Source organism: Oxyura jamaicensis, chromosome 7 (genome assembly GCF_011077185.1).
Source record: "Oxyura jamaicensis isolate SHBP4307 breed ruddy duck chromosome 7, BPBGC_Ojam_1.0, whole genome shotgun sequence".
NCBI lineage: Eukaryota > Metazoa > Chordata > Aves > Anseriformes > Anatidae > Oxyura > Oxyura jamaicensis.
The window spans coordinates 33,586,149-33,657,009 of record NC_048899.1 but is presented as its reverse complement, the minus strand read 5'-3'; the positions used below and the strand labels follow the sequence as shown (position 1 = coordinate 33,657,009).

The 70,861-nt window shown below is 45.4% G+C and overlaps 2 protein-coding genes and 1 long non-coding RNA gene across 4 annotated transcripts; all 3 read right to left on the bottom strand.

Annotated features, from left to right (window-relative positions):
- Positions 1-12,155: 12,155 nt before the first annotated feature.
- On the bottom strand, positions 12,156-29,755 carry LOC118170214 (histamine N-methyltransferase-like). The gene is made up of 8 exons (XM_035332305.1): positions 29,652-29,755; positions 28,507-28,718; positions 25,966-26,158; positions 25,442-25,494; positions 22,476-22,583; positions 19,108-19,238; positions 18,462-18,555; positions 12,156-15,324 (listed from the first exon to the last, which is right to left on the bottom strand). The coding sequence occupies exons 3-8, from the start codon at positions 26,100-26,102 to the stop codon at positions 14,969-14,971; spliced, it is 879 nt and encodes a 292-aa protein (XP_035188196.1). The 5' UTR covers positions 26,103-26,158; positions 28,507-28,718; positions 29,652-29,755; the 3' UTR covers positions 12,156-14,968.
- A 20,803-nt stretch (positions 29,756-50,558) lies between these two features.
- On the bottom strand, positions 50,559-63,101 carry LOC118170114 (carnosine N-methyltransferase 2). 2 transcript variants are annotated; one of them, XM_035332126.1, is made up of 9 exons: positions 62,980-63,101; positions 62,208-62,421; positions 60,051-60,112; positions 58,397-58,535; positions 56,617-56,669; positions 53,586-53,693; positions 53,343-53,473; positions 52,655-52,748; positions 50,559-51,646 (listed from the first exon to the last, which is right to left on the bottom strand). In XM_035332126.1, exons 2-9 carry the CDS (start codon positions 62,231-62,233, stop codon positions 51,291-51,293), a joined length of 969 nt encoding a protein of 322 aa, XP_035188017.1. In that variant the 5' UTR covers positions 62,234-62,421; positions 62,980-63,101; the 3' UTR covers positions 50,559-51,290. The 2 variants fall into 2 exon arrangements, with proteins under 2 accessions (XP_035188017.1, XP_035188018.1); XM_035332127.1 differs by lacking the exon at positions 60,051-60,112 and having other exon boundaries at positions 50,562-51,646; positions 62,980-63,100.
- A 3,166-nt stretch (positions 63,102-66,267) lies between these two features.
- Positions 66,268-67,408, bottom strand: LOC118170062. Its single transcript, XR_004752472.1, has 2 exons — positions 66,552-67,408; positions 66,268-66,449 (listed from the first exon to the last, which is right to left on the bottom strand). It is a non-coding gene; the product is annotated as an uncharacterized LOC118170062 (long non-coding RNA).
- Between the last annotated feature and the right edge of the window lie 3,453 nt (positions 67,409-70,861).

The window sequence follows — 70,861 nt, the reverse complement described above, 5'->3', positions numbered from 1 at the left end:
AATGAGGGCTCCGTTGGCACTTTGGGCTGGAGCTGGAAGTGCAGGCTCAACTTGCACCAGCTGTATGGGTGAACCCAGGCACTCTGGTGAGGGACAGAGCTTGAAGATATTCAGGGACTGAAAGATGAAAAAAAAATAGCTGCTAACTCCTCTTGGTTTCTTGGCTCCTGAAATTGCCATTTTGTTTTTACACTCAGCTTCAGACACCATAACAATTTGTAAAATCTTGTTCGAGCCTCTGCATCTTGGTTCCCCACTTATATCATGGAGAGAAAATTATTTCTCTAGTGTGACCTTTTGTGAGGAGCTAACAAACTTCTGACACAGGCCATAAAAGTGCCTCAGCGATATAAGAAAATTAATTATACACATTGAAATTCTGCTATCTTTAAGGGGACAAATAAAATCAGGGAGCATATTTCATATCCCTTCCTGTCCTTTAATTTTAGCTCTTACATGTAAATAAAAATTGTTCATTGCAAAGCTTGATTTTAAGGTTCATGGTGTTACTTAAAAAAAAAAAAAAAAAGGAAAGAAAGAAAGAAAGAAAAAAAGAAAAAGAAAAATCCTCTAACATTTTTCCTCCAGCAATGAGAGGATAAAGCTGGTGAAAAAAAACTTGAAGAGGTGGACATTCCCACACCATTAAATAAACCCTCTGCCTTGCTGTGCACAAGGGATTAGGAAAGACATATGCCAGAAATCGGCCTAGACTATATTTCCCTAGGGGCACTGGGGGATATTGAGGGAAATCACAATCATTCCATAACACGTGATTAAGGAATCAAGATATATACTTTGGTTCATTTTAAGGTTGCAGCAGACTGGATGTGACCACCCAAAGGCCAGAGGAGTGGGGAGAAACCATCCCCATTGATACCTCTGTAGTGTAGGTGTACGTTGTTTGCTATACAACTTTTTTTACCCCAGCAGAAATACTCCTGTAAATGAGAATAGCCTTCACCATTTTGGACTGGAGGCTATTATATAAAGAAGTGTATTGAACTGGCTCTCTGGAATGACTTTCCTCCCATTTCCAGTTGGTGTAGACGCAGGAGCACTCAGCACAAAAAGGCACTTGGAGGTTTCTCTCCAAGGGTGTGCACGAGCACAGCTCAAATAGGTGCTGGGAAGGGCGAGCTGAGAAGCTGCATTAGTTAGCTCCCACCTGAGGGTAAAAAGCAATATGCTGCCTGACCTTAGACTGAGCTGAAACACTGGCTACCAAGCAAGAAAGCATCCCCAACCTCTCTGCTGCTGTTAACCCCCTCTGGTGTTGCACCTCCTTATAAACTGCACCAAGGCTAAGCTGTGCTTGCAGGGCTGCAGCCTCCATAGGCAGGATGATGCTGTCCAGGGCAGTGTCGGTGTCCGTCCTGCAGCACAGGGTGAATACAGTCATTTCCCTTCTCTGATTTCTACTTTCACACTAGGCACTGCTATTTGTACTTTGGCTCTCTTCCTAATGACTATATTATTAGCTCTATTTTCATCTGCTCTCAGCTGTTTATTTTGCATAGAGTTATTTTGGCTGCTCTGCCTGTCACAAATTGAGTAGCTGAACCAAGTCCATCACCGCTGCCAGGGAAAGCACGTCGATCTGTCCAACCAGCATCATTTTCCCCCTCCCATGTGCTTCTGCTCCCTGCCCACGCCAGTGTCCCAGCCACCACCCTGCTGTGCTACCCAACCCACGGCAGCACAGCGAGGAGCGCAGTGACCATATGGCCTGGGGCAGCTGGGCCACACGAGTCTCCATCCATAAACTCAGCCTGCTCTTCTGAAGGCGCAGAAGGTGTTTAATATGTTATGTGTCACTTTATGGGCTATGCCAGTCTTAATTACGAAGCCTGACGTGGAGCACAGAAGCTGTCCTATTGAATGTGCTCCCTGCAGGAGCAGGAGGCTCTGTCCCTCACTCAGAGAATGTTTCCACTGGCGTCCAGGACATCTGAGCAAAGCAGCTGATGCTCTTCTCTTTTTGAGGTGTTTGGTCCTTGTTTGTCACCGAGCCACACAGCCTGCCAGTGCTCTGGGGAGGAAGGATGTTGGGCAGTTCCCTAGCAGCAAGCACAGCACAGGAATTTCCTCACTGCCTACAGGGAAGCAGAGAGGGGCTGAGTGGATGGAAGCAGCAATAAGTGATCGCCATTCAGGTCTTCTCTTCCCACTAAATAAAGATAAAAGCTGAAATAAAGCTGCCTCAAATGCTGCCCTGGGCAGCACACGCAGCATCTCCCAGGTTTGGGGAGAGGCAGGAGCACAGGCTGGGCTGCTACAAGAAGGTCTTAGCTAGAAAAGAGCTCTCCGACACTTTCACCCCTCAGCATCCACCTGGGCTCTCTGGTGAACGAGAGCTGCTTTCCTAGGATGGAGAACTGCATGAAAGCTGCATGCTGCTTTCAGTTTGTAATGACACAAAATCAGTTGGAAGAGCCTGCTGGCTTCCACAATCAATCTAAGAAGATCTCAGAGAATGGGAGAAACTGGGAGAGTTTCCATTATCCTTGGAAACCTCATCAAAGATAGGAAAATGGTTATAAACAGCCCTCCAATCCCATAAACAATAACAATAACCCTGTTGCCACTCATTTCTCAAGTCTCTGTTAGAGGATGCTGTTCTGTCACAGTAAGGGTATCTCTTCGATCTCTGTCCCACCCTTCCTTTGCACAGACACACAGATGTATGTATACTTTGGATTGCTTTTGTAGAGCCAATCCTGGAGCACAGCTCCTGGCTGCTGTCCGTGGAGTGGGAACATCCGAGGGGCAGAAATCACAGCGGGTAATTCCCTTTCCTATAGACTAAAGCAAATAAATTAATAAATGAAATCCTATGGCAAAAAACACTTTGCTTTTTGGTAAGTGCAGGGTAGGAAACTGGTGCCAGGCCATGCTCCGGGGCTGCTCAGTCAATGAGAACACGCCTGCCGATTTTGGGAGGCTGCCTGCCACGTGCCAAGCTTAATGCTGTGTGGCATGAAGTGCCCTTATTCCGCCCTTGTTTGGAGTGTGTTGCCTTCTGCTAGCTGTAATCTGGCGAATAAATAAATAAATAAATAAATAAATAAACGAACAAGTGTTTGTTTTGTTTTGTTTTGTTTTGTTTTGTATTAACGTCTTGAAAAAGCCCAGAACAGAGCAAAGTTGGGAGCAGCCCTTCCTGCTGCTCGACACAAATCAAGTGTCTGCTTTCATGTTTTTGCAGGTTCGCTCCAGGACTCCAGCTAAGTGAAGTCAAGGCAGGGTTTGTAATGCACAATTTAATCAGTGAATTTGGAGATCTCAAAAGGCGTGCTTAATTTAATATTGTTTCTAACGGCTATTGTCTTCATGCTTGCTTGTTTCCCTGGTGTTTTTCCCTTTTGTAATTATTCGAATGGGCATTTCCAGGTGCACTGCATATATTAGCAAGCACTTTCGTTTTACTGAGTGAGATGCTTTAGTGTTTATTTCTTCATCGCCCTAATACTTACTTTATTGAAGGTCCTAATTCTTCTAAAGGAGAAAAAGGAAAACTTCTCACTCCTTTCTGCCTCATGCACCTCATGCTGCCCTTGAAAGAAGAAGCACTGAATTCCTGGCCAGGGTTAGTCCAGATTCAGCTTAACTGAGAAAAGCAACACTGCAACGGGCTGCTTGGTGAGCTGCAGGCAAGGGGCTCATTGCCTGTCCTTCCCGCTTGCTGGGATATCCAGCTAAGCCCTCCTTGAGCTAAAAACCATTCCCCTGGCTGTCAGGAGCTCAGGGCTACTCTAAGCTCTCTTGAGGTGCCCATGGTGCTCATTTCCTGCACCCCATTGCCATCCCTTACTTTTCATGTGCATTTCTCCACTTCTTGCACTTCTTGACAACCTTTCATGCTGTCACCAAACAGCATTTCCATACCCGCACAGCATCCCTTTACTGCATGGTAGGCTAATTTTCAAACTAGTTTATTAGCGTTATTACAAACATGGCTCTTCATCTTCTATTAAATGGTCCTGCAGTCACCACGATCCTGCACAAAGCCTGTAAGGAAGCACTTGTTTCACTAAATTACCCTGCAAATGTCAAACTTGCTTTGTATTATTAGCTGTACGTCTTACATCCTCTTTATTAGGATTTTGTGTCTTGAGGGTGCCCTGTGGCGTATAGATTTTTTAAACTACAAACCAGTGTCATTTCACTGTTTAAAGGAACATTTAATTAAACTGGATTCATTGCTTGCATGGGGCAAGTTAAATGAAAACTAAATAGATGGCATATGATTACATGTTATTAAGAAGAGCGACTGCTCCAGAGACCAAACTCTTTTAACACAACATTAAGCTGAGCTCATTTCACATGCACAGGTTAGCTCTGGCCTGTGAGGGGACCATATTTCGAGATCAGCAGAATGGTTATGGGCACTGAGCAGCTTTTAAGAAAATGCGTGTTTCAGGGAAGAAATCTTTTCTAAGCTCGACTTCAATATGCTAATGACAGAAATCAAAGTTTCCCACTGATTCTAGGTAACCTTTTTTAAATTAGCACTTTTATAATATCAGAAGGAGGTAAATGATAAGATTGGCTTTATCTATTATCTCACTAGCTATAAATGAACAAAAAGCCACAAGGAGTATAAAAATAAAATTGAAAGTATTTTGTAAGCTTGAGTCATTTGATCACATCACAAATTTTTAATGATTTCTAGGAAAGTAAAAGAGGAATCACAATTAAAACTCTGTTACCCATTTACTCCATTTATGTTGATACAACCAGGAACACACTGTTATTTTTAGAATAGCACTCACAAAGGCTCTTTTTCAGGTGTCCTAAGCTGATTTTTGAACACTTGCCACCCTCCTGTCCTTCTCCATCCCCATTCCCAGTATTCACCATGGCTGTGAGCCTCCAAAGCTTTCAGCAGTAGCATGGCATTTGGTGGGCAAAAGCTGCCATTTCCTACACGAATCACAGCCATCTCTCTGTACATCAACCAGCTGCTCTGAGGTTAGGATTGCCTTTGGGGGGTTTACCTTTCTTTTTGGAGGGTTTGGATGAGTGTCACTACACGCCACTGGCCAAGTGTCATGGCCCAACAGACCAAAACACATGGAGACTTCTCCCCATTGCCTCCTATGCACACTCTTTCCTTGTTGACTTACCTGTTATTTCCATTAAAACCACAGTGGTGACCAACTCCAGCTCTCTCCAAGAGCCACATAATGACACCACATCTATTTTCTCTGCTTTGCAAGTGAGCGTGCATTGCCAGAGCTCCCACGGTGCTGCTCTCAGTGTGAGGTTCATAACAGAAAGTCACAACACCATTGAAATCTTATATCTAAAACTGGAATTGCCCATTTCTTCCCCGAAAGTAACTTAAAATTAGGCTGCTTGGCATGTAGATACTGGTGGGACTGGCACTGTGTGTCTCTCGCTACACGTTTCCCAGGCACGGCTGGGTTTTGTTCAAACCACCCATGTCAGCAGTGGGGACATTGCTGTTTGGGCTCTCAAGGCTCCTCTGAGGACCTTGCTTCCCCAAGGGAAGATGAATGCTCCCTCCAGCCCATCTCCTCCTGCCCTCTCTGGGTGAATATCTGTTCACCTGGCCCTGCCCTGCTCATTCACTTCCAGCAGGAAGATTTTAAATCCCCTGGGTGTGAAGATGCCTAAGGATCAGAAAAAATATCTAGGTCCTAAAACCATCTGGGCTCAAATCTCCTGCTCAGCCTTAGCCACACACGGGTGTGAGCAGTTCACCCTTCTGACTTCAGCCTCCTGGCACAGCCCAGGCCACCTTCCTGCCCTGAGCTGCAGCCCCGGGGCTCCTCTGAGGGATGCAGAGATGCATGTTGCAGAGGAATAGCCAGAACAACGCTCACCTGTAGCCATATAGACACGAGAAACTGAACTGCAGCACCTCTCATTTTAACTAATAAATAAATAAAAATTGAAACAAGTAACACAGTCTTAGAACAAGTCTGCCTTCCAAATGGAAGTGCAATTGACCAGAGGTTGAGTTTAGCCAGCAATAACTCCTGGGCTTTGAAACAGGCTCTGAGACTGAGACCCCGTGTCTCTTTTGTTCGTTAGCACAAGCCACCCCTGGGCACATCATACAGGCACAGCTCTGAGGCGAGCTGTAGCCAAGTTGGTAATGAGCAGGGATGTAATTAGCAATGTTAGAAGGGCTGGATTGGGCAGATGGGAGCTGAGAAGGCTGCGCTTGCTGTGAGGCAGCATTTTATACATGTTGGCCTGGGATCTACAGCTATGTGTGATGGATGACCCTACACATCGATAAGCCATTTGAATGGGAAACCACGGCATCTGTGTCCCTTGTCTTGCTACAAGGCAGTTGGACCCTCTCCGTAAATCATGACAGAATTAGGTTTCCCTGGGTAATGTGGGTTACCCTCTTCTGCCATGTGGGCCAGCTCACCGAGCTTTAAAACAGCTAGGGGAGGTGAGGTTCACCTGCAAGACAAGAAACCCCAAACTTCTTTGGCCATGGATCTTCGCCTCCCAGCAGACTCTGGCTTCTGCCTTAGAGCAAGTGTTGTCTCCAGACACAGCCTCAAAGCCTCTGTGGGGTGACAGGAGGAGTGGCCAGGCCCAGACTTATAGGAACCAGAAATGCTGTCAAATCTGTGCTGCAAAGCCTTGCCTTTGCCAGAGTACAAGCTTTTAGCATTGTGGGCTTTTAAATATTGTCCTGTTATCATCCCATGCCATGCCATGCCATGCCATCCCACTACCTGTTGCCAACATTTCAGTGTTACAGCAGCCCACAGGTATCTGCCCATTTATTTCATGATTTGCCTTCTGCCCTGACAGCAAATCCATCTGATCAGCAGTTCACTTGACTTATTTTGGGAAAGATCCCAATCCCAGTAGCAGCTTCCAGTGGAAACACTTTGAGAACTGTAAGTCTCAAGCTTTCTTGGATTTTGTTTTCCAGAAAGCTGTAATCGCATCCAGCCTCACATCACAAAACCTGAGAGAACCTGTTTAATATACATGGATAGCAAACAAACTTTTACTCAGAATTTGCTTAAAGTGTTATACCAATGTACCACTGCCTGTGTCTTCCCTGGGACTAAATACAGGACATCAGAGCTCATGGCCCCATGAGCCGTGCAAACACCGTTTCCATTAGCCTAATGCTTGCCCTGAGTTAGATACCAGTCGTTATTAGGAAAAAATAAAATAAAATAAAAAAAAAATCAGGAAATAGAAATTTAGTCTGTAAAACAAGTGACACTATGTATATGCCATGTTGTATTATGTATTATCTCTAGGAATGGTCCTTTCTGCTTGGGCTAAAACAAGCTTTAAATGGTTAGGCAGTCATAGTTTTTTGTTTAGTGTCTCTTCAGCTGTGTTTACGTGTTGGGACCTAGGAAAAAGTGACCTATATGATGTCACATATGCAAGGCAAGTGTGTATGACTGTTTTCCCCTGTATTTTCACAAATACTTCAGGTCAGGGACCTCCTGTACTGGATGTTGGATGTTCTTCCTCAAAACATGTCCCGTCCACCACATCGTTGCCTTTTCTTGGGGGGCTCACCCACCCTCCTTCTGGGTTTCAAAGACCTGAGCAACAGCAGCCATGGGGGAGGCATTATTATTGTTGCTGTTGCTATTATTTTTTGCTGTTTTTACAAGTGCACCCAAAAACCATCAACCAAGATGAGGACTCAGTTGTGCCAGGTACTATAAAAACAAGCAGCAATCCCCAAAGAGTTTTTAAAGTCAGGAACTGATAGTACAGTTAACCTATGAAGAACAGGCACAGTGAATTTTTCAAATACATTTCTATGCAGAGCAGAGAAAGTTGTTCCTGCTTTCATTCCTCTTTGTTCCTGATAGCAAGCACAAAGTGCCAAACACAAAAGCTGAGCGTGACTGTGTAACTTTATCCCAGACAGAATATGTGTGCAAATCCTGACACATCCAGACATTGACTCCTAAGCAGTAATATCTTTCTGAATCAGGAAAATGAAGACCCGGGCAATGCTCATTATTTAAAATACCAGCTCTGAGGTGGCAGAGACGACTGCAGCAGGCTCACAGAGAGGAGCGATCCCAAACCCCTACAATCAAAGGGTGCTACTGACTTCCTGACAGTGCACAGTCCTCATGGACATGCCCAAAAAACTTTTAAAGTGGTTCGGCTCTTGAGCTTGGCTTGATGTGCTTTGAAGCAGTTTGTTCTAAGCAAGTCATGTTCACTGTCCTAATCTGACGTGAAGCCTGATGGAAAAATCTGTGATCGATTATAGCAACAGGACAAAGAGATATGAGAGGGAAGCAATGCAAAGGAACAGATATCAATCACTGGTTTGCAACGAGCCCAAAGAAGGTAGCTGGTGGTATTACAGAATTTGTAGGCAGTGTAGCACATTTTTTGCTGTGTGTAGGTAAATACTCTGGGCTGCAGACTGTTTGTCTTGCAGACAGACTGATTGGGTATGAAAAGTGGATTTTGAAGCATGGGTTTTGTTGGAAAGGGACAAAATAAACCATTGTTTTGTTACCTTGAAAATGGTGTAGCACATAATGAGTGTTTGTAGCTGTTTCACAGCTGCTTATTTCAGTTATTTTTTAAGCTTCTAGAATATATTTTTTATATTTACAATTTTTAAATGTCTGAATATGAAATATAAGTTGAACAAATTTGTATTGGATATGAACTAACAGAGGTGATTAACAAACTCTTTAATGATGAGTTAGCTTTTTCCTGTTGCTGGACAAGATCAGACTTCAAAGCAAATTAAAAATGTGAGGCCAGACGCTGATTGCAATGTGGGCAACAGATATCTTCCTGTCAGCCTTAATAAAAGCAGTAGTAAGCTTTCAGTGTTAGTCCAGTCCATCCAGTTCATGTGTCTTTCTGTCTTTATCTAATCTAATATATAGTCATGAGATAAATTACAGAAGCATATGATAAATTGCATTGCTATTCATTTTTGGCAAGATCACCTATACTCCAGCCACTAATTCATCTCTGCCAGGATCCACAGTAACATACCAGAGCCTTGGAACAGCCTCCACAAAACGTCATTTCATTGTCTTTAAGAAAACAAAGAAATTATATCTGTTGGAAAATATTCTATTTATCTTCACCAAAAGAAATATCTCACTGACACTTTTGCAAAATCACTCTGGCATAAAACATCAGAAACTATTTATGGCACTAAGAGTCTCAAATATTAGGTCTTATTCTATTAGAGTAGGAAAGCATGATACAATTGAGGTTTAGGGATTTCAGCACAGGAATGACATCACCAAAGGATGATATTGTTTAGGGAATTCAACAAGTCTTTATTTGGTTATTTTTGCATTCATTTGGAGTTTGTTTGTTTTTGGCTAGAGGCTTGATAAATCAGGCAGAATACACCAAACTAAGAAATCTGCAACTTGCCATGCTCATTTACAGCAGTCCTCCACTCTAGAACAACAGCACCATCCTGAGTGACACCAGGACCACCCTGGACCAACAGATCCGTGCATCTCCATTCGCCACCCTCCTCATTCACCTGGGAGTGGAAAGAAGAATGAAAGCAAAGAAGGAAGATACTTTCTTTTCCCTTTCACCCATCAGATCCAGCTCTGTCTGCCATACAGACTCTGAAGGGTAGTGAAGGCCTCTGGTGAAGTGTCTTTTGCTGTGCAAAGACATGCTGAAGACTTGAACATGAGGCCTTGGGAGGTACAAACCAATGAAGTCTGACTTTATGGGTTGTAGAACTACCCATCATCAATAGCAAATGGGGCAGTAGGACACAGGTAGGACTGCACCACCAAAGCTGGTCTCAAGCCCTCGTTCCCATGCCTGGTGTGATCTGTGGGACCTGCTGGGTCATCCTGAGATGTTCTGGTGGACCAGCCCCACATTCCTCTGCTCCACTACCAAGGAAGAGGGAAAGCATCAAGCTGACAGCAATGTTGTCTGGAGGAGACGTGTTAATGCCCACAGCCTGGTGGGGTGCAAGCCCCAGCAGTTGCTTTCTGCTCCTCGGAGTTGCTGCTTCCCCTGCTGACAGCTGCCTCTTCCTCATCCTGCTGTAAGCTGCTGTGAAATGGTGCTATGATCCAGTCAACAGCTTCTGAATCTCACCCACGAGGCTGCTGCACCTCAGCAATAAGTGAACTGGGTTTGCCTATCAAGATTTTATAGCAATTTGGGGCATTTTGAGGTGGAAGAAACTATGGGTGTGGAAAGGTGATCACCATATTTTCTGCAAAATCTGTTATCAACCCCATGAAAACACAAGCAGTACTGCAAGATAGAGCACTTACTGAAGGATGATGTGAAAACCTGGCCCTGTTGGTGGGAGAGAAAGTTTTCCTGGTGTTTTCAGGGAGTCAAAGGCTTCATACTACTGTATTTTGGAGACATTGATGCATAATGGTTACGTCCAGCTAATTAGATGTATTGCTATAGGCACTAGAGAAATATGATAGACAGATGCATTCAGCTAGCTAGATCTCCCCTGGTGTAGCGAGCTAAAGTCAATTACGGAGTTAAATTGGGAAAGGTTTGACCTGATGTCATTTATATCTTGAGTCATAATTAACACTTGAAGTTCAACTCTGTGGCAATTTTCTTTTAATAACACTTAAAACCTATATAGAGCTCAAAGAATTGCATAGACATGATGAAGGATGGCTTGAGTGGATGCCAGAACATCAACTTAAGTAATTAATCCTTAAAACCCCTTTGCAAGGCATATGGGTAACACCATTCCTCTTCAGTTTCTCCTTTGAAGAGAAGCAGGGCTTGCCCATTGTCCCCCCAAAGTCCTGCAGAGAAAGTCAGAGGCTTTTTCAGCTGCTAAACTCAGCGAGGTCTCATCTTTTTGTCTTGCTATATTTTTAAATTATACCAAAATCTTAAGGAAGATTATGGACAAATTGCTTGTCAAATTGCCTGTTTTTCCAATTAGAAGCTGAGCAAATGCAGAAGATAAAATCTTCCACAAACACGGCTCCGGTTTTTAAGTCTTTCGTGTGGATGAAATAGGAATGGTGCCGACGGATGAAACGTGCTCTTGGGCTGAGACCTTGTAAGCTGAGTTTCAGCTCACTACAGATTTTTATGGTCAAGTTATAACTCCCTGAAAAGCGGAGGTTTAAAATGGAAGTGCTGACAAAACTTTTAAACTACAACAGTGGAAATGGCGCCGCAATAATTTATAATCTACAGGCAGCTCTTGGATTTATTATCGCAATGACAAATGCACTGTCATTGTTAATAGGATATTTCCCAGCAAGGACTTCTTGTTATGCAAGCCAGGTTCACTATGTCATGCAGCATGATAGCAATAAAGTCTACAAGAATTTGTAATGAACTTCAATTACTAATAGATTATGGTTAATGGGAAATATGTGCAGTAAAGATATGGGTTTTTATATGCGCCTTCTGGTACTCTACAAGGCAATGATTTATGCTACAATTTATGTTAACATTCTCCAGTTCGAAAAAAGCCTAAATTGGTGGAAAGCCACTCCATCCATAACAAATATTTAAGATAATTTTGCACATCATGTAAATGAAGATGTAAAATTAGATATTAATCCATTTCATTTAACATTTGTATTTTTATTAAAAATGAAGACTTTGCCCTACTGTGTAATGGCATTAAAAATCCTATCATGGGTTGAAAGCATGAATTACACTGATGCAGAAATGGCGACAGCAACTGAGCTGTAAGTGCATTTGTTTAGTTTGCTGTTGTAATTAACGGAGTGGCAAGAGTATTTTCCTAGGTGTGATTTAAAGGCACAGTCCCAGATGTATGCGATGCGGGAGGGATGTACATGTGAAGACAGGCTCTCTCGGAGAACCTCAGTCTTTTCCTTGCCCACTTTTCTTTCGCTCATCCCTCCCATGTGGAGCAATCACTTGGAGCGATGCCTCCTCCACCAACACAGGGCCGACCCCTTCCTGCCCTACAAACTTCCCATGGAAAGGTCCTGGCACTGCATCAGGACCTGCACTTCTGATGGGTTAGCTGTTTCCATGAAGAATTGTTTCTCCTTCTCCTCCTCCTCTTCCTCCTCCTCCTCTTCCTTTTCTCTCCCTCTAGATTTTTCCCCTGAACCCATGATATAATCTGTTTGGTTCAGGCTTATGTGCCTGTGAGATGAAAAGAAAAAAGGATGTCTCTTATTCATTTATTTATTTATTTTTTCAGAACCAACTCTGACAAACGGCATGTACAGATACAATGTTAAGGGTTATGTTTGCTGAGCCGTATTTCTGTAAAACGTTTACATTTCATATCTAAAACTTATTCAGCCAGAATAAGGGATATCCGTGCACAAAGAATATGCAGGAGGATCCTTACTGGTGTATCTTTAATACAAGTAGCCTGATGCCCTTCTTGTTTCAGTCTGATTTATGCCAGTTTAAGGCCATTGATCTCAGTAAACCTCTGCACATAAATGCCCCCTATAGGTCTACATTCACCTTAGAAGGGTGTGGGTGAGGCAGACCCAGTCCGTTGGCCTCCACAGGTTTGCAAAGAGCAAGATCTGGAGATATGCCTTTGGAAGAACTTTCTGCAGGATGAGATAAGATGGGCTTTTGGGGAGGCAAACAACTAATTCAGTGTGGAAAGCATACAGGTAAGCTCAAAATTGCCGTATAAATTGAAGTCCGTAGTGGGTCTGGACTCCCCAGACATGCTGTGGAGCAGCAGCATCTTGCTGTACAATTAAGGGTGATTCTCGCATGAAAATGTGGCTCTTCAGGCTATTATGAAGTCGTTTGAGAGATTTACAAAAACTCCTTCTTTTTTATGGTCAAATGAGCATAAAATTGTACTTCCGCACACTCATTTCCTACTAAATAATACTTGCAGCACTTACTTCTTGGAAGTGTGTGTGTTGCAAATTTAAAATAAAAAATAAAATAACCCTTAAGGGTGCTATTCTAATTCAGTTTTTCCCCAGCCCCTCAACAGAAGCAGCTGCATATGCAGAATGGACTTCGCTGCATTTCCCACCGCCACCCTCATCTTTTTAATGAAGTTGTCCTTACAGTTCAAAGTCATGGCAGAGGATGCCCTCCTAAATGTAGATAAGGAGTTTCATTCTCCAGCTTGGGGTGAAAGTGCCTTTTCCCTAGTAAAATCTCCTTTTAAAAAAGCCCCCCCCTGCAATGCCATGCACTCAGCAAACACTCCCTTTGTCATTCTTTGAATCTGCTTTTTCTGTCTTTTTTTTTTTTTTTTTTTTTTTCTGGCCATACCATCCTCTTTTCTCCCCAGATGCTCTTTGTTGTCCTTGCTTTCTCCTGCTCAGGCAAGAGGTGGGACCATTGCCAAATCTTTGGAACAAACCTCCCCAGAAAACTCTAAAGCATTTGTTTCTGGTGTTTTTGACCTCTGTTAAACCATAAAACAACAGGCCATGCAGGTGCATCCTGTTGCTGGCTGTACTTCAGCTTTTCCTTTTGTTACGGCGTTTCTGTGCCTCCCCAAGATACGTCACTTCTGACAGGGCTGTGTGGCAATATTCAGAGGTCGCTGCCTCCACAAGCACCATTAACAAGAGGTCGTTGACAACACAAAAGAGCTATGGCAATAACTGTGAACTTTAATGTGCTTTCCATTAGAAATGCGAGCAGGAATCTGTCCTAATGAGAGATTTTCTTTCTCTCCCTCGCTGGCACATCACAGTAGCAGCTTACAGATATGCCGAGGTCTCCTAATGCAAGAATCTGTGCATAGGGCTGTGTAAAAGTGGCAATAGATTTTCTTCGGCTCAACAGCTGAGAAATATTGTGGAAATGTTCTAAAACATACTGGAATTAATATTTGATCACCAGGAGAATTGTGTGTTCCAAATAATTCACTCTGAAATGAATATAAATGGCTATTAGTGCCTGATGCATTCTCTTGTAAATCACCTCAAGTCTTCAATAATCTGTATTGTTTCAGAAATGTACATGCAAAACTAAAACATTTCATGCTGCTAAAGCATTGCCTGAATAAACCATTTCTACCCTGGACCAAATTCTTTCAATGGCAGAAATCACACCTGTCTCACTGGATACACCGAGTATTCAAGCTATTAAAGTCATTCAACGACTGTATTGTATTCCATTATGCATTGTGCCCCGCAGAGAGCACAGCACTTCTTAAAACCATGAAATCACTCAGCAAAACAAATGCATCAGCTCCGAGAGTAGAGACAGCCCCACTGAGAGAAGGGGCTGAGGAGGAGAAGCACCTTCTTGCTGGACCCCTTGCACCGTGTGCCGGGCAGACCAACCTGACATGGCTCTGCTGGCAAAGCAACAAATCCCACTGAAACTTGTCACTTGGCTTCAGGGTTTATTTTTACATCTTCCAAGCTAGAAATCTCACAAGGCATGCACGGCCATTGCTGCCAGGCTAGTTAGAGGCTACAACCAGATGGTTTGTTCATTTAATTAAAAATAAGAAAAGGCCCCTGTAACTGCAGCAGCTGATTCCTAACCAAGGCTTTGCTTCAGGACTTGTCAGCAAAATTCACCTCTCGAGGGTGATTGTTACCACTCCTGTGCCACAACCACCTTCAGACCCTGCCCTCTTGCAGTACCAGTATGGACCTGGTACCCAAATCACTTTTACAAAGTCTTACAAGAGTCACTAAGAAGTTGAAAATTGTGTATCTGGTCTGTAGAGAGTTTTTAAATGAATATGACCTGATCATGTATTGATGGCTATTTCTTATCCATCAGCCAGAGGAAGTGGTCTGGTTTCTGCAGCGTTTGAATTGATGGTCGGACTTACATCTGATTACACAACATCCATATGATAAAGCACAATTTACTGCCGAGTTACAGGTTCATAGATTAGTACAGAATTAATCTCACTATTAAAGTTCACGTATAACAACAGATGTTAGTAATGATTTCTTAACAGGCTACAAGAAGTGAACTAAGTAGAAGTAAACTAAACCATTTATAAAGAATGTTTCAGAAACAAAAAAGTGTTAATTCAGGGCTCAATCACAATTGCACTCAGGTTGTTATTAAAAAGCACCTTCCCATTTCTTTTTTCGCTGCATCCAGGCTTTCTTAATTCTTCCATTATCTGATGCTTTAGCTCAGGAGGAGCAGTTTTAGAAAAGTCACATGTTTCTGTCAGGAAATCCAGCAACAGCTCCCCATCCTCGTCCCCTTCGGTAAAGCAGCTGGTTATGTCCATGTTGGATGGGAGCTCATGGAGCTGGTACTTCAACCCGGCTGAATCCAGCATCTTTTTGATATCAGCAGAGGACACATATTTGCAGAGATCATCTAAAGGCAAGGAAGATCCGTACTTCTTCCACAGTGTTTCCCAGCCACTGTTTTCTGAGAGATAAACCATAACAAAAAGCACTCAGAAAAAAACACTATTTGAACAAATTTTTGATCATTTGTTTTTTCCTGCAGCTTTCTGCAGAGTTGGGGCACATGTCCTGGGGCAGAGGGGAAGTGGCTGCCTCGCTGCCTCATGCCCCTGGGCTGGGGCTGTGGGAGGTGAGGGAAATGTCCCCAACCCACAGCTCTCTCTGAGCCCCCAGCTCAGTGCATGCAATCTTGCCCCCTTCCTCTCAAACGTGCTCCAACTTATTTCCATGCCTGTGTGCCGTTGCAGTGGCCTATATCTGAGAGACAGGCATTAGAGAGACATGAGAGACGTAGTCCATGTATTAAGCCGCTATTCACTGACATCTTGATTTAAGCTATTAAGTTTAAATTAGCCACAAATTTGGCAGACCAAACGCCCAAGTACCCAAGTACTTTTTGGTTGAGGTACATGAGAGCTTCATTAAAACACCTATTGCCAGTAAACTATCTACCTGTAATATGAAATGCATGGGGTGCAAGACCCCGGTCTCATTAACCATGCAGCTGGACATGCGGTGGAAAAATCCATCCTCCTGGCCTGCAGCCTTCACTCCATCATGGTCAGAGGCTATCGGGCATGGGCTGTGAGTGAGGCTGCCCCTCATCCCAAGCAGAACTCCCCAGTGATACCAGAAGGATGTCTGGGCTGCACTTTATTTGGGCTGCTCAAAAATGAAGGGTCAGGAAGGAAAAGACTCCTGTAGCACCGCAAGCACCTCCAGAAGAGAGCACATGCTAAGCCCACACACATGCACACTCCTCTTCTCAAGGGACATTTTACAAAGAAAACCAGCTGGGTAAGCTAAAACCTCCCCAGATACATCTTCACTTCTTTGTTTTCCCTCACCCTGGATCTGTGTTTCAGCACTTCTGCTACAAGCCATTTATAAAAGGATCACCCAGAATGACTGGACGGGATGAAAATAACTTTGAGCCTAATGAGCAGCTCTTGAGAGTTATGACTATAAATCTCCATAACTGCTAAAACCAGTTGCTCGGCATTTTTGCAAATGCTTTATCTGCAAACAGTTATTTATAGTCAAATAAACAGTTTGGTGTTTAGAAGGGCTACAATATTTTCTTTCACCTGGTGGAAATTGAATGCAGAGCTCTAATTGCAGAAAATTTGCTGGTGTCAGTGTTGTGTGACTCAGTGCCATCTCTGAGCCGAGCAATTATACACTACCTGAACGAAGCATTATTATAATAGCTCTCGATAGGCTCAGCATATGGCACTACTTTTGTTTTCAAGGCGATGTAAACACATTTTTTAAATGTGTTAAAAATAACACCATATAGTTCTTGCAACTCGCCTGCTCTCCTGGCAGGGACAGAACAGGAGACATTGCAACCTTCACTGACTGACCAAACCCTCTCCTATCAATCCTATTCCCAGAATGGTTTTTAATTAACATATCCTAATATGTTTGTGTTGGAGACGACATTACCTTCATTTTTTGAAATGAGCTTTGTTCTGCTTATCTTTCATTACCTCTTTTTGCTTCAGTGCTCATTTTGGTAGCAGCTTCCTCCTTCCCTTCTCTATACACTTATTTCCCTCAAGGTTTTCTCCCTTCCTTTCCCCTCTGCTATTCTGAGCTCCTCTCCTCTCTTCCATCTTCTTGTTGGACCTAGCAATTCCCCTTTCTGCCCTCTTTCTCTATAACTGACACATCTACCCAGCCGTGCTATCCTGTCCCACCTTATTGAGACTAATTCTGATTTTCACAGGGACACCACCCTATCCATTAACCATATCTGCAGAAGAAACAGCCATTACCGGCCACTTGTGTATCTAACCTGCTTCGTCTGAATGCAAAAGAGCTAAAATTATTCATGCAACCGTGGGGCATCATGAGTTGAAGGTGCAAAGAGAAGAAACAGGAGGAATGAGAAAACAAAGAACCGCCTGGCCTGGGGAGGATTTCAAACAGTTTTCATAAATTCAATTTTTAAAACAAATTAATTTTGAATAGACTTGTGTTTCTCCCTGTATTCACATTTCATGAATATCCAGAGGGACAGGTTAAGCAACTGGAAAAGTGTTTCAATTAACTACAGGCAAGTAATCAGCAATAAACTGATATTATGATCTATTCTCATTACTCAAACAACAAGAACAATAACTCAGATCATACAGAATTCTTATAGTCTACAGCTTTAAAGAAAAATCATTTTAGAGAAAAACAGTTTGAATAAATTCAGATTGGAGAAGTGCCCTTTCTCTGTGGACACTTCATGAAGACAAAAAAAAAAAAAAAAAGACTAAAAGTCTTCATCAAATACATTGCAGTTCAATAAAAAATAGCTTACACTTCTGAACAAATAGTACTTAACATAGTGTTTAACAGCCCTGAAAAAAACTGTTGAATGTGACTGTTTACACAACTAAAATGTCTATAGTTTACATGAGGCAAATTAAAGGCTTTCTAGAGTCAAAGCAGACCCCACTACTATCATATGTCTAGCATACCTTGCCCGCAGTATTAAAAGGCAGGAGCCTTCTCCACTCCCACATTTTCCTCCTGGACTGACCACAGAGCATTTCTTTCAGATCTCAAACAGCCTGAAAATGCCGTTTTCCACCCAAAAGGACTATATTAAGGAGATGGGCAGTTTGAGAAGAAAATGAGCCATATGTCCTCTAACACCTGCTGTACAGCGCAGCAGAGCCCCGCTGTAGCTGTTTGCTTAATGCTGCACATCTCCAGGAGCGAGACAATGCTGTGCCCAGCCTGAAGAGCCTTTTACAGGGAACAGCTGTAGCCGAGGCTAAAGGAGCTTTTGCTCTGTCACCGACCCGGCTGTAGGATGGGGAAGGGGAGAAGGTGAGAGAAAGATGTTTTGTGCCCATGGCATGTTTTTACTGCCTCACAGAGATTTCAGCTTTGCAACCTGCAGCACAGAGCTGGGCAGATGTAGATGAGATGTAGGTTTCCATAGTCGTAGGTGAATGGGCACCATTTACTCCAGTTTCCTGCTATAGGTAATAAAGGGATATTTAAAACAAAAATGCACATTGTTTTCTGGCCAGTCTGTGCTGAACTCACAGAGACCCCAGTGGTGCCCGACTGAGCATGTTGTGGAGCAGCTCTCACCTGACACCACGATGATGAGGAGCTTTGCCTGTGCTTCCAGGAGGCTGTGGAAATACCGGATAGTTGCTGGGACATCTTTCACATAATACAGCATCTGGGAAGAGCAGAAATGCTTACAGAGACACGGTGGGGTCCTAGAGAACATTATAACTTGTACCACAGACCAATCCTGACAGGAGAGCAGCAGGGTGCCAAGGCCTGTCTGCAGGGTGCCGGTCTTCTAGCAAGGCCAGCCCCGGGGGCTCGGACCTACCCTCCCCATCCCCAGCACCAAGCTCATGCTCATTCATTAACCTGGGATAAAAAGGTTTGCCTCCTTTAGCAGTGAGGATGGCTTGTAATGGCTTCAGTATATGGGGGAATACAGACAGTTTCACAGAGAGGACAAGGAGCTTTGAAAACACTAGTTAAAATGTATTTTTAGTTCACTGTCGCCCACATCCTGGTTAATAGGACTACGGTGCTCAAAGCTGCTTTGCTGTAACTCATCTTTCATTTTTTTTGCAGTTCACTTCTGCTTAAGTACTTTAAATTATAGAGAAATAAACTCACCTGTCTCCCCCTTAGAGTGGATAATGAGGTCACATACCTCATGCACACTTTAAACAGCCAAATCTCTGACAACAGCTACTCTGCAGGCTTTTACCTGAATCATGTGAATGAAGTCCCATTTTTTAGACTTCTTTTCTGCGTTCATTCGACTTTCATATTCATAAGCTGTCTCCTTGTGCCAGGTAAACTTTACATTCTCAAGGTTTGATGTCGCCGCCACACGCTCTGAAATATGGGAGAAGACAGGACAGAGTTATCTCAATTGCAAATATTGGATCGATCTCCATTCAGAGCTTTAATAACATCCAAAAGTCATATTTAGGCAAAGTGTTTTGCTACCTATTTAACACAGCAATGGAATACTTAAAACCTTGAGGCTGTGTGTGAGAAGAAGGTTGTCCAGGTCTTTGTTAGGTGAAACCTTAAGAGGGTCTGATTCTTTCCCCTTTGCACCCTCATTTGGTTTCCTCCAGTCTTTACGTGATTAAAAAATAAATGAAAATCTTTCTCATGGTTGGCTCAAGCTCCATTTGCCATGGCAAAGGGTCTTCCAGCACCTGACCAAATAAATACAGGATCTTGAGGATTGATTAAAGGGGCTGTGTAGGAGACAAGCACAATTAAAAGCTTGAAAAGAGCAGAGGAAACAAGTGGGTCACACAGGGAGAGCATCATGGGGATGAAGGGAAAAGAGCTTTGCTTCATGAGCAAAGCCCCATCTCCTGACCTTGGGCTTCTGCTGTGTTCAAATAAATGAGATTTTCAAAAGTCCAGAGTTTTGGCCAACCACTTCAGGTGAAAGGGCTAACAGTGATTTAGAGCAAAGACTTTAGAAAGAGTGACACATGGTGTGTTTTCAGACCCTGATGCAATGCACATCCAATGGCAGCTGAAAGCAGAAAGCTGAAGGAGTGTATTCAAAGCATAAGTTATACCAAGGGGCCTGGCTCACCACTGCATTTTGTTGCTATTATAGTAGCTACACTGAGGGATGATTTTGCATTTTAGGAGATGCTGGAATACAAATGTCCATCTGCTGGCATATGGAGCTCATCTTGCTGTGCGCCTGCTTAGGGCTCAGGATTGCTCCAGGACAAAGCTATCCCTGATGCAATTCCTGTGCTTCACTGGAGTTAACATAAATTTAAAACTTAAATGGCCCAAAGGCAGACTGAGCCTTAGCTACAGAACACATGCTCAAAACAACATGATTTGCTAACACCAGTGCCTTTACTCCGTTAATCATAATGTTCCTCCTTTTGGGCCCTGTTAGGATATATCCCTGTCGGAGAGATGAGAAATGCTCCATCAGTGCTTATCTCCTCTCTTTTGTGGATGGAAATGGGCCACCCCTTTCTGCCACTGCTGCTGCTGTTGCTCTGCTTGCTTCCATTTATCTGTCACTGGCCCCAGCACTTGCAGTTCAGGTTTAATTTGCTGTTTTAAACTCGGGCTTGCCTCAGCAGCAGTTCATATCACCATCACACATAATCTGGTGCAATCTGCTCCAGCTCAATTGCTAGGCAGTCTGCAAGGAGACGCTAGGAAGGGAAGTGAATTGCATGCCAAAGTGGGCTTTTAAAGCCAACATTTCAGAAAGGACAAACTCATCCTGATTAGGGGAAGTTGCTGCCTGAGGATTCATCCGAACCCAAAACATATCACCCTAACAGCTTTGAAAAGTTTTCCTTAAATTTTATCCTCATTACAACCCAGATTGCTGTCCTGATCTGCACGCCCTTGACTTGGTGCTGGACTGAGCGCAGCCATACTGTGATGCTTGGGCATCCACAGCACAGCTTGTCACGGTGCCATCAAAGCCCAGGCCATGGTCACCAAGGGGCTTCACCTGGGCACAGAAGGAAAGCCAGAGGCTGGAGATAGGACTATCAGGAGAGCCCCTGGCATATGGCACGGCCTAGGAGAAAGCTCATTTTGTCGTCACTGTCAGTCCCAGGAAGAAAATTTCTCCTGTGAGCCCGGCATCTCCTTCCCAAGGAGACAGCTTCTGGTTAGGCAGAAAACATAGCTACTGAATCCTCAGAGGCACAGATAATGCTTCCAATTCTCCTCGGAAAAGGGGCTCAGAAACCTAATTAATGATACCTACTGGGGACATGATTAATTACCAAATAAGAAAGTTTAAAGAAAGAAATTCAGATGAATATTTCATTTCTAGTTTAGCATAAAACTTAAAATAAGGACAACACCTTATATTTTCTTTAACTTTCTGCTGGAAAGAAACTCCCTGAAATAGGACAGGACTGCCAATTAATTGATGGCAGCCAGTGAATCTAGTGCCCAAATCATCCAATATGCAGAGAAAATGCTTTTTTGTCCATTATTTACCATCTCAGTCTGGAACAACATAAAAGCTGCTGGGAAGCTATCTTTTCAGAGATCAGGTCCATGTAATACAGAGACGGGTATCAAGAAATGATGCATTTCCTCTGACTGTTGCCTTTTTTTTTTTTTCCGCTTCAGCTTCTTCAAGTGGCTTCATGCTGGGAATGCTTTGTTTTCAAGGACCTTAGCAAGAGTAAGAGTAAGATTTACAACGTGGTTTTATAATCTGGTATTTACTATGGTCTGGAGCATTTCCAATAACGCAGACTGCTGATGAGGTTCATTCATTACTGCCACATCCATTCAGCAGCCGTTTTCTGGCAAGCTGGGCTCTGCCCAGGGCTTCTCATGGCCTATATGATGTGACAGGTGTAACCTCCATACAAGACCCTAATTACATGCTAGGTAAAGCCTGGTAGGTGTTAATACAGTGATAAACCAGCAATGTAATCAAACTGTGGACTGATATTTAATGTTCATTTTGTAGGGCAATCTAACCAAAACACCCCTCCTTATTCTCTGTCCTTGGAAAATGCTTTGGTTTCCCCCATGAGCATAGCTCAGATTGTCGGGCTGGTGGAAGGAAATGAACTCTAAGCCACTGAGAGCAGACACACAGCAAAAACCTTCCCTATCCAGCTCGCTTTCCTTGCAATGTTTTCTAAAACAAACTAACGCAGTTCACACGGTGGGGATTAGCTACTTGGAAACTGTTTTAAGATATGTGAGAACTACCAAGAGACACTAAAATCAGTGTTGCTGCAGGATCCTGGCTCAGTGCAAGCTGAAGGAGAATTCTTTCTGAAATACAAGGTCTTTGCTCCGTTCCCATACAGTCACACACCACTTTCCACCTTGCTTAGGTTTTAAAGTCTGCCTACCTGCAAGCTTTTGCCATGTTCTTTGAGTTCTTCGCAGTGTAAGAGACAAAGATTATAATGAGAAAGCAAATGTAGAAAATCAATGGTGTCAGAAAAGCATAAAATAGTGACTTTCTTAAGTTTTAAGAGCCAATTCTGGCAAGAAAGCCTTTGAACGTGGGGTCATCCAGCGTTCAACTTTTTAAATGCATTTAGCGTACTTAATGTAAATTTAATTTATTTAATGTCAAAATACCTTTGTACTTGAGGATTTGTTCGGCACTTGGCTCTACCACCTCGTTGTTGATGGTGACCCCTGGATATCTGCCTTGTACAGCTGAGAGGATCTGCAGGTCAATCTCTCCTAGGGAAAGAGGGACATCGCACAAGAGATGAAAGCAAAGCTCAGGCAAACATCATCTCCAGTACCATCAGAAGGCCAGTTCTGAAGTTTGATTCCTGTCCTTTGGGTAATGTAAATGTACCAGACAGGTGTTTTGGTTTCTCAGGTGCTTTTAATTCTCAGCAGATTACCACTGAGGGCAGAGCTGTAGCATCTAATAAAATAAATTAACAGTCCCAACTATTTTTATTCCTCCTCTCTGACCACCACCAGCAGTGCCAATGGTAACTAGACACAGTCATGTTGGAGGTGTGACCTTGTGCTTTCTGGACACGGCCAAACCCCTTGGGGAAGATGCTAAATGACCATGATGGTACCAGTTCTCATGGTCCCAACTCACCAGGGAGTCAATAAGAAAATTTCATCCTCAGTGTTTAACATGTCATGTGGGTGAGGGAGAGGAGAACATGTAAAAGCACTGGAAGTATGAAAAACATGTTCTTGCCCAGATTTAGCATACTGTGACTTTTTCTGTAAGATGAGTAGTGCACATACCATCTATATTTACTTAATACCCCAGAGCTGACTGTATTTTCTTTGTATGGAAAAGTTCTCCCTGGGCACCTTTCAGGCCAGCTGCAATTATTCTCCCGATGGAAGCACCCATACATGCAAGGTTTTAAATTTAAACAGAGCTGCCATCGCTCCTGGCCACCTCTCCCCATCTGCCATGTAGGAAGCTGGGGGAGATGATGCTCCTGACCGAGGCATCAGTCTGGGGACACTGTGGGGGCTGGCTTGATTGCCTCTTGCAGGGTTTGCCTCTGCTCTCAAGCCTGCTCCTGGCCCCACCACAAGACACTGCACCCCAAGGGTCTCGCCTGCTCATTTACACCCCAAGAATTTCACATAAAAAGCGAGGAAGAGTTCAATCTTTTCAGACTTACGTCTTTCATAAAGCAACTAATAACACAAAAATTTATGTGACATCTGGGCAAGCACATTCTTTGAGGGAAGGGAAATTGAATTTCTGAAGTAGCATAAATAGCTGTGGCTTTGCTATCACTGCAAACCCTGTATTTTGCTGGAAATTCAGAGGAAAGTCTGTCATTTGCAGGCTGCTGTGGTAAACTCTGGAAACACAGAATTTGGAAGTTACTACTGCAACATTTTTTTTATTATTATTTTTGGTTTCTTTACCAACTTTTTATAAAACGGATTAGCCCTTTGAAAGGGCTGCGCAGGTCCTGATTAAAAAAAATAATAATTGAATTTCCCATTTCCATATGCAGGAAGGTTAATATATTTCCTTCCACTCCTCTGTGGCCAAACCACCCTTGTATTGTTTTTAACCAAAAAAAAAACCAACTTTGATTCATAATTTAATCCACTGCCTTAATTGACTTCGGTTAGCTCTTTTATATGCAAACAAGTGTCCTGAGGCATTTTACAGTCAAATCTGCGGCAGCTTGCATTATCAACAATTTGGCAATTAGGCTATCCGAATTATTTAAACTCTCCAACACAATTACCTTTTAAAGGCTACCACTATGTTCGCCATTAAGTTTCTAATTAAACATTTTACGTAACGGGATAGTTTATAGCACAGTTGCTGCTTTATAGCGGCGCTGATGACTTTTATGGTTTTTAAAGGTACAGAGTGCTGCGCGCTGGAGTGTGAACTTAATAAGGCAGAGGCTGTAGGCAAAGGCAGGAGCTTGAGATGGGCGGGGGTAATGGGATATGATGCTACATTAAACGGTTTGCTTTTTTCTCACAGTGGAAAAAGTGCACAGGAGGTGGAAAAGTGGAAGAAAAGCATCCTTGCCTTCTGTGCTGCTTCCCTGCACAGTGCAAGGATGGGGGCACAGGGGCTGGCATCAGGCAGGAGAATTGGATCCCCCAGGTTTGCTCCTGCCTGGGTCCCCAGAGATGTGCAGTGGGGACAAGTGAGCCAGGAAATGGGCTTTGCTGGTTCCTGACTGCACGTCCACCATGCCAGGCTGGCACTGGATAGGGAGTGAAGCACCTCGCTAACCGAGCAAAGTGTTCCTCTCAAAAGCAGTATTTTTTTGTGGCAGAGGAATGGTTTTCCTTGCTTGGAGAGAAATGTTCCTGCTCTGTCACACTGTCTGTTTTATAACTAACACCCACCATTTACTTACATTTATTTTTTACTTATTAGTAGAGATTAACAAAGCTGAGATTAGTCTTTGGAGTTGTTATGACTAAAGCACTTAAAATAAATTAACTGTTTGTATAAAATTTTAGTTTGACGACTTAATGGGCAGAGCAGAATTAGGAAACATAGGCTTTAATTAAGAAGGAACTTAAGCAAGAATTTAATGAAGAGAAGCACTCTCTGCTGTTGGTATTGTTTTTCCACCCAGCTGACTTCAGAAAAGAGACTTACTTCTTCTGAAGACCTACTTCCCCCAGATCCCAATGAGACCTGCCCAGAAGACAGGCAGCCCTTCATAGGGATGGAAACACACTGCAGGGGGCGGGGGGGGGGGGGGGGGGGGACATGACGGCACGGACAGGGACAATTAGGTACAGACAAGGTTGGCGGTGTCCCCCCTGTGCCATCAGCGGGTGGCACAGAAACCCAAGGGGCAGCTGGAGCCTCTCTAAGCTTGAGGGGCAATGTGGAGAAGGAGTTTTCTCCTGGAAGACACGCAGGAGTCAGGGTGCGGGGCACGAGCTGGTTTTGTGCTATAGCCACGCACCGGCCACTGCCTTCTGCCCCCTGCAGAGGACTTCGTGAGAAAAGCCTTTCCTTCCCTCCCCACTCTTCTCTTCTCAACTTGTAATCAAAAAAAAAAAAGAAAATAAAAAAAAAAGGTTAAAGCTTAACAACAGTGAAGCTCAAGGCATACCTGCTCCGCCACCAACGCTTAGTATATTGATTGCAGGCTTCCCATGTCCAATGCTGCAAAACATTATTTATAAATGTTATAAATTTATAACATTATTTATAAATGTCATCAGAGTTGCCCAGCAGATAGGGTTACATGCATTACGCAAAGAGCCAGAGATTCCATGAAATTAAAACCTGCAGGACAGACCCAAAAGCAGTGTGTGCAGGTACATGCATGCCCATGAGCAGGCAGCTAGGACTAGATTCAGGCTTCTGCTATTCAGACATGCCAATTTCTGGTGATTTGGGCAATTTGCAGAGGTCTCCACGTCTATTATCGCATTTTTCATGTGCCAAGGTTTATCCGGGGTGAGCTACATTTGCATGCAAAGAAACCACCCAGCCTTATCTCCTCCCTGCTAGGCAGGCTCTGTGCCACAGACGAAACCTCCCCTCCCGGGGGTGGCCGAGGCCACCAGCAGCCACCTGCCACCACCACCACGGGACCGTGCCCAGCACCAGGCAGGGCTTTCTCCCCATTACCTCGCCAGCACGGTGGGCAGCTGCCGCTCTACGAACTCCTGCATGCACTGGTGCTCGGTCGACTTCGCCAGGAAGACGCGGAAGGACCGGAGGTACCTGCTGGGGTCGGCCATCAGGCTCCGCATGGAGGAAGCCATGCCGGGTTTCAGGGGACTGTGCACGGCAGGGTTGGCTTGTTCTCCACAGCAATCCCCTGCACCCGGGGGAGGAACAACAGACAATGCTCAATACACACGGCGATAAACCCAAGGCATCTCGCGTGGCTGAACAGGGAGGTCACGGTCAAGCGCAGGACTTTGCTCCCATCCTCTGGCAACTAATTTACATTAGGGACAGAGTGCTTAAAGAATATTATGCAATGTTGCGATAGAAACCATAAATCAGGTCTGAGCAGCGAATGGTAATGTATCATGGCTAATCTCTGCGAAGGAAACGCCAGCATTTTTTAGCTGTGCTGACACAGGACCCAGTGAAAGGGTCCTGAGACGCTTCTCAAGGAAAAGAAAAATTCCCCTATTCCTTGAAGGCATGGAGAGGCCTGGAAGGCTTGGCCTGGATTAGAAGAAAGAGCAGCACACTTCTCCAGAGATGCTAGCAGATGTCTTTATCGTGTTTTTCTTTCCTTTTTTTTTTTTTTTTCAATCTTTTGATGTGCTTAAAGAGGATGCTGGCAGTGGGGTGAAAACAATAAAACCCTTTAAAACACACTTTGTAATTTTTAATTCCTCTGAAGATAATGGTGCAATTCCCACAAGCAAAGCAGTTACTTCCCGAAAGCCACGCGTGTTACTGGAACGGATGCCGTGAGAAACCTGGTGCAGGGAGACACCCAGGGCCGAGGAGGCAGTGGGTGCTCCCGGGGACCACCATGCCTGTGCTGGGAAGGACCAAAACCGCACTTTGTGTCTACTGGGTCTTGTCCTCACCCACAAGGAGGAAGAGGAACCCTCTGCAGATGCCACACGCAGGGACCTGACCAGCCCCCTCCCAGTCCCCTGGTTGTTTTTATTGCTCTCATTGGAATTCTGTCTCTTTTCAATGATAACAACAGCTGCCTGGCTTTGCTCAGCTTTCCTTTCTGCTGGTGCCAAAAATAATGTCCAGCTCGTGACAAGGCTTTTTTTTTGCATCCCATGAGCTGCAGTTCCCCACGTGCCAAGGAGTCCAGAAGGAGCCACTCCTGCAGCTCCTCTTTATCCGAGGACACAGCGGGTGTCCAGAGCTTGGGCACAGACTGCCACCACAGCAGCATCTCCTCCTAAGGACCACCACCAGGGTAGACCCAGCACCATTCCCGTGTCTCACACCCTCTCACATAGCAAACCTGCATGTATTAATCAGAGAAGGTGAAAAAGATGGCAGAAGGGCATTAAAAACTGCTCTCTCCCAGATACCATGAGGGCTGGCTGGTGCAGCAGGGGAAGGCAATGGGGCCCCCTGGCCACGGAGCTGAGCCCACCCCCACAGCCTGCCCGGGGCTGATTTGAAGAGTCTGGCTTCCTTAGATAAGAGAGGCAATCCAGCCTGCATATTAGAGAGACAGACCAACAAACTGCAGCTAAATCGACTCCTTTACCTGGAGGGCCATCACTCAGGGGACGTGCACAGAGAGAGTGCGATGCTGCCTGGCTGGGCAGACCCTCCCGAGCCCTCCCGCCCACCTGCCAGCAGCCACTGACTCTTTTCCATGTGCCTGGCACTGCAATCCCCAGCATTAACTTGGGGAAACCAAGCACAGACATTGCCTGAGAGAGTGAGGATGCCAACACCTGGCTGAACACGGGGTGAGAATATATGCTGCCAGGCCAAGAAGCAACCGTAACACCCATGTTTACACAATTCCTCTGCTCAGCTCCTTGCTTTTCACTTTAAACGCACAAAGAGGCTTTGGCGTTTGCCGCTGAAATATTTTACTGCCTTCCATCTCGAAAAAATATTTTGCAGTTAATGAGAGGAGATTTAGATAATCAACCTTTCTTGTCCAACTCCCCGTGCTTCCTGTGATTTAATTTGCCCACCCCCGGCTCAGCAGTCTCTAACAAACAGCCGAGATTCATTTTCGTGTTAGGTGCAGTTCGAGGAATTTGTCTCATTTATTTCATTCTGCTTTTGGCTGCTCGAATTTGCCCCATTTATTTCATTATGTGTTTTGCTGTTTAAACTGCAGCTAGTTAACTTTAAAAATGAGGAAAATAATAATCAAAAAAAGACAGAGAGAAAAAAAGGATTTTTTTTAAATCAGGCTGATACAGAAACTTTGGGGTAATAATGTTCACTTGGACATGTTCCCTTCAGTGACGACCCAGATTTTTATGTAGCTTCCTGAAAAGACTGTACAGCTTCAAAAGCTGCTTCTGTGCTTGTGCTGCAGTTGTTTGGACCAGGTTTGCACCAGCACTGGCAGAATTAAGCCTGGTTAAACCCACTGACGAACTCTTTTACACCTTCAGCACGACCTCTGGCAAGAAAGCGAGTTTGCCTTCGTGCTGCAGGATGCCAATGAAGCTGAAGATGCCCACACAGCCCGTGCCCAGTACTTACGTGTGCGGTGGTGCCTGGTGCAGCAGCTCCCTCGGCACGGTGCCGCGGGTGTTGGGGACGTGCCGTGCTGACACCCCCGCGGTGCCTCCAGTCCCACCCCCGGCCGGGAGGAGGTCCCCTCTGGGATCCTATCTCCGGGATGTGGCTGCTGTGGCAGCGGGAAGTGGAGGGGTCTGGCTGCTATCCACGTGTGGTTTGTCCCAGGTCACCAGCTGAAAAATGTTGGGGGAAAGGGTAGAAAGGGGAAATGAGGACGTTCCCCTGCTCACACTGCAGCTGCGGTGCCACTGCCTAAGCGCACAGTCTCTCTGAGCTGTCTCCGAAGGCTCCAGGATCCACTCCTGCACCCACAGGTGGGTGACAGCCACCCGCTGCGGTGGCAGACACCCTGCCTGGCCTCCCAGTGTGGCTGGCACCAGCGGGCTCACACAATGTGCCTGGCACAGCCGTGGGGGCACCAGCAGCATTCAGCCCTCAAGGTCTATCAGCGCCTTGATTAGGGTCCGGATGACAAATAAACTCTGCTACAGGTATAAAGGAAATGTGTCTCCTGACAAATTGGAAATGGTTATCTCAGTGTGTGGCACGCGGTAAGCTACAATATTTATAGTTTGCCTATAGAAACCTACTGGTACACATTACTTTGCTTTTTAGGTGGCTCTTTTGCAAGCAGCAGAGATTTTGCTTATCCCTTACTTTCAAGGGCTCAAGCTTTGCTATAAACAGTTTTAACTCAGGGAATGCAAGGGCAGAGAAAAAACATTGGCCCATGTCTGTTTTCACACTGCATTTTGTTGTTCATAGCATTAATAAAATATTTGCCTTCTGTGTGCCCCAAATTATTCATTGCTCCTTCGTTTCAAGTTTTCCTTCTGGACTTGCAGGGAGAAATGAACAGTTCATGGAGAAATGAACTGCTCACATTGTAAAAGGCTTATCAAATCACACCAGTAATAGCAATAATCCTACTTTCAAAGACACAGTCACAGGAAAAAAATCTTGTAGGTTGACATTTAGCCCAAAGTTTACCAAAATAAAGATTTCCTATCAGCAGCTGCAATCGCTGAGGGAGCAGCTACTGCAGGGACAGGTAGCACTTGTACTTTCCCTCTGTCCATGCACAGCCCAGTCCCCAAAACACTCACAGTGAAGGAGTCGGTGCCCGTCACGCAGCAGCCAGCAGGACCACAGCAATGTCACGGTTTCAGACAGGCAGCCCCAAGTTTATCTGCAACAGGAATCAGAGGGGCTGGCCCCCCGAACACCCACCACCTGCACCCTGCTGGGTAGTGCCATTGGTGCAGTTCCACAGCTCTGTTTCCCAGGTATTTTGGGGAGAAAATGCTTAGTTTCAAGTACTTTCATTGCATTCCCCTGGCTTTTAGTTCCCATTTTAAGTAAAACCCCACTTGGAAAGGCAAACAGCACCTTTTTCTCCCTTCTTCTTGGAGTTGAAAAGCCTTGGCCTGGGCTGAAGGGGAGGAGGTGCCCACAGGCTCCTGCACCGCGCTCAGCAGGGCCGGCCTTTCATTTTAAGGAGAATGAAGCCTGAGCTGGTTTTTCAGACAGCCACAGTCTGGGCCAGCTTCCCTGCACGGGAGGCACCCCAGCGAATGCTAATGCTGCAGGAACGGCTCCCTGCCAGGCGCTGGGTGCTGGCCCTGCTGCAACGCCCCTGGCAGCACTGCCCTGGCTCCCGGTGATAAGCTCTGCTGTTCAAACAGACCTGAGCACTGAGGGCAGCGGTGTTTTCCCAGCTTCCTGAACAGTTCTGGAAACACGGGTTAACTGGAATCACCAGAGCTGTGCAAGCCAGTCAAAAAAATAAAATAAAACCCGTGCATGTGGCCTGTGCTTTCCCCACTCCATAACCCACAAAACAAATGGAAGTTTTCCAGGTACCAGTTGCCATTTAAACCAGTTGCCATTGGTTCAGAGCCAATAATAAAAAGTATCTGGTGCCTGTGTATGCTTTATGAAAGATGTTGCTGTCGATTTGTTACTTAACTCCCCACGGAGCCACGTTCTGCGAGCTTTAAGCCCAGTCCCAGGCACTTCAGTTTGATACAGGCTCGAACTGAACACAGGACGAGGGGCTGGCATCACTCTGCAAAAAGAAATCCCCTGGGGAAGCTGGTCACACCACCCCCAGGCAGACCTCCTGCGTTGTTCACTGATGTGGCTTTACTCTGTTTAACATCAATATTCAGAAAAAAGTATTTCACCTGCCTGTGCCTTTTTACCCTGAGCGTGCATCCAGCACTGCCCTAGAATGAAAGAGGCTGAAAGGAGTTATTGAAAGGGGATCACAAAAGCCTCAAGGGTATCAATATTTGGAAAATGATAGCTGTTGTGCATTAAATAGCTCTCGGTCATTCTGGGACAATTCACAAGTCTGTAGATATTTGGCCAACAGTGACACAGGACAATGTTAAAACACAGAACTGGGAGTGAGAGGAGTCCACCCAGAAACCTGGCAAGAACCTGGGTCATTGTCCCTGTCCCCTTAGGCGAGATGAGGGCTGGGAACAGTCAGCATCTGCAGATTATTTCCTTCTCTGAAGTGCATCTGCGGGGGGTTGGGCTGAAAATCAGGCTTGGGGTTCCTCGGGGTACACCAGGTGGCCACAGGCATGATGTCTCGGCAGGGCCAGGAGTGTTGGAGCAGCCTGTGGGCAGCAGTGACCCTGGCTGGGCACACATTTGTCCCTCTGGTGTGGGACCAGAGCCTGGAGTCAGAGCCCAACCGAGCTCCAGGAACTGGCAGAGGACAGATCCATGGAACAAGTCCCATCGGCATTAAGGAAACCTGAGTATGCCCTGTACATGGGTCAGGTCCAGGAAACCAGATTTTCCAGAGGCAGGAGGAAGGGGAAGGCTGGGTGAGAGAGACCAAAGTTCCGGCCTTTCACCACAGCTTCTGTAGATGGACCAAATATCCGCACCCAGAGACTGCACACATTTATTGGGCTCACCTCTGGATCTGATTTAATCATGCTCAGCCAGCCCGATAACAGCAGGAGCTAGACGTTGCTTAATGTCCAAAGAATTATTTCTGCTGTCTTCTAATAAAGCACGTCGATGTAGGCTGGAGTTGATAACATGATTGCTGCGCTAGGGTAGCAAAATCTCATTTTACAGGACAACTGAACTGTCAGTGCCAAAGAGCAGACAGGTTATTGCTCATGCTCCTCCAAGGTTGCTTTTATTAAAATGGAAATTTCCAAAGCTTTGCATGCACACACGCGCAGCCACGGGTGCTGAAATCCCTCCTGGGGGGAGCAGGGCTGGTCACAGGTCTTTTTGAGGATTTTCTCTCCCTCCCCAAGCCCTACGTAGACATCATCACCTTAAATTGGACCTTTTATATTTTGCCTCTCACACCATCAGAGCAGGTTCCCTCACTGATGCTGTGAACCAGCAAAGGCACCAGGCGGACTCACTGGGGGTTTCTGCACGCTGATTTTCAGGTTGCTGAATGCTGGGGAGAGACACGCGCACCATCATCCCACCTCCAGCACTGCCTGCATCAGAACCCCTGCTCCTGACCCCCAAAATGGCCAAAATTAGCATCTGGCCTTATTTTCATCTCTCCATAGCTATCAGTCAGAGCAAACGTGGTTGGGACAAAGCCATATCTGGGCTTAAATCGAGCCGCAGCTCAGCAGCTCTCCCCACAACCGCACCAGCACTGATGCAGCACGCTTGGAGGAGCACATCGGCAGGGGCAGCACGACGCAGCACAGCATTTTGTGCCTCAGGTGCTCAGGGTCAGGGCATCCCCATCACCCAGCTGCAAATCGCCGCAGTGCTGAGCCACCGCTGCAGTTGAGTTTAGCTGCCAAGAGCAATTAATTCAACAAACGGGTGGCTTTATCTTCCCAGGTACTTCTGAGGAATGGATTGGAATTTTTATAAATGTGTGCCTCGGTTAAAATGATTTTGCTTTTCTTCCCCTCCCCAAAACTGAATTGAATCAAACATTGTTTGTGAAATGTAACAGAGTGCTCCCAACTTCTAAGTAATGAAACAAATGAGTGCTCTATTCCCAGACTGAAAAAAAAAATAAATAAAAGAACTTTTATGGGGCATTTCAATTAGAAATTGGAAACTGCAATTCTTAATTAAAGTTGGAAAGTCCAAGTTCCTAAAAGGTCGGGCAGGGAGTTTGTTATTGTGTCTGTGTTTGGAGGTGACGAAGGGTGCTGCACACCTTCACAGGCCAGTAGTCGTTATCAGAAAGAGCCGGTCAGAAGTGGTGGCATTAGAAATCAGGTGCAGTTGTCATCCTGCAGAGCCGTAAGGCGGTCATGGACCAGACCCCTGCCTTGCACTGTACCTGAGCAGCTTGCAGCTCACTTTGTCCTGGGACTTCAGTCTCTGCCAAGAAGCTAGTTTCTGCACTGGGGAAGCGTGAAGGACTCGGCAAAGACCAGGCTGACGTTATGGATGTCATTGGAAAGCAGAATTGTGCCAGGGAAGAGGAGCTGGATTTTCCTCCTTGCCGCTTTTGCTGATGAGATTTTCTACATGGGTATGGATTTTCAAAAGCAATAATCATTTGTTATAAGAATGCAATTTTTAGGGCATTTTGCCGATGTATGAGAACAATTATATTCTCTTATTCAGGATGCAGCAATACGAGGCAAGAACTGTTGGAAAAAGCCTGCTACCTACAATTGAGAACCCCCCTGTTGGACATTGCTTTTCAGAGGCGGCCAGGTGAGAACACTGGTGCCACACTCACCCTGCACAGCTCCGTGCCCACTTCTCGAGGCTGCAACCTGCCGATAACAGCACCACATCTTTTGAGATCTGAAGGAGCCACACCAGAAAGGCAACCAACAGAAATTAGAAGACCTTTCTTCTGGCCTGAGTTTTGAACGCCCTCACCCCCTGTGAGCACACAGCCCTGGCATGGACATTTTGATGCAGGCAGCCCAGCTGTGTTGGTTTAACGGGGCCGCCACCTTCAGAGAATTATTTTGACAACTGAATATTCCTCTTGCATCTCATCAGCGTGTTTCACATTCCTCCTAAATCTCTCCGCTCGAAGTGTAATATTTTTGTGCCATTCATATATCTTCCAGTGGGAGCTCGCGATAAGCTTTTGAAACGGCTTAGACACACACACTCCTCTCGGATTGCACTCGCCTCATACAACTCTCATAGTCAAAATCTTAGCATTAAGATCACAATAAGACCACGTATTAGGAACACTTTCGACATCTGTAATCCTTCAGTTGTGCCGAACCCCAGCACTTATTACCCCGACCTGGTAAAGAGTTATCTCCCTCCTTGGAGATATCTCCCTCTGCGGAGATCTTCAAAAACGGCCTGGAGTTGGACCCTGCGACCTCAGCCATTTGGAGATCTTGCAGTCTTGGCAAAATCTGTTCTATTACCTTTAAGCTCACAGCCTTCTGAGCATGGATGGCAGTGGTCAGTACCAGAGAGGTGGTATTTGCACCAGGCATCTGCACAGCCCTGAGCCCGCTCACCCCTTCGGACTTTACATCACTGTAGCAACCTGTATATGTTATCTAACACAGCCCTGCATCCATACACTCCATACCAGACACTCTCCTTAGACTATATTTTGGTTCCAACCAAGACTTTCTTCCTTCTGCCAACTTCATTACAACGATATTAAGTTCTCACAGATCACCAGTGGAAACACGTTTGGTACCAGGGAGCTGGTGAGCACCTGAACTGCTGGTGTGGGAAAGTGGCTCCGCAAACCCAGACTTTCTTTTCTTTCTTTTGCATGGCCCCAGACATTCCCCCAGCTCCAGGCACAGAAGGGAGCAGAGCTCAGCTGCCCAGATGCTATTTTGATTGCTCTTCCCCCAGGTCCAACAGTGGGTCAAAGGCAGAGGAGTAAGGAAAAAGCAGATCAAGAAATGCATGCAGCACAGGACGGGCACCGAGGGCTGCTCACCACGCAACCATCACCTCTCCAGCTCCTGATTTCCAGCACAACTCATCAAAAGAAGTTTTAAAGGCACTGTGTATCTCAAAACCGCAAAGATGCATTTAGGAGTGCATAAACAGGCTGAAACTTTTGCACAACAGAGAGATGAACAAGGATCTAACATAAAACAGCAGCAGCAACAGCAGCACTTGTTACGGCCAGCTACTGGCCCACGCAATCAGACCCTTGAATGCTGCTACTCAGGGTGGAAAGTGAGATGGTTCGTGACCTGCCAGTCCTTGGGTTTCCACACTCTGGCTTGAGTTGTACTACACTTATACCACAGTTTGAAATAGCGTATTAGTTTCAGAGCCAAGCTCACCACCCACTGCCAAAAGAGTTGCAAGCGTGGGATTTCACAGTGAAATATCAGCACACAAACAGTGCTCCCTGGGTAGCACTTACCAGTGCTAGGCACATGGATCATACGAAAGCACTGCAAGTAGTACAACATTGCTCAAGTGAAAACATACAAGAGTTTTTCACGGATAGCGCTGTCATTTTTCCATTTTGTTGGAAAAGGAACTTTTGGATGGGTCTGGAGGGGTGTCTGCAGGTAGCCTGGCCATCAGGGTGTGCCTGAAGGAGCAGCTCCCTGCTGCCCATGACCACCTGCAGTCCCCCATCACTTCCTCTGAGCCCCTCCCTGCCACATCCCAAGTAATTGCCATTCCTGCAGTGGTGCCCTCACCTTTTCGCTTGCCCTCTTTATCTACCACAATGTTTCTGCTCTCTGCTCCCTTTCTACCCTGGAGGCTTGCAACTGTTTCTTGTAATAATTTTTTTTTTTATATACCATTTCTATCTCTCGCCTCCATCCAGCCGGTGCCATTGTAGGCAGTTTCCATGTGTCACTGCTTCTTTCAAGCATCATATTCTCACGCAAGATAGCGAAACATCCTTCTCAGCCTGGCCACTCTCCCCTTTGTGCAGGCTTTATATTGCAAGTTATTTAAACTCCCAGCTATTTTCCTGATTAAATAAAACCAGGACCAGTTCCTTTAAAGGTAGCAGGGCTTTATTAGAAAGCTACATTGCCACCTTGTTATTTTGATTCCAATTCACCTCTCATCTTCCCACAGACAAAGGCCCCTGAGTTTCTTTATATATATGTGCATTCACTCTTTTATTGGGCAGGAATCCTTTTTGTGATCTCTGCTATGAAATGATACTGCTCGGCAGGTCATATTCAATGTTTTACTTGGTTTTGATTTTGTCTCTGCTCTGACAAACCCATGGTGAGGTTAATGGTGAGAAAAGGAGGAGTACGTAAAGGACTTTGGGATTTGGTGCCAATTTCAGTGTCAGGAGCTCACCTCTGTGTCAGGCTACAGCCGCTTGCTTCTTCACTGTAGCCATGTCCAGGCTCTGGGGGACATATTTCAGAGTAGGATACACAAGAATGGGTATGAGACATGAAAATGTGGAGAGAATGGAAACCTGTGGAAGTGTAGAAATGCAGCACCTTGCTCTGGTTAATGGACTCGAAGTCCGCAGGGCAGAGCCAGAGGAGGGGACAGGGTGCTGCTACTTCTTCCTGGTGGTGGGATGGTTCCCGGCCAACATGGGGCTGGTGCTGCAGCCTCCAGGCATGGAAATGTGGAATTCATCCATCTTTGTGCTTTCCAGAAGCAAACATCTGCACCGACACAGGTGAGTAACAATGTGGGAACATGCAAAAATCATCCGGACAGCCAGACGTTTTTTTCTGTTTTATTTTATTGCTATTTTAGCCTGCATACAGCACGCCTTGCTCTGACAGCCTGCTGCACTCGCTGCCTGCCACAGACAATGCCTCATCCAGACCAGGGCTGCACCAGCACCCAGGTGTGAGCTCCAAAAGGATGTTACTCTTTTGGTGGTGCCTCCAAGTCCAAGCTGAAAGAAGTGAGTCAGCTGTGATAATGGAGCCCAGCTGTAATCCAGGCCAGCAGCACGGTTCAGGCATGACTGTCCTCTTCCACCACATTGGTTTTTGGCAACTCAGAGCAAAGGTGGGTTGGATAGCTCGGGACCTCGTCCTCCCACTGTCAGCCTCCTGAAAGCTTTCTGGAAAGTGCCATCGGAGTCTTTCATTTTGGCAGCCGTCTTTGGCTGAAAGGAAGGTGCGAACACGATGCCCAAGGTTACAAAGACACATCAGCACAGACCTGCGGGTGCTTCTCCCTTGCCCTGAGTTGGAAAACTTGTTCTTAAAACTCCCCGGCAGAAATAAATCAAACAGAAGGGCCTGAACATGCGCTGAGGGAAGAACACCTCATAACAGAGCCAACTAAATATATCCACGGATCCCCTCCGTGCACGCTGCTGCTGAAAGCAGCCCTGTGAACGCCACGGCGCTGAAGCCCTGGGGTGCGGGCTCGCTGCAGGCCGCAGTACAACAGCTTCCTCCAACGTCAGTGACCTTTAGGCTAGCCAGAAAACAAGAATTTCATTTTGTGAAACATTCGGGTTTGTTCCACTGGGATTTAATTGCCTTTTGTTTTGCTTTTCTGCAAAAATGAAAGCGTTCAGCAGAAAGAAATACGCTGCAGATAAGTGTATAAACCAGGGACTGAGACACTCACTGGGGAGGCGAGAACCTTGGCATCAAATATTTGATTTATTCCAGGAACTGGGCTTCTGTTAATCATCTATTTTTTGGTTCATTGGCCTACTCATATTTTGGGATGAATGTACCTCTTTGTCATGTCAGAAATGGAACGTTAATAGGAATGTGCTGTTAATTTGGAGGATGCTTGTACCCACTGAAAAGAAATAAATGATGCTGTAATTAATGTTGAAAAATAAGTCACTCAAAAACCTTGGAACATTTACAGAATGCAGAAATGCCATGCAAATTTTCTTGCTTGATATAGTCCTAGATGGTCTGGTGAGTCATCAAAGCTACCTGTAGGCAGAGACGAAGCAGATTTGGAGAAACCTGCAGCCCCTTCTCATGGGCCACAGCACCAGCTGGGCTCACAACAAACCTCCTGGCTGCCAGCTAAGCCTCGACAGGTCAAAGAGCCAACCTGTCATTAGTTTGGGCCCCCCCCAAAATGCAGACATCATCAGGCCCTTCCCCTACGCTTAAAATATGTATCTGCACTACACAGAGGTTTTAAAAATAGCTGAATATAAAACTTTGGAGACACCTTTTTCCAAATGGAGGTTTTGCAGCACAGGAGCAAGGCAAAAAAAAAAGTTAAGATTTTTTTTTTTTTTTTTTAACTCCATGTCATTTATTGCAAGTTGCCTCAAGGATTTTCTTGCTCCAGAGCATGGGAGAGTGATTTTTTGCAATCCTTCAAATCCAGGGGCTCTCCTCCATTTCAGGGCCCTGCAGCTGAGGTCGGTGCCACGAGGCCAGAACAGCCCTCTGGCACACAGGGAAATGCAGCTGCACCATCCGAGCACTTGTGGAGCTGCTGGGCATAGCAGGAGCATGATAATACCATGAAACCCCTTGATAAAAGCATGCCTTTATCCTCCCTTTGACCGCCTATATTTAAGCTGGATGCTCCAGGTTTACTGAGGGAGGCAGCTTGTCAGATGCTCCAGCAGTGACTGCTTAATTTTGCTAAAGTTAATGGAGAGTGCCATAAGTGCACGTGGCCTTCTGCAACTTTCCAGCTTTCGTGATGAAGTAGGATACTGTGGCGCGACACTTACTGGTATTGATTATTTAAACTAATGGACTGCGACTGATCAAAGCTATTACCACAGCCAGGGGATCCAGCCTTGTTTGTTCTTTTATGACCTCGATGGAAAATGTTTTGCAAAGTGCAGGACGAGGGTACAGGGGGGCAATGAGCATTGGCCCCCAGATGCTCCCCATCCAAACACCTTGAGAGCAAAGCTGCTCTGCTCATCCTCCGGCTGCTAGCCTAAAATGGTCTGATGTAGGTGTGTGGGGGTAATTTCACATTCATCTGCAAGTGGATAGTTAATGCTGAAGGCCAAGCTGATTGGACTTACTGTGATACTATTTTTTTTTTTTTCCATTACTGGAATACACAAAGTCCAACCTTCAAATTGCTTGCTTTCCTTAGGCATTTTTACCTTGCCATTACAATAAATAACATGAATCAGAAGTATGGCAAAGAAAAATATTCAGGCAGAATTGAGCTTCTTTTGTACCTCCTGGAGGGTGATGGGAAAGGTGTGAAGCTCTGAAGTTCTGCCATCTCCCTCAACCTAGGCCAAAGGTGGGCCAGTGCCTTGGTCAGCAGTGTGCAGCCACCAAGAGCCATAAAAGCCCTGCTGCTTCACAGAGGTGACAATGCTGTCCCCATGGGCCATTCAGGCTCCCAGGAAGAGCTTTGTGCTGTTCCATCTCCCTGTTTCAAGAGGACACATTCAGTGAGTGCCAGCCAGCGTGTGCTAGGAACACAGATCCTGTCAAGAACCTCTGGGATTTATTGTGAAATTAGGGTTTGGGTTGAGGAAGGCAACAATGCTGAGGCAACCAACTTGAACTGTATAGCCACTGACTTGGTGATGTGTGACACTTTGATTATCCACTGAGAAAGATATAGCATTAGCATGGTGCAGAATACCTGGATTTAAAGCTGCCCAGCTCAAAGCATAGGTGCAAAAACAGAAGTTTCAAAATACAGACCAGGTGCTTTTCAGAAAGATTAATTTTCTAGCTCAAAATAAATAAATAAATAAATAAAATTTAGAGACTTGGAATGGCAAACTGAATGGGCTGCCTGGTGCCAAGCTGGTGGCTCTGAAGATGTGTTATGCATTCAAGTACTTCTGCAATGCTACATTGGGTTCCTGAGAGCAAGGGAGAAATCCCCCACAGGCTGGAGCCGCAGAGCAGGCAGAGGCAGGCAGCAGAAAGGGATGGCTAGGCAGCCTGGATTTATACAGGCAGAACATTAGCCCTCATCTGCCACAGAAAAAGGCTAATATTTAAGTAAACAGTTGCAATCTACAGCCTGTGTTGGTGTCTTGCAAATGTTGTGGGTCTTTGTGTTTTCTTGAGCAGATACTTTTAATAACCACCAGACACAGACACCAATTTTCTGTGTTCAAAGACCCAAATGGCTCACATGTTTCAAAGCTCATTTAGAAATCACACATTCAAAAACCAGGTATCTCCATCACTGATTCAATCACTTACCTGCCTTATGCTAGCTTGATGCACAAAGCTTGTTTTTAGGACCAGAAGCATGAACACATCTGGCCACTTTGTCCCCCACACCAGCTGCATCAGGAGAAGCCCAGGCACTCCTGTCACATCCCTGGGGTCATGCAGTTTTGCTGCTACCTCTCCCCCATGCTCAGCTTACCACACGTCCACCCAACAGCTCAGCTGCAAGCAGGACTCACATCCACCCCTCAGCAAGGCCAGCACTGCTCCATGGCTGGATCCTACCACAGGCAGGGGCATTCCCCATGGGATACCCAGACAGGATCCCCATTTAAATGTAGTCTGACGTGGACAGGACAGGGGAAGTCCCCAGCACAGCCCAGTGGGCTCCATCTCCAGCCCATGTCTGCCATCATGTGTAGTGCTGAAGGTACCCACCTCTCTGCTGCTGCTGCCCCTCTAGAGGGACACAGGCATCCCATAGGGCTTACAATAGCACCCTGAGGACATCTCAGCTTCCCCAGGCACCTTGAGCAGCCCATGAGAGGGGTGAGGCCACCTCACAGCCTTCCTCGCCATCTCCCTGGTAGGTGCAGAAGGTGTGACGTGTCCCCAGAGAAGCTGCTGTAGTGAAAAGCCACAGCTGAAGCTCATTTCACTTCAATAAAACAAGGACTGATCAAAAATAATCTTTGCCATGTTTTGGCCGCTCTTGTAGGTGGGGAGTGCGGATTCCCATTAGCAGGGCAATGCTGACCTCTGCTGCCTGCAAGCAAAATGACGAAAAACCACCTGCAAAACCACCAGCTTGGCCAGGAGGCTCTGTAATGATCTCAGGAACAGTACCATTTCCCTGTCTGCTGTCCTGTGTGAGCACAGGCTGTGTCCCTAACCTCAGATCTACAAGCGAGATCTTTGGGAGATGCTAGAAAAACCGACCAGGTTGCAGGTCTGGGCCAAACCCAGTCCCTCTGGTGATGGTGGGGCCTGGGTGAGCCCAGCTGGGCTTGGCACCTCCACAGCTGGCCCCAGCGAGCCCCACAGCAGCCGGTGCCTGCAGGGGCCTTGCAGGGGCACAGCGAGTCACCAGCTTGGTGTCTGAAAGGGCCACCAGGCCTGGAGTCCTTTCTGAGGTGCTTCTTCAAGGGCTGGTCACATTGTTTAATGCTTCCATTAGTGATCTTGGCAGGAAATGAAGCGTGCGGTGATAAAACCACGCTGATCACACAAACCCTGGGGACACCTCCAGTATAGAATCAGATTGGGATTTGAAAGAATAGGTCATTTTTGAGAGCTGAAGACAATTTGAGACAGTGCAAGGTGACAAGCAAGGGATTGCTCAGCTGCAGGCAAGAGCTGGGTCTGTGGTGCCACAGGAAGACAAGCAGGTGGAAAAGGCAAACACAGTCCTAAATGGCATCAGTCAGCATGTGTACTTCCATGGAGATGGAAGAGCAATGCACTCAGTTTGATGCCATTTGTGTCTGCGTTTAACTGGGTTACATTATTTTCCTGCAGATGCTGAGACACTGATGTGCTGCTCCAGAGGAGTCAGGTTTGCTGCCCCAAGCACCATGTGGGTGTCCAGGGACAAATCACCCCCAGAAACCATTCCCAGAACCACTCCATAAGGTTTCTCACACAAATTATTTCTATTGCAGCCAGGAGCAGCTCTGCAGCCTCCCAGGCACCCACCTCCACCAGGCACACAAAAATCCATCCCACAGCCCCCATCTAACTTTCAACAGCTAGAAAGTAAGGGAGCAAGATGGGGTAGAAGCTCCTCCTGCTTCTGTCCCAATTCAGAGCCACCGCTTTTGGAGGAGGAAGAGAGAAGCAAATGGTTCAGTGGAGGTAAATCTGGAGAAAATGCTTTACAATTGAAGTCCTTTTGAGCTCTTTTCTGCATCCACTACATACCAATTACAGCTGCAATGAGGACATTTTGCTAGAGAAACACCTTGCATTCATTTACAACACAGAAAACCTACTACTTCCTACCAGCTGGTGTACAGGCAATATCAAAGAAGAGCAAGGTGCTTATCGTTCCCAAGCCAGGCAGCAAGTAGGCAGAAAGCTCATGTGCCACTGCATCATGCTTGGGAGGTTTTGGCCATCAGTTTTGCCTTCTGGTGTCTCCCTAAGGTGTATTAGTCCTGCTGCTAACCTACAGCTGGGCAAGCAGAGACACAGAGGAGTGATGTGCCCAAAACGTATCAGGGAAAGGGGACAGTCAGGGACACAAGAGGCTGCTGACTCCTCAGCACACGCACAAACCCAACAGCCCTCCAGCCTGAGTAAATGCTGCCTGAAGGATACACTGTGTAACCCTCTGCCACTCCTAATGAGAGGGAGAATTATGTCTGTTTGTGGTCAAGGTGGTCTATCCTGGGATGTGTATTTCTTAGTCATTGTCACAAGGGCTAATTTATCTTTGGTAATTAGTTTCTGTGCCTTGGAGCAGTGAAGCGCAAATAAGCATTTAACATTGATCTATTGCAGCACTTCCCTGGGTAAATAGATGGCTCTGATGCTGATGCATCAGTGTCTTTTATGATCTGAGGATTCACTCAGGCATTAGCACTGCCACAAGCCAAGAAGCACGTTAAAGCTTTTAAAACCAAGTTCATCTTCTCCATCTTACTCGTGTTCTGGAAGCAACAGCAGCGTTTCCCTTCTGCTCTAAGACAGAAGCCTAAAGCACTCCCTGAGGGGAGATCATATTGAAAAGAAATGCAGAAGGTGAGGGGCTAGGGCAAGCAAAAATGCCATTTGCACTTTCAAACTTCACAATTGCTTAGGTTCAGGTTTCACAGTTGCCACACAACCTGCATGGCCAGCTGAAGACAACAGCTTGCACTAATCAACCTGTTGCCAGTTTTCTAGAAATTATACATGACTACACCTGTTTTCAGATACAAAAATGTAATGCTACAGATCTATGAGGAAAGATCTGCAACAAATCTAAGTCAGGAGTACAGCTATGGGACTGTGGACTGAAACATTGATCCAGGATCCAACTAGCCAGCCTTGGAAACCCCAGCTGAAGAAGTGTAACAACAGGGGATAGGGATCCCATGAGAAGGAATCAGCTGATTTTGAGGATTTTGGTATCAGAATGCATCAACAATTCATTGCAGCTGCAGCAATGGCCCCTAATGGAGCATCTGCTCCAAACCAATCTTGTTGATGTGACCACCAGGGACAAAAAAATGGGGTATGCTGCTGTGCCCCAGCATCCACAGCAGACTTACAAGGTCTGGCAAAAGTGAGCAAGGAGAATATACTTCTATCAGAAGCAAAATGGTATTAAGATGTTTATTGAAAATAATAGATGTAATGGTTGCTAACCTACACAGAACAGAAACAGAAATAAGAAAAAATAAAATTATTATACATTAAGTGGGGTGGGCTATAAAATACCCTTTCATATAGAAATAAGTTATAGACACTAAAATCTGTTATAGCTAGTATAGCTTTTTACTTATTAAATATGCCGTTATTATTTGGTAGGAAGGTGCTTTATTCTACAGTACCCAATTATTTCCTTGAAAAAGCTGCATGTTCATCTTTATAACTGTGAAATTAAAAACAGGCCATAAAGCCTCACTTTGATTGAGAGGCTCTTCCAGAATATAGTAAGAAATAGGAGTTCAGTGCCTATCACCTGGACACACTGGCTCTTCTGCAACCATATTTAATGAAGTGCAATTTAGAAACTATCCTTTCCTGCCACAGGGGCTGAGAAGTATTATCTGCTTGCGGTGCTCAAAAATGATCCCAATTCACAGTTTGAGGTATGAAACCAGGCTGCACAAATACAGGGTGACTAATTTTATCATGACTCCAGAAATGAGTAGTGGCTGGAAAGTAATTTCTCCTCAGCCATTAGCTCTATTGTCCTCATTAATTATTTTTTCTTTTGCTGGTTAGATTGGAGATGGAGAAGACTGATAGTTGCCTTTCATGATTATATTACTGAATTGTTTTTAGCAGAAGACAAGTTGCAGTGGCCAACGTCTAAAATTTGGGTATTTCAGTTTATAAACTTCAGTCTTAATTTTTGGGCACATTTGCTTTTCCAAGACTGCAAAATACTCACCAGCATCTGTGAAAATCAGATCACTATTACAAGCACTTAAAATAGCAGTAGGAATTAGGTGGCTAATTTGGGAGCCATCATCTGGAGATGTTCTCCCAGTTTTAGCTACCAGTTCTAATGGCAGTGACAGGTAGCTTGCAGTTTTATAAAGGAATCAATGCATCATAAGTATATGATTTTAAAAATCTTCTCATCAATCCTTCTGCCTTTCTTCCTCCCTCTGTATTTGTTTTAGCCTGACAATGCTTCATTTGAATTGTCACACTTTTCTTCTCTCTCTCTAACACTTTCTTTCTCAGGATCTCCAAAGCACAGCAAAAAATAGTAAAAAAAAACAAACTTCCAAGTTTATGTGGTAGAAAGACAGACACAATTAAACAAACCAATTGAGAGTCTGGTAACTGATGAATAAAACATGCTTCAATAAAAGAATCTGCCTAAGTGCAAAGTATCATTAGAATGCATCTTGGCTGGAAAAGGGCTTCTTTCCTCAAAATCTTTCAGAGCCAGAAGAGCACTTGCAGACTGCTATTACTGAAATAACCATCAAGGTGTTCAGAAAGCAGCTATCCACCTCAAAAATACAGGTTATCAAATGAAAGTCTATTTCCAAGTGTTTCAAACATGGAATCTTCTCAGCTGTAAATTCAAAAGGAAACACACATCATTTGAGGAGTTATTAGAGAACAGAAGTCATCAAGAGATAGCACAATAGCATATCTGGTGGAAAAGTAAAAACTTTTTTTTTTTTTTTTTGACAAGTAAAATATCAAAATAAATCCACTTCAGGCACATTCACATCTGTTTTCATCAGCATTCTTGCAGGACTTTTATTGGCACAAATGATCACAGGAAGCGAACTTCACGCTGAAAGTGCTCTACCCACCTCTGAAGAGTAAGTTCATTAGGAAAGATTAATTGGTTGAAGGCATTATCTCCTCTGAGAGGTCTTTTTCATGTTGGCACTTAATAACGTTCACTCTGTTCAAGCTGACTCTGGAGTGCAACTTTCCACTGTCGCTCTGAATAGGTAAAACACCACACTTCTGTGTCAACTATTTTTATTTCCATTGTAAAGAAATAACCATCCTTTACTCAAAGAAAGAGACATGCCACAGCAGAGGACAGAAAATGAGGTGCCAGAGGTTCAAAGGACACATTATATCTACTGACATGACCTGCACAGGGAACTTATCTACGAGCATCTCAACTCAAATGCACAGGCTGGGCTTCTGAGGCCACCTTCTGCCGTTAACAAAGAGCCACCGTCACTTTTGGGGCATCACAAAGGCCCTCTGCACATTCATCACTGAATAATAGCCTGGAAGAAAGATGCACGAAATCACGTTTTTTATAAGCATCTAAAAGCATTGTCTCCTGTTGACTTCATCTGACACCATCTGCACTTAGGGCTGAGAAGATTTAGAGCTTTTGCATTTGTTGTTAAAGGAAAAAGAAAAGAAACTTTGCAACTCTTTAGAAAAGGATGACTTTGATGCTGTGTTTCTGAATCTGGTCTTATGAAACTCAGACTTTGCCAGGCTCCTTTTTAAACGAATGACATTGCCAGGTGCTTGTTTTATATTTGTCCAAGCATTTTAAGCAGGGCAGTTCTGTACTGCGATCACAGCATCACCTAAGATTCTGTAGATATTGCAATTTCCTTCTCTTTCGGGTAAGATTTAGCTGACATGAGAAATGCTGTAGGAATAAAATAAAAATTTAAAGAACTCAGGATTTTCTATTACTACTTAGCAGGCTGCATTTTATAAGGCTTTTTTTTTTTTTTTTTTTTTGATTTATGTGATTATAACAGGAGAAACGTCCATCATTAAGGTTTTTGAACTGTTTGGATTCTAAATCTCCTTTTTCTATGTTTAAGAACTTGCCCCAAATTTTCATTGTGCAAGCTGAAATTTCTCAACCTTTCATCATGAGTATATATTTCTCTGGAACACTTGAAAATAAAGGGCATAAAGGGGATGGCTTTACAGTTATTCTTTTACCTGCAAAGAAAGCACAAATACTTGGAAAAAAAAAACTCTGATGGAAAAAAAAATCACAAGAAGCAATGGTTCTCACTGAGGGAAAGGACTTTTCCGTGTTCTGCAGGAAGTTGAGTAACAGGCTTGTAGAAACCATTGCAGATGAAGCAAATGCAAAATTTATTTTTGTTTTGTTTTGTTTTGGTTTGTTTTTTTGTACCCTGGATGAGGAAGGCAGTGACCGTGGAGAGGCACTTGAAATGGGTTTATCTCTTGCCCATCTTTGCAAAATATGTGAAGACGAATGAGGCAAATGAATGGGGAAAGGCAGTATGGCAGTAGGATTCCCTGGAGGCAACCTCTGGTGCAGGAGGTCCCCAGGCAGTGCGTTGCATATAGGCAGGGGAGAACGGGGGCAGAAGGAGAAAGATGTCATAAAGAAAAGACTGTTTTCTAGATTCCCTATTTATTTCTTTCTATCCCTGTCCCAGACAGGATTCTGGTCAAGGTGGGTTTTTTTCCTCTGAGCCTGAGTGAAAATCCATATATTTTTAAACTTTCAGGGACCATGGTGATATATATATGAACATGACTTCAGTACCAGTATGAATGCTAATGATGTTCAAAAACAACTAGTTTCTGGGTGTTGGAGGTGGCAGATTTATTTAAATTCCCACAAGTGTGGGGAATGTATTTGCCGAGGGGCAGCTGCTCCTCTGCATATGCTGGGACCTGCAATACTGCTCACCCATACAGAGGAGGAAGCAAGAGGTTCCTCTCCTATTAATACCCTGACACAGCTTTGTATTATAGGTTATATTAATGTCCTAACTTAACATTTCAAAAGCATCAGTGATATTAATAATCGTTAAGCACTGGCTCAGGAATAATTTATACAAAGTGCAGTGAAGTCACGCTCTGGCAGTGCTTGTTGTTTTAAGGCATTTGTAATGGGGTGACACGTTCCTCGTAAAGCACCCAGACAAGCGCAGGTCATTTGTTTTGTGTCACCTTATGCTCTGAAGCAAAAAAAATCTGCATTAACTTTTGGCAGGAGCGGGTAGTGAGTCGTGCTGGGAGGCTGGCTGCGACCCCGCGTCCCCTGGGCAGGCGCAGGAGGGATGGTGGCCTTCATCTGGATGCCCTGAGACAAGGCCGTGGAGGGGGGGATGCTCTGCTGGGGAAGGGATTTCGGAAGGATGAGACTTTGGAGGGAAACCTTAACAACTGAGAAAGTTCAGGACGGACATCTAGGCTGAAATCTATGTTCGTGTCATTGTTGTTTTTAAGCATGTACAAAAACAAGTCCCATGACATGGGGGAAAGTTTGGGTGAATAATTTTTAGACTGAAGGTTATTGACAGCTGAGTTGTTTGATTCTGCAGTGTTAACTATTTTTGCCTTCAGTCACAGGGATTTCTTTCCCTCCCAGAATTCATAACCAGTATCTAAAATCAGAGAACAACCTGTAGTTGGTACTAAATAATGAAGAAGGTTTATCAGTTAAACGTATTAAAACTGTAGAAGTTTTCTGAGTTTCCTCAGATACTTTCCCCTTTTCCCAAGTAACAAGTGACACGATCTGCACAAGCACAACAAACCAAAGTCAACATTTATCTATATGAAAACATCTACAGATCAAGTTCTCTCAGACTGTTTGTTCAGCACTAAAGGTGTATTAGCCCTTTTCCCAGAAATAATGAAATCAAAACATTTACCCTCTGGGTGATTTAGGTACCATATAAAGTAAAACCACTCTGAGCTAGGAAAGCATTGCAAAGCATGCATTAAAGCAAAGGGCTTGGTCTTGTCCAAGTGAAGTCCATGGCAAAGTGCCCATCGAGTTAATGCCTAAAGAAAACAGGCATGGGAGCAATGAGCTGTAATCTTCTTTAGTCCATAGTATCAGCTGTTTGCAGACACGTATGGAGTAATTAATAGAATACTAGAAATTGTTAACAAAGCAGTAGGGACTTAGAGACAGCTCTGAAAATTTCCTTATGTTTCTAAATGACCAGAGTTACTGTTCTTGCAATGTATGACAAAACATGTTTTCTTTCCAAACTTGCTGGCAGGTCTAACCAAAAGTGTCACCAGACTATTGGGAACTGACTAGTGGAAATGAAGCTCCTGTTCTGGCTCCTTCTCAGGGATCCTACTTCCCAGTAGGATCTGGCCATCCCACATGTTCTACAGACCCAAGATCTTCCCAGTTGTAGCTTGTGCTCTCTTGCACTCTTCAAATGTTTTTTTGTTTTTGTTTTTTCTTTTTCCTCTCCTCTCCTCTCCTCTCCTCTCCTCTCCTCCCCTCTCCTCTCCTCTCCTCTCCTCTCCTCTCCTTTTCACCTACCAAGCAGCTTAGCATTTCTGAGGAAGCAATTATAAATCCTGCATGGTTTCAGGACTGCAGGACGGCTAATTTCTGGGCATAAGCAGGCCCTTAGTGTTCCTGGGGTTTCCTATGTACAAGCTGGTGGGAACTGCTCTACCACATCTAGATCCTGCCTCAGCTTTCTCCTCCCAGGGGGGCTCCAGATCTAGCAACCTGAGCCTGAAATCTGCAGGGCTAAGCCTGGTGTCTCAGTAAGCACTACTAACACAGACACTGTGTGGTTTGTGGCAATTGGAGATCCTACCTTACAGCAATGCATTTATTTGATGCATTTATTCATGAAGAACGTATGGGGTACACAAATATTTTCTTCTTTCCTGATACAAACCTCAGCAGATTTTTGTGGGCAAGGATTGAAGGAAAAAATGTTCAGCATCAGTATTTTTGTTTTGCTCCCTGATTGAGGTTAGCTTTAATCTTTTCAATACATGCTCCAGTATTTTACTGAGTTTGTCAGCTCATTGGTGAGCTATTACATTGCCCAGTTCCTACACTATCTTCATCCCCAGTAATGTTCATGAGTAGAGAAGCCTTAATGTTCCTTACAAAGGCAAAACTTTTACCCCCCAAGACCAAATACAGGCCAAGTAAAAAGCCAACAATCATTCATTGGCCTAAAATAACTGCTTTCTCACTTACTTCTGTACTACTCAAGGTGAGTAAGGCTATGCCATTGAATTAGATGTACTACTAACTTGAAATAATAAAATCTGCAACTGGCTATTTAGAAATAATGCAATCTGGGCTTTGTAGGCGTTCCTTCCAGCCCAGAGCACTCACGGCAGCTTACTGCATGGTTACCCACAAGCTTGTTCCACCCACAGCTGGGACAAGCTGTGCTGCTGATGGAACCGGCACGGACCTGAGGATGCACTGACCCAGCAAGGCGAGCAGAGCTAAGGCAGAGCGATGTTATCCGGCCCGCCTGCTTGGCTCTGTTCCTCCAGCTCAGCATCTCAAATGTTTTCAGAGCCAGATCCGATCTGCCGGCTGCTGCAGCCCTCTCGTGGTCACCTCAAAGACCGACCTTCTGTGTGGGAGGACGGCGTGTCTTAAAAAGCACAAGAACTAGTTCATAAATAACATATTAAAGCAATAATAAATATATAAATAAATGGAATGGACACTTAGGATAGTATTTCCTCCAGGTGTACAAGCAGGGATGCTGTTAAATGTTCAAGAATCAAAAGAAAAAATAAAGCTAAAGCATTAGGCAGCAGTGTTTTAATGGGGTGCCCTGTTTCATCTCCCTGGGCTGGCACTGAACAGCCTGCTTTGAAGTGCTCATTTTCTTTGAGCGTTTGTGCATTGATTTCCAAAGACATGAGTAAATTTTCATCTCACCGATTTTTCTGAGCATCTGCTTACTGGAAATGCACCTATCTGCTCGGGAAACTGCGTGGAGGAGTGAAAGCCTAAGTGCTGTTGGGCTGGGGAAAAACTGGGGGGGAACTTAGCAGGTAGGTGGTTCTTTGGAGCTTGAAAAGCCAGACTGATATTTGGTGTATATATTATTTTTCTTTTAATTTACCAGAGAGAAACAGAGACATTACTAACACCTGGAAATAAACCAAGGGAATTAACAGTGGAAGGAGGACATAGACAGGAGCATTGCTGACAGCCTGTCCACCAGGCCAGCCATCTAATCCCTGCCCAGTGCTGTGAGCATGCAAAGGAAGCAACTGTAGAATAAGAATGATATGGATCAAAATGGAAAGCTTGTGCATACATATGGGGTACTCTAGAGGATGTTGTCCAGTTAGGATTTATATTTTTTAGGCTGACGACAAAGAAAAAGCCAAACCAGTAGTTCTTAGAGATGAGGGTACCTTGTTCCTTCCAGAAATATGATGTTATGCTACCATTTTCCTGCTGATTTCCACTTTGTTCCTTTCTTTCCTTATTTTTTTTCCCATACAGTAGTTTCAGAGGAAATGTCTCTGAAAATCATGGGCTGACACATACCAGCTTAAGCATGAAAAATCAGTTTATGGAGCTAGGCTCTGCACCTGCAGGCATTTCCCATTGGAGATGGTGCTTCCTGCCCTGACAGCTATTTGCAATGGGGCTGGCAGTACCATGGGCCCCTTCTGCCAGTGTGCTCAGCCCAAAGTCTGCCCAGCACCATGGCCCAAAATGCAGAGTGATGTCTCCCTTTCCATCCGGCTGCCCTGGCAGCATCTCCTTCAGCCCTCTGAAAGGCTCAGTACCATGCAGAAGTAGTCTCAACTTACCTGGATGACCATCTTAAGCCCATGCATTGTATTTAAGTAATGTAGGTGCTGTGCTGCAGTCACCCATATGGGCAGGCACAGGGCATGGGCCAGGCTGCAGAAATACGAGGGTGAGCTGCAGCTCAGCTTGGCTCTTCCACATCCTCAGGGTCACCTTTCTCACTTACAGAAGCACTTAGTGTTTCCATAAAATGGTGCTTTGCATTTTTCTATTTTTAAACTGAACAACCTCTTCGCTCTTCATTTTCTCTAAGCCCACATATACAGCAAGATGTGACATTCTTTGGTTTAAAGTGGCTTTTATTTTATATGGAGAAAAACAGTAGTAAGAAAGTAACAAAATTAATACCTGCCTGAAAGACCACAGGGCAAGTACTATCCTGTAATCCAGAAATTCTCCAAACGAAAAGGTGGAAAAAAATGTAAGACATGTCTATATTGCAAGAGGCTGAGATGTTCAGGGTAGTAAATAGCTATGCTGATTTTAAATAATAATAATAATAATTGAAATAGCCTAGTGCAGAGCAGAGAGCAGCTCCAGTCAGGGTGCACTGAGGCACATGTTTGGGGCAAAGCAGCAGGGACACCTTGCTGGTTTTGTCCAGGTGCAGTGGGAAGAAACGGGTGTGTATGCAGCTGGCATGGGGGCTGTAGCCTTCTCCCGGCACCTAGTGATATGGACAGGTCTTTAGGTATGTAAACATGCCGTCTGTATGGAAAACTGGAAATCCAGTTGAGAGAGGATGCATGCCATTAAAGAAAACACCTTCCATGCAAGCTTTTAGTGAGATGCAGCTCTTTACTTTCTGGAACACGTTCTCCTAAGGTTGGACTAGATTTCCGGGGTGCAAACTTGGCCCAGTTGACCTCAATGGGACAAAGAGCTCATCCTTGATGTTGCAGGCTGCTCCAGACTGGGAACAGGAGGCTATGCCCCACTTTCCTGCATGCCCCTCTACAACCGCCTCACCCCACACTGCCCCAACTTGGCCTCTGCCGTTGGTCCGGACTCTAGGATTCAACTACGATCATACTCAGGTTGTTGCAGAAAATGACCCTCCCGTCCTTCTTGCTGCTGCATTCGGGCTGGCAGAGAGCCTCTTGCAAACGCCTCCGCAGAGCTGGTGGGGCTGTGCCCAGGAAGTTTTTCGTCCCTGTCAGGAAATCCATCATTTGGCCTCCAGCTGGGTCCCCCTCGACAAAGCACTCGGTGATATCCCAGCCCGACGAGAACTCATGGACGTGGTACTGGATGCCGAGCCTCCTCAAAACAGCTGTGATGCCATCAGAGGTGATGTAGTGGCCGCTGTCAGTTGAAGGCAAGCAGTGCCTGTACTTCTTCCACAAGCTGGCCCACCCGCTGCTGTCTGCAGAGCGGGAGGAGAGGTCAGTCCTACAACACCAAGGCAGCCCAACACCAGCCAGTGCAGCGACTGAATGGGTCTAAAATGCTTGCTGCTGGCACAGACTTGCCAGGAGCAGTGGAAGGCCTTTCCCCTCACTTAAGTCCACTCATAAAGATGGGTAAAACCACGACCACCTGCAGCCCTTCTTCCAAAACTCTCCTGTTTCAGTGAAACTCCCAGGTGACCGTTACCAGCATTGGGTTTGTCCGGACCAAAGAGTGCACACAGCTATAGCAGTGCACAGAGCCTGTGCATGCATGTTACTCCTTATGGGTCCCTTTGATAGAATAGTGCAGGCATTTTTATGCACTGAACCTCATTTTTAATATCCAAAAGCATATACCTGAAAAAGTCTGTCCTGGTTAGCAAGAGAAACAGCCCCCCCGGCAGTGCTGGAAGGAGGTTTAATGTTGAACATGGGGAAGTGTGTTTTGTCCACTATGCCATGAGTTGGGAACTCATGAATGGCACACTGTAAAAAACACTTAAAAAAAAAAAAAAAAAGTATGATGAGTTTACAAGTGCCTCTTTTTCAAAGCCCACAGCTCTGGGCAGCTCCCCTTGTCCTGCTGGGTTTTTAGCCATTGCTGTGCAAAGTGCCCCAGAGCTCAGGCTGTCTTTGCATGGTGCTCATTTCACCATGGACAAGGACTGGCTTTCCTTCAGGAGTAGCCACACTTCTCCCTAGCCAGTAATTTCACAGCAGGAGGCCTCTGCGAGGTATGGAGTCATTCATCTACTTTTCATGCAGGGACAGAGCACACACATTACATCTGCAGTCTCCTCAGACATCGGGGTCCAAGAGACTAAGCCCATGTTTGCATGCTCCCTATATAATACAAAGTTTGTTTTGTTTAACTGTGATGGAATTACTGCTACTGAAATCCTGAGGCAATTACTGGTAGCTCTCATACTTCACAGCCCTTCAAAATACCAGCAATGATGCCAAAAATGAGATGCCCCTCTTACCTGACAAAATTATGATCAGGAGTTTACCCTGGTGGTTGAGGCAGCTGTGGAAAAACTTGATGGTATTAGGAATATCTTCCACACGGTACAGCATCTGGAAGGGAGAGTTGCATGCAGCCGTTACTCCTCCTGCGTGGTGCAAGAGCCCTGCAAGGGTTTAGGCCCTCTCTATAGAGCTGGTGCTTTACACGACTTCCCAGTCGCTTCCCGCCCAGCGCCGCCCTTCAGGCCCAGCAGTGTTGTGGCTGCAAGATGTGTGCATCCCTTTAATCAGTTTTTAGGCAAGTTCTTCACTATTTTTGCTGACTTCCCACGGCCGAGGCCCCTGTGTGAGAGTGCAGATACAGATACAGATGTTCACTAATGTTTCCCTTCAATGCCATCCAAATTACTCTGATTAGGTCAAAAAACTCCAGCTTTTTGAAGTGGCAAAGCATAATTGTTGGTCTCTGCGTAATGTTTTATGCATCTGTCCGACAGTCCAGTTTTACTACCCACCATACGTAGTTAAACCAGTGAAAAACAGAGACCAAAACATGGGGGGATCAGGAATGAGGTTTAGTATTTGTACAGCTGCTGCAGAAGCTATTGCTTGCTGGAGAACTGTGTTCATCCCCGGTCCCCCCAGCATCCAGCAGAAAGTAGTGTTGAAATGTAATACTCCTATATTAAAAAAATACTTCCTCACCTGAATCATATGTATGAAGTCAAATTTCTTGTTTATGCATTTCTCTTTCACTTGTTGTTCATACTCAGAAGAAGTGAGCTGGTGCCAAATAAAGGAGACACCCTGCAGATCTGGAGCTTGATTAACTAGCTCTGTTTAAAAAGTAGAAGAAAAAAAAAATCACAGAACAGCAGAACAAATCATCGTACAAATCAACAGTTCTGTCTGTACCCCAGGCAGTGGAGGTGGCCCAAAGAGCCTCACCTTTGTAAGCAGCCACATGCTGGGGGTTGGGCTCTACAATTTCGTTGTTAATAAGGACCCCTGGATGTGCAGCCTGCAGGATCCTGAGCATTTTCAAATCCTGTTCACCTATTCAATAAACACAAAATCATTATTTAAAAAAAACACACGAATGGTGATGAAAGGATGCCAGTGTGCCTGCTGCCCAGAAATCCCCAAAGCAGAAGTGAGGTACTTTCTACCTTGCATGGTGGCATCTCAGACAGGAACAGCCTTATCACGATGTCTAACTGCTCAAGTTAACATATACCCAGAGATAAGACTAAGAACAAAGACGAGATAAGCAACTGAGCAGAAACCTACTGATGGCAATACTCTGGGTCATGGGAGAAACAGGTAGAAATAATCAAAGATCAATGTCTGAAAAAAAACAGGAATCATTAGTTTTCAAGAAAAACACAGTTTTGGGGGGGCAGGGAGGGATTCAGCAGAGCTATGCAGCTTTGCCATTGCCACTGCCCCAGAGAGGTGGTGGCTGCTTTGCCTCAGGTGTGACACTGCTTGGAGAGCTGGGGGCCTGCAAAGGGTCTGTCCTTTCTGGACCAGGCCACATGGTGCCAGCTCTAGGAACCCATTACCCAGTTGTTACCTTGGAGCTGCAAATATTCACTTATCTGCGGCTTGAGCATCATGTAGGTGCCCTGCATTTGGAGCTATTGGTGCCCTCTGTCACAGTCTGAGCTCTGGGGGAGCAAGCCTCAGTCTGTCTTTCTGTCCTAGAAAATAACCAGCCCCTTTTGAGGTGATGCAGGTCACCCTTGTTCTCTATCAGGAAGGCTGTGATGCACCAAGTGTACAAAGTCCACCTGGTTTGTTTGGGACTATGGAAATAAACAACAGAGCCTTGAGTGGGTCACTGCGAGGATCCTGCCTGTAGCTGATGGCGGGGCCTAAAAATAGTCCTGCCCACGAAAATGTCACACACACAGGGCTTGACATGAGATACTGCATCTTCTCTAGCCTTTTAGTGGATGGACATGCTATGAGAAAAGCTGTCGTCTTTGACACGTGTTACATTAAACAGAATTCAAGGAGGGAAATACCAGCCATGCCGGCACTGCACTGACATCCAAGGAAGGACATGTCTTTTGAAATTGGAGAAAGGTACCCAGCACCCCTGAGACACGTGGCAGCAGCAGTGCAGGGCTGGCCAGAGGCACAAGGAAAGAGGCTGAGGCTGCATCCATTGAAGGCAGTTTCGTTGCTGGCACTGGTGTTACAGGAGAGCTGGGGCAGAGGAGTTCCTACTCTGAAACTCTGTATTTCGCTGTGTGTTTTTGCTAATGCACTGGCAAGGGCATTATCACCTGCTAATTCAAAGACTGGATTAGGGAACTTTACAAAGTTAAAAAAACAAAACAAACAAACAAAAAAGAACACATCACTTTTAAAATACCCTTTTGCTGCTGAAATACACTTCTGCCACCATCAGAGGCTCCAGGGCATGGGAAAGCAAGGCTCTGGCACTACCAGCAGGCATTTAGGACTGGAAATTGATTCAACCACTTGCTAAGGATCTTCCTTGAATGAATGGTTACATAAAAATCTTTTTTTTTTTCATTTTCTTTCTTTGCATGGTCACCACCCTCCTACAGGTTGAATGTTTTTGTTGGTAGAGGCAGATAGGAGCTGCTGGCTTGAAGTTGAAGCAAAGATGCTGACACCTTGAAATTCTGTGGGTAAGACAACCATTTCACACACTCTGTGAGGTCAAAAAGGACATTCCCAAGATCTCCCCACAAAAGAAAGGAAAGACGGGGCTCAGAAGGTGCAATAAAATGCAATGTTCCCTGGGGATTCACCATGTGACGCTGCTCAGGTTTCCCCATCCAGGCTCATGTGCCTCCTGCAGAAAACCAGGGAAGCTGAGAGCAACAACCCTTCAGCACGAACCACATCGGGGCCCTGCTGAATTGGGGGCGCAGCCCCACTGCAGCCACAGCCCCCCCCAGTCACTCGCTGGGAGCTGACAGCCGAGTTGCTTGCACCAGCCGTGGGGAACAAGGGCTGAATGAGCAAGTGTGGCCAGGATCAAGCAGCAGCCTTTCAGGATGCAGAGCGGGTCACAATCCCCATTAATAGTTCAGTCGACTAAACTGATTTTGGCCGTGTGAAACCAGAGTCCGAGCCCGAGAAGGTCAGGGATCACACATGACCTTTTGCTTGGTGCCACGCTGGCTCACTCCCGTGCAGCACGCACAAGTTTGGCTCAGGCAGCCTCGGCACGCTGCAGGGTGTGAGCCTGTGCCCCTGCCAGCCTGCCTTAGGGTTTTTCTTTCCCATTGAAACTTCTTCTGAAGAGGAAATAAGGAAGAATGAGGGCAGTGTAAAGGGTTCTCCTTTCCCCTGCGCTTTCTTGGAGTCAAATAGAATTTCGGTTTTATATTACTTAATGAGAACTGAGTGTAATTGAGAACTGAATGATTCCTTCCTCCTCACTCTCTTATATGCTCCAACATATTCCCAGCTGGAGAAAACAATCACTGCTATTTTTCTCTTACTCGGGAAAACAATTGAAAAGAGTGAGGAAAAAATATTTCAATAAAAAGTATTAACACTTATAATTCAGTTGAAAAGACTTTTTAAAGCAAAATCACAGACTGACAAATCAAACTGCTATTTCTTTTCTCTATTTTGTATTTTCTCCCAGTTTCCCTAGGAGCAAAGCTGCATGCTTTTAAAGCAATAATAACAAAGAACACATCTTGAAGAAGCTGGTGAAGCCCTGTGCTAATGGTCGAGTCCAACTTGTGTTCATCTCTGCTGGTTGTGCACCACCTGCAGCCAAACACAGCCTTTGCTCTCCTACCTAACCCCTTTGCTTCTAGACATATATAGTCATGAGAGAGTCATCAAGAGGAAGGTATTTCCATGAGGAATACTGTTATTAATGCTTGAGTAATTCTCCCCACTGCCCAGAACCTGGGTAGAGCTTTCCCTTACCCCCAGGACCCCCGTTCCCCAACACCAGCTGTGCTGTTCAGCTCCTTACCGGTGCCGCTCCCCACGCCCAGAACATTTATCGTCGATTTTCCATTGCCGAGGCTGAAATTACAAGTACACGTTACTCAACCACACTGCGTCACACAACTCTGTGTTTTAATTCTAATATCCTGGATGCCACATCGGCCCAGGAATTTTACTGAGACGTGCCACATGAATTGAGATGAAAATTCAAGCATCCCTGTGGAGCCCAGCTATAACTTATTTTTGGCAGGATCTGGCCCTGTGTAAGCAGGCTCATATTTAAAAGTACAGTAGGCAGCTGGATATAGTGTTTCTCTTCCCTTGCCAGAGTTTTCTTCAAGCTGTGGCTGGCACCATGCAAAATAGCCTCGAGAGAACCTGGGGTGCGGGGTTCTCTTTGCAGGGAGTGAGGATGTGCTTGGCCAGGGCTGCGGGAAAAAGATGAGCCAGGGCAAACGTCTTTGTCCTCAGAAGACAAGTCTGGTTTTCTGACATGGGCTATAAATGCTCAGAAAAAAAATATCAAAAGTTGGGCTATCCAGATGACTGTAAATACTCTCTTTTCAGTATGCACCTTGGCTTGAAATTGGGAGCAAAGGTCAGAATCTTCAATAATTTTTACCTTAGAAAAACTACTTCAGATCCAAAAATAAAAAATCATGAGGTTATTGGAGGTGTGTTTCATAACAGCGTGGCTAAAGGATAAGCTTCCTGGGATCGAGGCTGCTTGCTGCTCTACATGGAAGTACTTTATGGCCCTTTTCTACCCTCAGGCATGGCCTGTGCAGAGGGACAGAGTTTCATGATTCAAAAGAGGGGAGAGAATAGGAAATCCTGCAGGCTGTGAGCAAGTCAGGGAGCCTTGGCCCTAGTGAGGGCTGGAGGTGTATTGTTCCTGGATTAAAGATGTTGCAGATGGAAGATGGAAGCTCAGTCCAACCCCAGATTAGAATGCTACTTAGCTGCAATGTTTTGTATTGGTCCAGCAAACAGAATTGTTTAAAACTGACATAAAGAGATGCTGCATTTCAATTTTCCCCAAACAATTTCTTTCTTTATTATTGCTTCTATTACTTTAGATAGATAGCTAGGCAGACAGACAGATACAGATATAAACATCTGAAGTTACCTGCCTAAGTGTTTTTCTCAAAGGAGAATACACTTTCTACAACATCCAAAAATTATCCAGACTTTAAAGACTTTTCCTGTGGTTTGGATCTAGCGTGTTCTAAAACTATCTGCAGTCACACAGGCTTAATATGTTACATCAGTACTTCACAAAAACTGATTATCATTTGGTACTTAAGCAATGCAAATCGACTTAGGATAGAAATAAGGAGGTCTTAGGGGATTGAGAAAAGCAAGAATTAGTCACTAGAATAGAATTAGAGATGTGTTTCTGTTTGGACTGATGTGTGATGAAGTCCCAAAAGCAGGCATAGAGTACAAGAGGGAGCTTTCTTTTGAATAAAAAAAAAAAAAAGGAGGGGGAGAAAAAAAAATCCAAAAATTGTTAATCCTTTGAAAATCAGCTAATGAAAGCAGATGGACATGAAAATAAGGTCTTGATTCTTTCCCTAACATAAGCTGAGAAGCAACACAATGCAATTAATTGAAATTGCATGTATACTTGAGACATTAAACAGAATATCCTAAAGACCACTATTAAGGGGCTTAAAACTGAAAAGCACTAAAAGTTCATTCACGCCCCAGAAGACCCTTAAACATGCTTGCTGACCCTTATACGTAGGTTGCCCTCCCCGGATAACAGATGGCTTTCACACCTCGGTGGATGCGCTCCTTACCCTGCCATGATGCGAGGCATTTCTTCCTTGTTGAACTCATCCATGCACTGGTGCTCCGTTGAATGATCCAAAAATGACTTAAAAGCCTCTACATACTCCTCAGCTGTGAGACTTCTCATGGAGGGGACCACATATAGCTCTTGAGAAACAAATAGGAATTGTGTGTTAGTGACTTCCAGGCAAATGAAGGATCGAAGCACTTACCTTGTGGAAGAAACCAAACCAAACCCAGCCCAACCCAACAGAAGCCAGAGATTCGGGAAGACAGAGGACACAGAGCCCAGGAGCCATCCATGCAAGCGGGCTCACACGAAAACTTTCTGTGTGTTGACAATAAAGGTGTGAAAAATATTCTTTGAAGCCCTTCGACACCAGTATATTTGTTAAGTCACCATCAGTACTGCAGGTTGCCCTGAGGAAAATGGCCCCATTATTTCCTGAAGATGCATAGCTAGATACTACTTGATTTGCAGACAGGGAAGTGACTGAAGTATTAAAGGTAAGAAGGAGAAGGCAATTGCTCAGCAGGTCCCGACCTGGAAGGGCTGTGGCTCTTGCACATGCTGGACAGCGTAAATGAAACCGCCAGCTGCTGGCACACTTGCTATTGGGGTGATGCAACACAAAAACACACACCTGCAGCTGAAGCAAAAATAGTTAACGCCGTGCGCCTCATTTCCGCCTCTCGTTGGCGTGGGACCGCAGTGCTCTGCTGGGTAAGTGAATTCCCTGCTGGAAGTTTCAGCTCGTGGCCATGAGGGCAGATGGCAGCGTTTCAGCTGAATGGGCTCATGCTCAAGTGCAGGCCACCAAGACTAAGATTTGCAGCTCTGAACAAAGGCAACTCAAGAAGATGGAGGCAATTATTGCAAAAACACACTTCCTTGCTGTCTTGTCCTAACGACGGTGCTCCTGCTAGGGCACAAGCTCTGGCCAGCTGCTTGGGTCTGAGGAGCAATGCTCAGACTAGGACTTAAGGCTCACCAGAATTTGCCATTCAGTTGAGTGCTGTCTCTGGGGGCTGTCTCAGAGAGAAAACTGCAGTAGGGGTGCAGTGGTAGTGCCAGCCTCAACATCTGAGATCGGCGTTGAATAGGTAGTATTCAGAAGAAAACAAACAAACAAACAAACAAACAAAAAACCACTTTTCCTCCTAAACAAAATGAGAATGAAGGACAAGACAGGATTCAGCAGAGCGTCTTTATCCTCATTTTTGCCTTTTGAAGAGTTGCTTATTGAAATTCTGCTTCTAGTTGCTACTGATAAAAAAAAATAATAATTACATGTCATACAGGACTGTGTAATCTTAACTGGACGCCTATGCTCTTTCCCAAACCGCATGTCCTTGACTGCTGTGTTTCTGCAAAGTATGAATGGTGATCCACTGTCTAGCCCTGTCGGAGGAAAAGGTATCAATATCTAGCCTCAGCACTTTGAACTATACCCTAACATATATTGGACATCCCCTGAACCATATTCGGTGTAGCATCCTGGGTATTCTTGTTTGTTTGTTTTTTTAACAACTTCCAACTCTGTTTCCGAAACAATTAAGCTATATTTGTAGTGATAGCAAGTGGAGTGGTATTTTACTTTAATCTCCTTTTTGGTTTTTGTTTTTGTTGTGTTTTTTTTTTTTTTTTTTTCTCCCAAATACCTGAATTATCGTGTGGAGCTGCCAGAATCTCTGCTTCAAAGTTCATGCTGGGGAACCTATTCCTGTAAGGAAAGTATAGCACTTCGGTTATTTGAAGAACCTGTACGCTTTTATGAAGCTGCATTGAAAATGCAGAACAAATGGAAGATACTCCAGGACAAGTTGTTCTTGCTCAATAATCAATAGTGTTTGTGTTCTTTTGCTACAATAAAGTCAGAACTTCTTGGTTAGCTGATCACCCAGAAGTGTCACCGATGGAGTGGCCACCTGCACCACTGCTTGTCTGAGATGTGCCATGGAAGCTTTTTCTCCCTCTGAAGAATCATTAACCAGTCAATACAGTGGAAGGCATTAGATTAACTGATATTACACACTCTGTGAAGCCTTTAATCATGAATGGAGTAGAAGAAATAACAGTGATATTAGGCAAAGGCTATAGTGAGCTTCAGCATCTGAAGTGCATTGATTGGCCCAATGTTTCAGTGTTTGTTTTGCTTTTGTTTTTTAACTTCAGTTTTTCCTGGATGCAAATGTTACTTGGGTGAATATTAGAAGACATAGGATTCAAAGGGCAAAAGGCAAAGAAGTCATTGTAGCATTACTATTTTCATTCAGGTAATGTTTTCATTCTTAATACAGTTTTTTTGGTTTTGTGTGTGTGTATGTAAAGATTTCCAGCAATGAAGTCACATCTTCATTTCCCTATGATAATGTGCCACATCTATGAAATAGGGATGAGACATAATTTCAGGAAGGTGTGAAATGAAATTGAAGACCTCATTTCTAGAAAGAAAGTTCTGGCATGAAGCTACCTATGGAAAGTCATCTTCTACTTAACTCCATTTCAATATGGAGAAGTGCAATGAGATTTAGGAGTGATATTCCTGTGTAACCTCAGTTTAGCCATATTGCTGCTCCCAAAGCTTTGTCATTACAAAATGCTTCATGACAAACAGCCTGCAAAAGCTGTAAGCAGTCCTCAACTACCCTCTGCCAGGGAAAAGCTCTCACATGAATAGGACAAACCATGAGGTGGAAAAGAAAAATTGAAGTCTTGTAGTGGAGGCTTTGAACCACAAATATACAATGACTGTGCTAGCAGGAGCATGGAAGTGGGCGTGTGTGCAAATAATGCACTGCTTTGGTAAATGAAGGAAAGAAGAGACTAAGGTGTCCCAGAACACTTGGTGGGGCAGTGCCAGGGTCCTTCAAGAACAGTCCATTTCATGAGTTCATGGCCAAAATCCTGTAGAAAGAGCTCCCCTGACTCCCATGAGGCAGATCAAGGGTCTCAGTTTTACCATTTTGAACTTAAAACTCCTAGAAAAAGCCCTGCAAAAGTTCAGCAGTAATGAGCCTGAACTCAGCCTCCAACCATGAGCTCCATCTTGGCTGCAGGCCAGTCCCTCAAATTTCCACTCGACCCTCTGACCTCATCCATCTCTGCCTGTCAAAAGAGAGGACTATTTTTCCCTCTCTGCTGGCTGAACCAATCAAGATGGTTTTCAGAATAAATCTCCCACTAAAATGCTGAGAGGTGGCATGGTACCCCCTGCACAGAGATGTTTGGGGGACACGTACTCCATTTCTGACCGGTCAAATGTTTCCAGCCATCCCAGGAGACCTGCCAGGTGGCCTGGACAGACTGTGCAGCACAAGTATTCACCAAGAAGGATGATGCCAAGTTAATTCTCCCACTGAGGTTTTCGGTGTTTTTCCCTGGGCAGGGTTTCTAAAACTGCTTAATTCTTGTTGCTGGGAAGGTGAAACAGGCTTACTTATCACTGGGAACAAATGGACATTCTCTAACATCCAGATTAACAATAGAACTGACCGTAACAATTTGGGCTGGAGCTGCCCATTCTACGGCTAGTCCAGGACTCTGAAACCCACCGGGAGCACTGAGCACGGCAGCCAAAGGCTCCCTCTGGCAGCAGCATCGGCAGAGGCACAAGAAGCCTCCTGCTCCTGCCTCCCTGGAGGCTGACTGAAACCCCGAACCATGAGTCCAGAATCTCTCTAATTCCATCACCCCTAAACACACAGAATCTCTCCACAAAGCCCCCATCCCTCCCAGGACATGGGCACACATGCTTTCATTCCCAAATCACACATGTCCCCATGTTGCACGGGGACGCCCTTCCCAAACCCACATACCTCTTCATCTCGGGGGCCGGCTCCATGGCTGGGGCTGGTGCTGGGGTCTCCCCTCCACCTGGCTGCGTGTGTGTGGTGGCAGCACCGCGTGTGGGTGCCCAGGTGCGGGTGGAGGCCAGCGAGGCTCCTAGGTGAGCATTGCCACCGGTGTCCTGCTCTGCGCCAGCCGCTCGCTCAGCCCGCGGGGACGCTGGCGGTGGCTCCTTGCCGGCACCTGTTGGGACAGACAGCGTCACTTGAGTGAAAATGGGAAACCTGAGCCCCGTGCGAGCGGTGACGTCCCTGGCACCGTCCTCGCTCACAGGGGATGACAGGGGAAACGCTTTGGCAAGGAGCTGTGCTGTTTTTAAGGGGGGGAAGGGGACAGATTGAGGCCTTTACAACTTGAGTGGAAGTGGCTGAGGGACGTCAGCCACCACCAGGCAGACCTGAGGGCTATTTTTTGCACTTTTTAATTTTCTTTGAACTCTGCCTCTCCTTCATGCTGGTTGCCCCTGCCCTGCCATGCCTCCCAATGCCAGCCCCAGAGAGGGGGCACAGGGCAGGAGCGGGGACATGGGGACATGGGGACATGGGGAGGGGATGCTGGGTGGCCGGGGGACTGCAAGCACAGCTTGCTTCTGCCTGGCTTGCTGAACCACAAGACCCTCTCCCTGAGCTAATAGCAGAAGGCATGTAAATCCTGCTCCCTTTCTCAGCATTCACCCCAGAAGCCCTGCCTGCCCCTCCCTGAGGCGCTGCGCTCAGCAGGCCGGGCACCCCACAGCCTTACCTTCCCGAAGCAACAGCGAACTGTGGAGAAACCTCCAGCGTCTGGGAGCTGCAAGGTGCTCGAAAAGCTCCGTGTGGGCTCGCTGGAGGCTAATCCGCCCCCTGCCCGCCCCATCACCCCCCAGCCCGCCGCCGAGCTGCCGGCATTAGTGCACAGCAGCGGCCTTTGTTCCGCGGCACGAGGGACAAGGGCGCCTTGTGCACAGCCCTGCTGCGCCGCCAGCCCTCAGAGGAGACAGCTCTGGGGGCTGGACCCTTGGCACGCTGTGCTTTTGGGTGTTTTGGCAAGCCTCTGACTAAATCCGTGCTGAACTGCGTGTTTCGTGCAAGTAGAAAGGTTGGGGTTTGGACTCTGAGGGTTGCAGGAGGATGGTGACTAAAGCTAAGGCCAGCCTGCTGGCAAAACAAAGCAGCACTGTTTCCCTGCAGGCTGCAGCCAGTGTGGGAGCTGCTGGCCCTGCAGGAACAGGTCAGCCACTGCTCCTTAGGATTTGGTATCACCCACAGTGTGCCATGCCCCTTCAATGTCCCCTTTTCCATCAGCCTGTGGAGACGAGCCCCAGACCCGTGCCTCCAATTATCTGCATCTGGTTACTTGGAAACCCACGACTGGTTTGCCACGACACGTCACCCAGGCTGAGGCTGGGCTCACGGCATGGCTTGTTGAGCCACTGGCCCGAGGCGGGATGCTCCAGGGACTCACCCCACCTCCGAGCTGCAGCTTCAGATTCAACTGGGATGCGATGGGACAGGCGGCTGGGGATGCAGGCAGCACAGTTCGGGCACATGTGCCTCATGTCCCTGCCTCTGGTGCCACTGCAGCTTGTGAATTCAGTTTGGGGCTGACCGCTGTTAGAAAACAGGGCTTAGGTAATGTGTGCTTTGTTCTGCTCCAGGTCAAGCGCATACAGTCTGGATTGCACTGTTCCCTGGAAAAGGTGCTGGGCAACAGCTCTACCCAGAAAAAAAAGACGCATTTTTGAAATCCCAGTTTTCTATGCCCTCTTGCGTCCCAAACATTCCCACCTGGGATTTTTTGGTATTCTGTTGTTGTTATTGTTTAGAACTGTGAAGATTTTAAAAAGATCATAATCTGGCCAATTTCACTTTGGTGAGTACATGGAATTTCAATGAATTTATCTTCTAACATTTGGCAGCAATCAGCTTTTAGGATGATGAATGTCAGGAAGGCTCTCAGCATTTTTACAGAGCTCCTCATGGTATTTTTAGCCTATTTTTAAAAATGTCTTAACTCTGGAACAATTGACTAAGGTCCATGTAAATGCAGCTTTTATTTTATTATGAGAAGAGCTCTTTTCCTCCTTAGCATTTTTTTTTAATGGAAGTGTTTTCATCAGGTAGACATTTTCTGTTTTCTAGACAAAATTTCTAAGGTAAACCCAGCAGTTTTTATATTCTCCTAAGTGAAGGTGCACACGTGTTATTCTACATTAGGCAAGATCTGGTGCAGAGTAAGATAACTAGCAACTCTGTACTTAATGACAAGATTTCTCATTACGGAATAAGTTTTATTTTGCATTAATCCTATTAAATATTTAACAGATTCCAGGTAGAATCAAATCTTGGAGCTTAAAATGCAGTATATGTGTGTGCAGATTTTTTCCTGTAGGGAAAAGAATATGACTTCTGATAAACACTGAAAAAGCAAAAGAAGTACTGGTTGTAAGAGGCAGTTATCATAATCCAGCTGGGCCCTTGGGGCAGTACAGAGCCCTGAGCTTAAGCAAGAACCCATCAGGTTCTGGGTGAGTTAAAACCTACATTTATGGGAGCTACCCAAACTGGATTTAAACCTCGATTAGGACCACAGTTAGATTTCAGTTTCAGTGTTTCCTTTGTTCAAGGAAACATAAACATATCTCAATGCCCCTGTTGGTTGCTCTGGATATTAAACACATGTTCTCAATTTACATTGCTTCTCTCATTTTCATGGAAAAAAGCCTGGATGGGGTAAATCCCCATAATATATTTTAACACACAGCAGCAGCGTGTCCTGGTCCCTGCACTGCAGTGGTGACCACCCATGTGATGCTTACAGAAGAGGCAGGGAGCATTGTACTGGGAGACCAGTAGCATGTGCCCATGCAGGATGGGAAGAGGAGACACCCTTGTGCCTGCCCTGGCTTTTGCAGAAGGAGCCGCAGGGCATTCCTCCCAGTGCCCCTTTTCTGGAGGAAAACAAACCCATCCATTTGCAGGCAGCCGCTGGGGCTTGCTTCGGAGAAGTGCCTGCCCCAGTGGCATTTCATTTCAATCTATCTCCCCCAAAACTGAAGCTTCTAGGTCTGGAGATCAATTTTTTTTCTAACACAGCCCTTCCTGTCTTTTCATTAAAGTCTGGCTTGCTGGTGCAGTTCTTCCAGAGCTTTTAAAAAACCTTTTTTCAGACTATTTGACTAGAGGTCATATCTCATGTAGCTGTAATTATAGAGCTAAGGCAAGGGCAGAGGGGGAGTCTAATGTGACCGCCTCCAAAAAGGATATTTGATTCAAGGTGAAGACCAGCTTTTGCTCTACAGACCATAAAGCATTTAAAAAATATATCTCTGAGAGCAGAGACAGTCATGGTGAAGTGTGCCTTTTACCCTCAGTAGCTCACAGGTCTTCAACGGGGAAAATACGCTCAGAATTTCAATTTCCACAGCTATACTTGTGCTGCTGCCAGCCCAGAGCAGCTGGAGACTGGGGAAGGGGCTGGGACCTGCCCACAGCACTTCATCGGCAGGATTCAACACATCTGACATACAGTACCCCAAAGCAGGCTGTTTTCAAACACTTGTGTACAGAAGTATAAAGGCTTGCCAATGGAAGAGCTCTTGGCCCTGTTTCAAAGTCAGCTGTGCAAAAGGTAAGGCCGTGGAGACCGAGCCTTGAGAACCGCTCCTTGAGCAGGGTTTCTGGTTCAAGAGACCCTGAAAATAAGGTACGTTTATGGGAAGTTGGAGCTTTTATAGCTGTATCACAGAAATACAACGCATCTAGGTGCTTTGTCTCAGCCCAGCATTTCTGATACAGGTATAGCAAAGTGCTTCTCCATCATTTGCCAGGTTGCAAGACATTAACAAGCAGGGGAGAAAGTGTCCCCACAAAATGACCTGTGGGCGCTGGATTTACTTATTTTGCCGAACACAGCGACCTGCAGCCACTAGATGGTGATGCAAGGACACTTTTCTGCTCTTCTTCTTCCCCTCAGCTCTCCGTTGGTAGTGCTTGAGGCGGCCCTTCCCAGTAACGCGGGCTGCTGTGGTCTTTGCTTTTTCTCCTTAGGCACTGACGGGGGTCATTTGGAAACATATCACTTGCTGACTTCCCATCCAGCGTAAAGCAGGCCGCAGGCAACAGTTGCGACGCGATTACTGCTGGCAGAGTATTTTTCTCTGCGTCACGGCTCAGCACCGGGAAGGGCAAAGGACTTGGCTTTCAGTTGGCGGATTAGCCTTCTTTTATAGGCTGTGGAAAGGAAAAGTACTTTATATTGAACACAGTGGGGAAAAAAAAGGGTTGTCAGGAAAGAGGTAATCTCTGAAAATGGTCATAGTTCGGAACATTTACCATGGAAAAAAGGAGATTTTCGTCAGGCTCAGCAGTCAAATCTCCAGGCAATTTTTTCCTCCTCCTGTGAGACTGGCGTTTGCCCTATGAATAAGAGAAACATGGTCAGAAAGACTGGTTTGGCAGTGGCACAGGCAGGGTTAGCCCTTGTCCGTAGGGCACATTTGGGATATGGGGACACACAGTGCACAAGGGCCCGTACATGCACCAGCCCTGGCCTTGGGCTGCTGCACCGAGCACCCAGCACTGGGATGTTGGAGCTCTTGTTAATTCCCAGCTCCCAGAGTCAAAATAATGGGAAAAAGCTCTCCTAGCATGTTTTTAATGGTAAATTTCCAGCCTCTGGGGGATGGTGGGGCACCCTAAAGACACCTCATAAAATCCTGGGACCACAGAAAAGCTCATGTTGGAAGGGACCTCAGGAATCACCCGGCTGCTTTGAAAGAAGTCCAGGCACAGGTTCATTTAAAGGCAATTTCATGAAATCTTTCAGCAGCTGGTGAGTAGGGAAAGGGGAAGGGGAGTCAGAGTGCCTCAGGCTGAAAAATCAGCTCCGACAGGGAGTCTGAGAGAAAAGGCTTTGGTAAGTACCCTAAAAGCAAAATAATCTTGTATCAGAATGATAAATCTAGAAGACCGGGAGAAGCATTCACATATTTAAGTGACGAACTGTCCTTCTTACCCACTATGCCTAAAGCACGCAGATAAAGCCATCAGTTCATGATTTCAGAACTGGGGGGCAGAAGGAGAGGAAACTGCTTAGTGTTTCAAATTGCTTCTCCGTGAGCTGCTAAGAATTGATTGCTAGGTTCCATTAAAGAGAAAGAGAAGTGCTGCTGCTTTTCCGGGGCTCCCCACTGCCCCACACCACCCCCATCCCATCCCATCTCATGGGTGCTGTAGGCGAGTCCTGCCTGGAGCTGCCTGCAGCTCCAGCAGGGACTGCAGCAGCCACACGGTTTTCCTCTGTGTCCCCCCGCCCCCCCCACTGCTTAGCAGTCTCCTCATGGTGACAACAAAATGTCTGTTTTCCAGGAAACCATTTGAGCGTTATGGATTAGCCATGGTAGGCACTCGCAGACCTCCATAAAGCAGGTTGACACGCTCTCCGGTGTATTACTAACTCGGCTGAAAAATTGATCAAAACTGATAGAGTTGCAGGGCCCTGAGTCCCTTTACAATCTGCCGCTGTGCTGCTCGGCTCTGGCAGAAGCAGCACAGCCAAACTGGGTGGAAACTCCTGCCTTTATGCGCCTTAATCCTGCCCTTGGCTCTGCACCACAGCAAGCACTGTGGTCCCAAGCACTGTGGCCATGTGCAGGATGTGCCCCAACAACCGCTGCTCCTCCTGGAGCCAAGCTCCCCATGGCTCCTTAGGAGAGGCTGTGTGAATTTCAGAAATGTCTGAGAAACTTTCAGCTGTGGGAGTAGGCTTCCTGGAGGATATCCCTGCAGCACTGGAGCTGCAAGCCCCCGGCAAAATACTTTTTCTTTTCCTCCCTGCCTCCTGATGGCTCCCCTTTTGCTACCTGGGATTATTGGTTTCTGGGAGCAGAGTCTCTGTTTTGTGGGGTATCTGTGCTTTACTTAATCTCCAGACTTACTGCTCTTTGGGAAGGCAGACAGATACCCATTCCCCAGACACCACCTATGTTCCAGTCCTACCAAAACTCCTCCTGCTCCTATGTGCTACTTACAATTTGATTTTCACTGGAATCCCAAGTAAAGACTGAAAAGACTGGCTTAAAGAGCCTCCAAATGAGGTGGCAAGGATACAGAGGATATTATGGTAACCTACAATGGATCAGAAGTGGAAGAGATAACAGAGTTGAAGAGGCACTCACTGCCAGTCCTAACACTAAGCATGCAACCAGAGCCAAAATGGTCTTCTGTGCTCACTCTCTGGTGCTCTTTGTACTCATGGTACAGCTTAGAGACTTCAGCAATGTTGTTTAAACATATCTTTGAAGCAATGTCAAACTATTAATATTTTATATACTTATTAGAGGCAAAAAATGCCTTTGTGGGCACAGATGCAACAACAAGCCATGATGTCCTGCCCCCCTCTCTATATCCTTGCTCTCCCCCCCAACCGCAAAACCTGATTTCCTTTTCCCCAAGCAGTTTTTGAGCTAATTCCCCCAGCAGAGGCATGAATGCTGAGCCAGTTGGTGGGGTAGAGCCTAGGCAGGTGTGACAGAGCACAGCAGGACCAGCACCAAACGTCTCAGGAAAATCTGCTCAGCTTTGGCACCTGCTCCTCCTTAAATAATACATATGTGGGTGAGCTTTCCTATAGTGAAGATGTTTTTCCATCTCAATTTCTAGTATCAGGTATAATGAGGAAAATTAAAATTCAGGTTTTGTTACCAACACTTTAATTATCCCGTGTTATCAAGTTGTCACCAGGCCTTTAATTATTTTTCAGTTTATACCTATGATTGCTTTAGTGATGTTAAGGTAGATCTGCAACTGTAATAGAAAATGTCTTGAGTTCTTTACAATGCTGAGGATTGGAAATGATGAAGTTAATAAAATTCACTCATCTCCTGTGCCATGAGCTATCATCAATACAGTGTTCATCTGCAGCTGGCATGCTATTTTATTACGCCCTTTTGGTACCAATAAACACTTAATAATATATTCAAAATGAGTAAACAGGATATAATGCTGTCCGTGATTTTGCATCTACTTAGAGACTGGGCACAATACCATAAAGCCTCACTGCCAAACCTTCTCAACAGCGAACTTTGCATTTCGGACACAGGCGTGATGCAGGGAGGTTATTTGTGAGCAGGATGTGTGCGCTCAAAGCACCCGTATCACTCTGGAGTTGCAGCAGAGGTTTCACACCTGATTAACACCATTTCTTCATAGAGTTACCGTTGTTTATAGATGTTGTAATTTCTACCAGGCCAGGCAACTTTGACTCCGCAGAATATGATGCAAAGAATGAAACTTTGATTATAATGATGAAGCTGGTACAGAAACTCTTACAAACCTTGCTAGAACAGCAGAATAAGGAAATAATGTCTTGTTTTACACCATGTTTGAGCACCTTGAAGATAAACCAAATAGCAAAAAGACTTGAGCACCCAGCATCTCTTGCCTGATGACTCCCCATCACCACCCAGCTTACTTGTCCCAGTGTAGGTGGTGACAGTCCCCTCTGCTGCTACTCAAACACGTAATTTGATGGTGCTCTTTCTTACCATACAACACTTCCTGCCCAGAATTAGTGAGCAGCTGTATGAAATAACATTGCTGACCAGCACCTGCATTTCCATCCCACAGTACTTTCTGCAAACAAATTTTACATGTTTGAGATCGAAATTCTTGTCTAATTGCCAGCACCAATCTTCCTGAGACTGTGAAGCAAGGCTTGCTGACACGCTGCCCATGTGCTGGAGACCACTGTATGCTTTACAACTCTCTTCTCTCTGCTAATTGACCTAATACCACACAGAGCGGTGAGTGTATTTGCATCCCCTGAAGGACCACAGCACTGAGCAGTGTGCATTTTTGCATGCCAATGTACGGCTCTTCCTGACAGCTTGGCTCACAACTGGTTCCCCCAAAAAAACAACTGTGCTGCACAGATGTGGATCATTAGTGCCTGAACCAGAACTAACTTCTCAGAAAATTGTACTTATTGCAGGACAAATTGAGTCTGTTATGGTAGAAGCCAGAATAATTGCTCAGGGGACCACGGGGCTTATCCAGCAGTTAATTCATTATTTGTACCTGCTCGGAGCCAGGATAGAAACAGCAGGCAAGGCAGCAGCAAACAAGGTACAAACTCCAGTGTCTCAGGATCAATTTGTTCAGATAAAGGCTTATTGCCATCTCGGCAAGGTTGCAAAACACCTCTACAAGCACTTACCGGTGGGGAAAATAAGAGGCGGGAGCTGTTTCACCACAGTCCTTTAGTTCTGTGACGAGATATGTGAGCTCTCTGTTCCTATAGCCAAGACTTGAACGCAATGAATGCTGTGTTTGGGGTTGTGCTGTGCCTTCGTGGGCACCCCATAGTCAGGGTCTGGAGGAGAAGCACAGCTTTCCTCAATTTGTACCTTTTTAATATTAAAGTACTTTTTAAATACTAAAAATATCCTATTTTGGTGAATAGTCTTACACTCATGTTGTCCTAATACTCATGTTAGTTTATCAAATCTACCATTGCTTAATAATTTTGTAGATCTTCCATACCCAATGCAGGTATGGGAGAGTGATTTCTTTTTTATTTCAGGAGGGAGAATAAGTTAGTTTACATAATCTTGGGTAGATTTATGGTATTTGTTCTGCACCTT

What these genes read in the sequence shown, in the direction of transcription:
- LOC118170214 (XM_035332305.1), bottom strand. Translation starts at nt 26,102, where the DNA reads ATGGCTTCCTCCATGCGGAGCCTGATGGCCGACCCCAGCAGGTACCTC. An exon ending in CTGCCCACCGTGCTGGCGAG is followed by an intron (nt 25,495 to 25,965) that starts GTAATGGGGAGA and finishes AATGTTTTGCAG; the next exon opens with CATTGGACATGGGAAGCCTG. An exon ending in ACAAATCCTCAAGTACAAAG is followed by an intron (nt 19,239 to 22,475) that starts GTATTTTGACAT and finishes CCCATATTTCAG; the next exon opens with AGCGTGTGGCGGCGACATCA.
- LOC118170114 (XM_035332126.1), bottom strand. Translation starts at nt 62,233, where the DNA reads ATGGAGCCGGCCCCCGAGATGAAGAG. An exon ending in GGGCGTGGGGAGCGGCACCG is followed by an intron (nt 53,694 to 56,616) that starts GTAAGGAGCTGA and finishes TTTATTGAATAG; the next exon opens with GTGAACAGGATTTGAAAATG. An exon ending in CCTGATCATAATTTTGTCAG is followed by an intron (nt 51,647 to 52,654) that starts GTAAGAGGGGCA and finishes CCCGCTCTGCAG; the next exon opens with ACAGCAGCGGGTGGGCCAGC.